General features: G+C 36.2%; 2 protein-coding genes across 8 annotated transcripts; both read right to left on the minus strand.

The window, feature by feature from the left end:
• Positions 1-6,038: 6,038 nt before the first annotated feature.
• LOC121241517 (E3 ubiquitin-protein ligase WAV3-like) lies at positions 6,039-10,579 on the minus strand. 3 transcript variants are annotated; one of them, XM_041139310.1, is made up of 2 exons: positions 9,943-10,579; positions 6,039-8,178 (listed from the first exon to the last, which is right to left on the minus strand). In XM_041139310.1, exons 1-2 carry the CDS (start codon positions 10,165-10,167, stop codon positions 6,301-6,303), a joined length of 2,103 nt encoding a protein of 700 aa, XP_040995244.1. In that variant the 5' UTR covers positions 10,168-10,579; the 3' UTR covers positions 6,039-6,300. The 3 variants fall into 3 exon arrangements, 2 of the variants coding, with proteins under 2 accessions (XP_040995244.1, XP_040995245.1); XM_041139311.1 differs by lacking the exon at positions 9,943-10,579 and adding an exon at positions 8,821-9,521; XR_005935729.1 differs by lacking the exon at positions 9,943-10,579 and adding an exon at positions 9,116-9,901 and having other exon boundaries at positions 8,029-8,178.
• Positions 10,580-12,411: 1,832 nt separating this feature from the next.
• Positions 12,412-38,382, minus strand: LOC121240313 (helicase protein MOM1-like). 5 transcript variants are annotated; one of them, XM_041137715.1, is made up of 20 exons: positions 38,247-38,382; positions 35,537-36,187; positions 34,424-35,060; positions 33,459-33,543; positions 30,573-30,718; positions 30,153-30,349; positions 29,886-30,016; positions 28,739-28,990; positions 26,207-26,356; positions 25,156-25,410; positions 24,686-24,826; positions 24,251-24,559; positions 23,429-23,602; positions 21,266-22,181; positions 20,897-21,102; positions 20,669-20,773; positions 16,012-18,117; positions 15,325-15,918; positions 14,968-15,193; positions 12,412-13,548 (listed from the first exon to the last, which is right to left on the minus strand). In XM_041137715.1, the coding sequence occupies exons 2-20, from the start codon at positions 36,177-36,179 to the stop codon at positions 12,800-12,802; spliced, it is 8,022 nt and encodes a 2,673-aa protein (XP_040993649.1). In that variant the 5' UTR covers positions 36,180-36,187; positions 38,247-38,382; the 3' UTR covers positions 12,412-12,799. The 5 variants fall into 5 exon arrangements, with proteins under 5 accessions (XP_040993649.1, XP_040993647.1, XP_040993648.1 ...); XM_041137713.1 differs by lacking the exon at positions 38,247-38,382 and adding an exon at positions 38,013-38,190; XM_041137714.1 differs by lacking the exon at positions 38,247-38,382 and adding an exon at positions 38,013-38,190 and having other exon boundaries at positions 35,537-36,216.
• Between the last annotated feature and the right edge of the window lie 33,707 nt (positions 38,383-72,089).

The following is a 72,089-nucleotide window of genomic DNA, read 5'->3' on the forward strand; positions in this document are numbered from 1 at the left end:
CAAAGGCCACTCAACCATGGCCTTGATTTTGGATGGATAAGCCTACACTCCTTCAGCAGACACTAAATATCCAAGATAATCAATTTGCTTACAACCAAATATGCATTTACTTCTTTTAGCAAACAATGTATGCATTGCTAAAACATCCAACACTAAAGTCAAATGCTGCAAATGATCCTCTTTATTCTTACTGTATATCAAGATATCATCAAAGAAAACTATAACAAATTCTCTTAAAAATGGTTGAAATATCTCATTCATCAACGACTGAAAGGTAGCAGGTGCATTGGTTAGGCCAAAATTATAACAAAAAACTCATAATGGCCTTGATGGGTTTTGAATGCCGTCTTCTCAATATCAGACCCCCTCACTCAAATCTGATGATAGCCAGACCTGAGGTCTAGCTTTGAAAAAATGGTCGCCCCACACAACTCATCAAGGAGCTCATCCACCACAGGAATAGAAAACTTGTTTTTAACAGTTTTCCCTATTTAAAGCTTCGTAAACAATGCACATACGCCAAAAACCATTAGCTTTTTTTACTAGGATAAAGGTGAGGAAAAAGGAGATTGACTACACCTTATCACTCCTACCTCCAACAATTCCTTAACTATTTTTTCAATCTCAGTTTTTTGTACAAAATGATATCTATATGGCCTAACAGAAATAGGCATTATACCCTCTTTGAGGTTAATCTTGTGGTCGTGGCTTCTCTTGGGTGGCAAGCCTTTAGGCTCCTCAAAAACTACAGAAAACCTTCTCAAAATCTTTTCAATTCGAGCATCAATTTCTTCTGCACTACTAATCTGTTGCTATTGTATTAATTATAAAAGCATGTCCTTCCTCTCAATTGTAGTCAATTGGCAAATTTGCACATCTTCTACTAATTCTGACTTAGTAGCATTCATCCCTCTAATTTTCACTGACTTCTTCTTCCGCTCAAAGGACATAGTAAGGCCATTAAAGTCCCATAACACAGGACCTAAAGTTCTTAACCACTGCATCCCTACCACCACATCACATCCATTAAGAGGTCACAGGAAAAAATCAGTACTGAATTGATTTCCTTGCATATGAAACTGCAGCTTCTCTATCATTCCCTCACTTCTCAGTCTTTCTCCATTTGCCACTCGCACTTCAATTTGTTTTCCAGAGTCAACTTCTAATCCCACTTTCCTAGCAACCATGGGATCAAGAAAATTATGTGGACTACTTGTGTCAACAAGAATGAGCACAGAACAATTTTGAACTTTGCCATGAATTCTCATGGTTCTTGGGCTCAAAGATTCTGCAATAGCATGCAGAGATATCTCAAGAACTTCATATTGTGCTAGTACAATATCAATACTATCAACATCTTCTATCAACTCACAACCTTGCACCTCATCTCTTCGAAATAACTCCATTCCTTCCATCACAAAAATTGTAGCCTTCTTACACTTGTGACTAGGGTTCCATTTCTCATTACAGAAATAGCACAAGCCGTTTTCTCTTCTTTCTTTCATCTCAGCTGGACTCACTTTCTACACAAGTAAGGAAGGCTTAAAATTACTAGCTTTCCCTAGAACAGTGTTCTCCTTTCTTCCCACATTGCTGTCAAATTCATTCCCTCCTACAGGAAATGGTACATAAGAAGCTTGATAACTTCTTACCGCCTCTCGAGTACTAAGAATGTACTCCTCTTGAATCTTGGCAAGGCCAAAGGCATAATTAAGGTTTTGAGGATGTAGCAACCTCACAGGCAGCCTTATTTTATCTTTTAATCCACTCAAGAACATACTCAATTTATAGTTCTCAAATAATCCTTTTAACCTATTGGATATCATTTCAAATTGAGTTTTATATGCATCTACTATAGTGCTTTGTTTAAGTCGAGTAAGGGCTTCCATGGGATTTTCATAAAATGAATTCCCAAACCTCAATTGCAAAGCCTCCATAAAAGAACTCCAAGAATAAAAAATTCCTATTTTTTCAACATCTTGAAACCAAATTAAATAACTACCCTCCATGTAAAATGATGACATTAAAATCTTTTGCCCATCCGGAATAGGGTACAAATTCTCAAACCTCAACTGCAAAGCCTCCATAAAAGAACTCCAAGAATAAAAAATTCATATTTCTTCAGCATCTTGAAACCAAATTAAAGTACTCCTTCCATGTAAAATGATGACAATAAAATCTTTTGCCCATCCAACATAGGGTACAAAGCAAAATAGTGATTTACTTTATAAATCCACCCCACTAGATTAGTCCCATCAAATCTTGGAAAGTCTAGTTTAAGTGAGCCAAATTGCATACCTCTCAATACACCCACCTGCTCAGAGTTACTTTCCTCCTCTTGTCTGCCACCCATATGTTGATGACCCATTCTTCCACCATTAATAGCCTCTAGTAAAACATCTATCTTAGGATTCAATACCTCTAACACGCCTTGGTGATCTTCTAAATTGTTCCCTTGTTGTTCTTGATGTTGTTGTAACCCCACCACTATCTTCTCCAACTCTTTGAAATGAGTTCCATCCGCCATTAGAAAAAACTTTTCTCCCAGATTTTCAAACTACTATGGTACCAATTGCAACAATGAACTAAGAAAATGACTCGAACTCTGATCTTCAAGAGATCAGTTCCTCCAAGAATTCACTTTATTAACTTTCTTTAATGAATTACATCAGGAAATCACCTCTTTTATGCACAATCCAGACGTTAATTCAGTTACAAAGGGAAGGGTATTCTTGTACATTCAAACAATTAAGTAAGGCCACAAATATAATTATACATTGTTTAATGACATGTGCCACCACGTGCCTAACTAACTGCTATATTAAACCCCCCTTCAGTCGATGGATAACTAACTTCCAGACTTCATCTCTTCATCTCTTCTTCATACCACTTATAATCCAACCTATTTAATTAAATATGTAAGATTTCTCAACCCTAGCTCATTAATTTTATGTTGGATTTGTAGGTTGTAACAAAAATTGGTAACTCTTGTTTTCATCTCATCTCATCTAATCATTACAATTTTCTCAACTTTTAATACAAAATAAAATAAAAAATTCAACTTTTTCAAGTCCCAAAACAAAAATAATATTAAAAAATATATTCTAACAATACTTTATTCAACATTTTAACTTTAATCTCAACTCATCTCATCTCATCTGCGAAAATAAACGAGCCTTGAATGTTGTATATCGGATTTGAGTTGTGTCAAATTAAATTGAGTTGTATATTAGTAAACCCTAATTCAACCAATTTAATTATACAGGTTAGAATCCTCATCTATAACTTGCTAATTTATTATTAGAATTTTGTTGAGTTCATGCATCATATAAAAAGACTGACGGATGCTTAAACACTTAGCTATGGTTAGGCAACAATTTAAAGGATGAAAGATAACTATCAAATACTAAAAAGCAAGGTTCCAAAAAAAAGTTCGATTCTTCGATTGATTTAGCCGATTTAATATGAATCGTTTGAAAACATAATCGATTTTAGTATATTTTTTAACCATTCACAAAATCGATTTGAGTGGAACTGATTCAATCGGCCCACTCAAATCTATTTTAGACAATTTAAAACCGATTTGAACCGATTAAAAAACTATGAATTTTATTATGTTCGAGAAATAAATATTTTTTTCTTTTTAAATTTATTGCACGTAAAACATTATAGGACTAAAGATATGTGAACTTTTCCATTTTCGTGTTCAATAAGAAGGGTAGAAAAAATTAAATGATAAAACATGGAATTCTTTACTTTTTTTTTAGTTGAATAGAAAAAATTAGAAAATGAATGATTACTTTATATTATATTTATAATTGTCCACAAAATACTACCATTTTTCATGACATGATAGTAACGCAAGGAGTATTTTATCTTTTTTCATAAATGATAATATTTGAGGCTACAAAATGAGAAAGACTCAGGTCATATTGAAACTATTTAGATGCACGTCATATTTTTTAATAAAGTTGGTGAATGAATTTCTATTTTAAACTTTTTAATATATGATTTTAAATGCTTGAATTGTATTATATATACTTTTTACTATATTTTATTAAAATTAAAATAGCTTGTTCAAAATTATCAAGAATCGTCCAATTCATTCAATTAGTCATTCCTGATTGTGAATTCAATTTAGATTTTTCAAACCTTGCCAAAAGCTTGAGGTCAAGTTGGTGGTTGCCCGAGTTTGACGAGAAGGGTAACGATATAGAAAAATTCTATTCATTATCTCCACACACTATACTTTTTTTTTTCTCTTATCAAACGTGTGGTATATGGATAATGAGTAAAAGAATTCAATAAGTTTAAGAAGAATAAAATTAAAAAAAAATTAAAAAACTTTAAAAAAATTTAAAAAACGTATGGTGTATGGGGATGAGGAGTAGCAAAGCTCTTTTAATCTTATAAAACTATCCTCAATCTCATATAGTTGTAAAATAATTGCAAAAAAGATGAAAGTTAATTATTTTCCAACAAAAAAAATCCATTCAAGAAGTGTCACAAAGTAGTTAATTTTGTATGGCATAATAACCATAATAACATAACACCAGATTTGTGCACAAAAGGAAACTTACCAAAAGAAGACCCATCAGCCAGACAACAGTCACAACGGCTACATCACTCCATATGGCAACATCAATCCATGCAACGGCTAATTCCTACATCAATTCATACAACGGCTAATTCCTATACTTTGTCAAATCTTTATTTATGTACAATTTCCTTGTATAGCTCTTGTATCCAACGGTACAATATCTCTTGTATTGATGATATGCATCATATAAATAATGCAAATAGACTCTCAATGCTCTCACGATTTCACTGAGGCATTTTATAAAATACTGTGTTTAATTTCTTTATGGAGGCAACAGGGTTGTAAGAAACAAAACTAAGATATGCCTGAATCCTTTAAACTCAGATAAAGGAAAATGGAAAATCGGATTCGGCTCTATTCCTACAACCAGATCCAGAAGAGTATGACGGGTCAAAAGGAAGTTTGGGTTATTTGAAGTGGGTTCTATGTCGGGTATCAGTGTAGAGACATCTGTATTAGAATGTCATTCGTCTCAGGTGACTTCTGTACCCGAACAAACTATGGCTCCCTCGTCGGAGTTGAAGGAAAATGGTGTCATACTATTGGTGAAGGGACCCGTTGAAGTTGCACATAAAGGTTCACCAGAGGTGAAGAGACTTGATGTTATACTATTGGAGAGAACCAATGGGGTTGATGAGGAGGTACGAGATTTGAATATGGATTTGGCGTTGGTGCCTTGTGTAAAGGAATGCCTAGAATCTGAAGTGCAATTGGATACTGTGTCTGGGGATATTGTGGCTCCCCTAGCCTCTCTTTCTCCAATAGCGGATTGGATTTAGCCTAAAGTTAACGAGATTCAGCAGTTCGTGAAAATTTCACATGGAGGATGTGAAGATCAATTTAAAGAACTAATTACTGCGATCGAGGCAAGCCGCGCGATTGAAACCAAATCAAATTTCAAGAAAAGAAGGGAGTTACAGCATCTTTTTTTGGCAATCAACTACGATACTAAGGGTGGTAGCTCAACTAGAGGGAATTCTAAAGGGGTTCGGGTGGGGTTTTTGGGTAGAGTTTTAGTTCTACCAGAAGCAAGGGGTTGGGGTTGGGGTCGGGCTTGGTGTATTTTAGGTTGTTTTTCACGGGCTTTTTGGATTATTAGGAGTTTTTCTATTATGGGCAAGGTGCTCTCTTGTATACATTTAGTGTACTTGATTACTCATTTTGATATATAAATATAATATTTTTACTTATAAAAAAAAAAAAAAAATTCTTTATGGCATAATGCCAAAAGAATCAGGAGCAGTATTTCAGAAAATAACATATATACCAAAGTGAGCATGCGAAAAGAATCAGGAGCAGTATTTCAGTCAGAAAATAACATATACACCAAAGTGAGCCCCAAGTATACCCACCCCCCCCCCCCCCCCCCCCCAACCACAAAAAAAAAAAAAAAAAAAAACTCTCTATATACATCACCACCACAGAAATCAGAGTGTAATGCTTAAGTAAATCCTTCACTTTTCACCATTTATCTCAGCCATTAACTAGAAACAACTTCAACCAGCTCAACATCTGAAACTTCTCTCCATTAACACCCCTCTTCCCAAAGCCACAATAGGGTATAAAAGAAAACAGTAACAAAGAATGCAAAAAGTTCTGCTGATACAAAATATATGTGAAGTGAGGATAATTTCCAAAGACAATTCTAACTATTACCATGCCTGTTATCTTGATGGAAACAATTGAGCAGGCTGGAGAGATCAATGCGGTGCTGAGTTCCCTGTAATCATGGTTTGGGACCGGCCTACCATGTCAGCCATGGATGGGGTTTGGTAAGCTTGCACAAGACTTGTACTATCTGTGGAATCACCTCGCGCTGTTGCCCTCTGCCACGAGTGTGAGCTCAATCCTGATAGAATATAAGCCCTTCCAGATGCCTCGTATACCCGACGATTTGCCATTCTTTCTTGAATCTCTTTCAACTCAGCACAAAGTGAGATGGTTAACCGGTCACTAGCTTGTGCAGAGGCAGTTTCAGACAATACCCTATGACAGCTCTCTAGGACAGAGACTGCACCAGCTAGATCACCATTTTCAGCTGCAACTCTAGCCTCAGCCATTGCCTCTGCTGCACGAAGCCTATTCCGCTCCCTGTCCACTTTCATGGAAATGACCAGTTCGCTAGTGATTTCGGGTCTCTGGATCTTTACTTCATTCGTTTCTTCCAAACTTACCATTTCCTTTGTAATAGGGTCTCTGTAAATGCATCTAACATTTAACAATGACATCTCATCAGAGGAACAAACTGGAATATTGACTGCCACCAAAAAATTCCTTTCCTCTTCAGCATACAAGACCCCGACATCGATAAAGCCCATTCTTCCATCTGCCACCATGCTGGTTTGGTAACCTCCTGCCTTTATTGAACTGAGTTGCAAACTCGGGTGAACACACTCAACTCCGATTTGTAGCTCTTGTACTACGACGCTTAGGAGGCCTCCAATGCATTGTGCAAATGCATCCTGAATCACACCTTCAGCTTCTATGAAAGAAAATGTCCCCCCTGAAATCTCAGAGATCGAGTGCATTGATGCAGCATCATGGTCTGTGCCAAATCCAAATGCATGCACTGGAATTTGCAAGCCTTCACCATTATTATGACAGATTGAGAGGGGTAAAAGTGATTGGTAGTCCGTTTGAGCACGGGCCCCATTAGTATATGTATCCTGCCCATCAGATAACAGTATGATGCTGCCAACTGGGTTCTTCCACTTGCGGTCTACCAACACCTTGGCACCTTTTCTTAGGCCCTCAGCAATGTTTGTCCCACCATTTGAAATCAGAGCATTGACATCATGTAAAGCCTGCCGCCGTCCTCTATCAGTCATTTGACGGAGAGGAAAGAGGCGACAGGCTGTAGACGAGAAGGCAATGATGGAAAGCCGGTCAGAGGGCCCAAGGTTCTCTATTACAAAGCCCATGGCTCTTTTTAGCAAGGCCAGCTTGGTACCTGCCATGCTGCCACTAACATCAAGCACTGTGACAAGGTCAACTGGAGCACGAGAATTTCGACATACTGGCGGCAATTCAGTCTGGTTTCCATTTCGATCCTGCCTTTCACTTGTAACAGGAGCCTTGAGATGTATTAGTACAGTGAAATCATTGTGAGAGGCTGATCTAGGAACAGCAGAAACTTCTGGATAAGTTTTAATGTCTATTATTCCAATAGCATTGTTATCAGCAGCTTCATTAGCAGATGTACGTTTCTCGGTAACCTCAGTTTGGTGATCCAAAACTTCATCATCATCAAAGGCACCTGGCTCAGGGGTTTGAAATATTGTAGAAGTCTCCCCATTTGTGCCTAACCGAGGGGGAAGGAGTCGCCGCCGAACAGTCATCCAGCCATCATCTTGGGGCCTACTTACTGGGTTGATTCGGGACCTTCCATGGGAAAGATCATATGCAGGGGTTTGAAATGGAATTTCTTTCCATTTCGCACGACAGATTGGGCAAATTTGGTTCCCATGTTTCACATTAGAGGTAATACAGTGGAAGTGAAAAGAATGGGAGCATTCTGCAGTGAAAATGGCATGACCCTGGCCTGGTTTCATGTTGGTCAGGCATATTGCACAGGTCTTCTGCAGTTTTGAAACAGAAGCGTGTGAGATTGAATGATCCCAATGAGATCTAGGATAAGAAATAGGTACAATCACAAGCATTCATGCAAAACTAAACAAAGTAATGAAATTTCATTGCCGTGAATTGATCTGCAAGCTTAATGATGCACAATTAAACAAATCACTATTTTACAAGCAGAGAAAAAGGCTATGATTATTGTTGTACTTCAATGATGATAACAGGAGAGACTGAAATTAAGAATGAAATTATTTTCAAATGCTGGAACTTTAATACGCCCTCTTCACCTAGAATCCCATTTTGTGTATTTTCTAGAGCTAGAATAGCATTTAAGTTATTGCAGACATATTCATATTGAAGTTCATCAAAAGCAATAAAGAAATCATATTTCACAATCCAAAAACTCATAATAATAAAGGCATCCACTTGAATTTTACAAGCAGAGCATTACCATTACAAAAGTAGTGCTCTAAAAATTTCTCTCCCTGACAGATATGAAAGGTTGCATTATTAAAGTTCTTATCGAAAAAATGTATTCGTATTTCGATTTCGGGACTCAGATCCAAAGCAGATTCGTGAATCTGAGAACACCCACAAAATAATATTCAGTGTTCTAGGATAAATTTGTGATTGCCAGAGGTCACCATGAATTATGGAGTCTAGGAACGACCCTTTCTGTCCACATGCTGGTCCACTACCAAGACCAGTGCATGAAAAGATGAAATAGAATGTAACTTATCTACACTACAGCTGCCAATTTCGAGAAAAAAGTTAAAAAAATTTATTCTTGATACTGTATGACCCCTCCATAGATCAGCTAAACAACGAGTAAAGGAAGTCAATGATAGGTAGTCAAGAAATTGTGGACAACATCATGGATATTTAACTGCAATCAACCGGTGACTTTAAAAAGTAAGAATAATGAAACAATTCTCAAACCTGTTCTTTTTCTGGCAGAAATACTCCAAAACTAATGATGAAGCTTTCAATAGCAAAAGAAAAACAAAACAAAGAAAAGAAAATATAAAAAGTCCATCAAAAGAAGTGCAAATAATGAATTGCTCCAGTATTTCTTTTTTATTTTTTATTTTCTTCAATCCTGCCATCTGATCTGTAGAAGCTTATTGCAGGAAAGTTCCCAATCAACGGTATGGTCTTTTGGAAAATTGACATCAAAAGGGGAGAGAGGAGAGAGGGAGGAAGGAGGGTAATATGCACTTGTGCTGACAAGACAAATCACTTTGGTTCAAGGGGGATGAAAAGGAGAGAAATAGAGAAGTGCAGCAGGGTATTCCTTTTCTAATAAGCCAAAAGACCAAGGTCCTCAAAGGGACAACTCCACTTTACCCAACCCCACAAGCCACGGCACACTTGAAAACAACATGACAATCAATACCCACCTCCACAATATTCATTGACATCACATTATCACCATCTCCACCAATTGAAAACAAACCAAATACATATCACCAGTAACGATATATTTATAAAAATAGATCACATCAACTAACTCCGATAAAAAGAAAATCTATATAGCTAGCTTAAGTTTACAATCAGAATCCACCATGGATATTCACAAATGCAAAGAACACACTAAATGATTCAATGATATAACAGGAGAAAAACAAAATCAAGAACTTCTCACAAAAACAACCTCAGAAACAAATCTACATACTTATCACAATGAATAAAGATTCATAAAAGAAAAAAAAAATAGCTGCCCTATATAACCAGATAATCTCCTTCTATAACTCATAAATGCAAACCTTAGAGGATGTTGGTCCAGTTATGGAGACTCGGCCGCCTGAGGAGGATGGAGTCTGCGTTGTCCGACGAAGACCAGAGCCATGACCCGTGGAGGGTGAAACGGCATCGGAGAGCCTGGCTGCGGATGCCATAGGCGGCGAGGAATCGTCCAGAGTTTGAGGAACGTAAAGGCAGGAGGAGTTGATGCCAAGAGCTAGCTTCACTTTCCTCCATTTGCTTCCCATTTCTCGCTCTCTGAGATGGTGTCTAACAGTAGTACTTCCTCTCTTCCGTGAGAGAAAAAGTGGCAAAATCAGATCATAAGAATACAAAACTCGAAGTGGGTATTTGCCAAAGATTCCAAAGATTATGAAATCACCAATTTATGCTATAACGGGTAGAGAAAGAGAGACGGGTTTGTTTTGGGCTGCATTTGGTTTTTCGAACTTCCTTTAGGATGCAATGGTGAAGAGAAAGAAGCCAAACAGAGTCGTCATTTTGAGAGCAGCCTTTTCTTCTTGAGCAGCATTTGGTTTTTTCTTCTTTGATCAGCTGTGGTGGATTAGAACAAGATATGCACGTATGTGTCTGTTGAACGTGGAACAGGTATTTAGGGTCTTTATCACCTATTTTCTAGGTGTTGGTGCTTCTCCAGTTATAAAATGGACGATAGTTTGAAACATAAATGATCCACAATACGAGGAATAGTATTAATTTTTTCTTAAAAAAGTCACCAACAAGAAACAACCATTTGAATTATTCAACCTTTTTATTATTTTTTTTTTAATTTCAATCTAATACGACAGTGCTCATTTTTATAAAAAAGAATAACAAAAAATATTTTTGGGATGAGAAATTATTAAATAAAAAGGATTTTGCTATACATCAGTTATTATTTATCATCACTTTTGATAGTTTTTTTTTTTTAAAAAGTACGAAATATAGAATAATAAATAATAACAGATAAAAAAAATTAACCTATAAAAAAATATCATCAAAGAGGAAACGAGACAAGTGATGTCAAAAGTGAATGTTTTATCCATAAAAAATATAAAAATAATAATAAGATTACGAAAGGATTTGGTGAGTCAAAATCTGTACAATAAGAAGTTGTCATTCCTCCTATTTTTGTCATTCAACATGCATGGTTTGCCATTAATACAAATCTAGCCCTCTAGAAGACTGCCTTATTGTCTTGACGGGTAGTTCTACAGTAACCGAGGATAGGAATCCTCCCCACTGACATGGCATGTGGTGACTGTTAATTATTAAAATAAAATAAATAAATAAAAATGTTCTAAAATGGAATTCGACCCATTCTACCCACCATCAATATATAATTTCTTCTTTTTATTATTTTATTCAGATACATATATTAATACTTAAATATGTTAATTTAAATAAAATGATAAAAATAATCAATTACATATTAATATATAGTGTAAAGATAATAAATAATATTTCTCTTTTTTATATGGTATTCAGTCAGTCAAGCTTTTTCCTTGTCTTTATCCAATCAATCCTACTTTTGAAGTCAAACATAGGAAAAACTATTTTACCTTCCAATTTGATCGTTCAAATTGATTGTTTGATAAATTTTTTTTTTTTTACTTGGTGATTCAAAAAATAATTTTAAATATATTAGTATATTTTTTTATGTTTTAAAAATATTTAAATATATTAAATATATCGGTCAAATTGAGGGGCTACTCGACAGCAGAGTATCCCCGACTCCAAAACATACGGTCATCATCATTCCTTTTTTGTAATGCCCATTGGGGTTTACGTCTTATAAATAAACATGCGGTTGCTTTTTAACGTGAAAATTCCTTAACTCATAAATCTGACTCACTCGAAAGTACAATGGTGTTGGCAAAAATATCAGAAAAATAGGCCATGTTTAATGTAACGTGGTACAAACACGAATACGTATTAAAAGTATTTTACATTTGAGAAAGCTACTCTTTACACAAAATAAGTCGCACATAATCCTTAACAAAAATTAAAAAGCATCACATCACGTAACACTATTAATGAGAGTCAATTAAAAGAGTTACCAGGACCGATAGTTTGGACCTATAAATATAAATACACTTTATTTTTTTTTTTATTTCAACTATTTTTTATACATTTTAAATATTTTTTAAAATAAAAAAAATACAATTCATTAATAGTTAAAATAAATAAAAACACAATCACTCAATTTTTTCTTGGGTCAAATAGTTTTTTCCTAAATTAAAACGCACTTCAATCAGGTGTAAGTGGATGTAACTTATTTTGTGAGTAGGATTTATCTTTGCATTATAATATAAATAATTCTACATACAATCATAGAACGCGCCCCTTTAAAAAAAATGAAATCTACCATTAGTTTCTTTTCATATAAATCCCATATTTATCCATTGTTTTAAAGTAATTTCACGACGCTTTTGCACTCACGACTGCAACCATCATTTCTCTTATAACATATTCATTAAGCAGCCAATCTCGCAGAATGTACCATAGAGACCCCTTCATAAAATTAGTAAGAAATCCACACCTAGAAGCTTCTCCTACTCGCCATGTCAAATGAAGGAATATCATACACATTTTCGAAACATGCATTGCATTTTTTTCAGATAAATTAATATCTCAAACATTCTCTACATATCACCTATGTACAGACCAACCATTTCAACAACGTAAGACCAAAGTATCTTACATTCTACAACACAAAATTTCGAGAATTAGTGGTTCCTCATTTCTGCCTTCTCACTAGGCCATCTCTCTCCACAAGTTCTCTTCAGGAAAAAAGTCAGTTTCTCAAATGCAAAATTCTTCAATACGTATTTGATGGCGGGGAGTTAGTGTCACAAAATATTATATACCCAGCTACTGCTAGTCATCATCTGATAAACAAACAAGGTCAGGGCCTCCACCTGTACGTACAGCATTAACCACCGTACTAGTTGTTGGAGCAGATCGATTCAGGGAGTTGGAGTACGTGCGCAAATCTGGTTGTTGGAGCAAATCTGGCAGATTTGGGCTGACAATGTCCATGAGAAGATCAAAGGGAGGTAGAGATGTAGGAAGATATGAAGACCTGGCTACAGTTTCATGCAGCTGGGGCCTATTGTGAGGACCATATAAGTATGCAGGCGCTTCTGCTATGGGTGGAGGATGGGGAAGTGAGGTCAAGGTTGTAGCAGTGTTGCTAGGTGCCTGGTGACTAGGCTGCCCACGTGAAAGAGAAGGCAGACTTGTTGCAGCCATGGCTGTAGACCTAAGCAGGTGTGGGGCTGGAGCACGTATTTCACTGCCAACCCGAAGATTTCCTGAGGGAGGAGGGAAGATGGAGATAGTAATTGGAGGAATGCTAGAAAGAGATGCAGATGGATGGTGAAAAGCCTGGACAGGTGGGTATGTAATATGCGGGCCACCCAAATGTGGGGGTGTTAAATGTGGTGGTGTTCTCTGAAGGTTGGATGCAGGTGCGCTGGTTCTCTGAAGGTTGGATGCAGGTGCACTGGTAGTCTGAAGGCTAGGTGCCGAAATGCTGGCCGAGGACGGAACAGAAATAAAAGATCCTTGCACAGTTTGCTGTATCCTTGACTGAACCAGGTGCTGCATTAAACTTGAATGCACATCTGCAAGGAAAGTGAGAAAAGCGAAAACTAGAATAAATGCAAATTCAATATGCATGAAATACATCGATATTGTCTACTTAAATAATAGATATTCACAAAGGCTGCTTCCAAAGAGGATAGAAACATTACAGGCAAATTTGAGATGCATACATATATACATAAGAAACAGCACTAGTATTAGTAAAGATAACCCCCGCCAAAATGTTTTTATGATGAGCCACGAGATATTCCATAACCTTTTTATTTGCCTTCTCAAGGAAGCAGCAACATAACGAATGTTATCTGCCCTTTCTCTCTCAACCTTTTCTTTTACATTTTTGTGCTAACTTTATTTTGTTTCTCTCTTCCAAAACACATTCCATATATACTTTGTATTATTTGAATGTAGATCGATATTACACTCATAATACCCCAGATCTACTATGTGCAGTACTAAATATATATAAAAATGTTACACTCCTAAATATGGTGATAAACTTGCTAGGTTGCGCAAACCTCAAGAGTAATTGGACCTAATCCATTTATTTTTTCAAAGAAGTAAGATTATCTATAGAACCAACCAGTGTATATCTTGTTTTTTAAACATACCACATGTAAGTATCCAAAAACGTCAGTCACTTCTGAGCAGAAAGAAGCATTGAGTTAATGTTTTACCTTATTTTCTGTCATATATACGGCCCTTAATTGTTGACTGACCCATATTGATATGACAGTTATGAAAGTTTTTTCATTATATACTGATCAAAAAAAGTTTTTTCATTATACTTGAAAATAGCCAAGGTCCCATCAATCTTGATAGGATCTTTGGTTAAATCTTCAAACTACATTTATATTGAATAAAATCTCATGGAATTTAATTCCATTTGCAGTTAGAGCAACATATGCTGCCCAATAGACAACAGAGTACACGTTTTATTTGGTTGCATGAGATAATCAGTTTATATGGATCCAGCATCTTTTATTTTTCTACACTGTTAATTAGTAGATAATTACATATACCAATAATTAACCTTGGCCAATACTGTGAACAAACAGATCAGCTTCGTACTGCTAGAACTGAATCCATCATGACACAAATCCATGTGAAACAAGTGTCACTTGGATCTAAGAGCATGCATCCATATCTAATTCTTGAAACAAAAAAAAAAAAAAAAAAAAACAGATGCATTTTCCTAGATAATTTTGTAAGTTAATACTATCCAAAGTTCAATTTCTTTGAATCATTTTAAATGCCTCTTCTTCATGCCTTCAATCCTCATAGATTTCTGTTTTCATTCTTTAAAATAGTTCACTGTGTCTGGCTTTGTTCTGGGCCAAGCACAGAGCCTAACTGAACAAAGGTACAGATCTAACAACTAATTTGAGTAGCCAACTAAGGAATGGAAATTAACTATTCAAAAGGAGTGAGCTATAAGATACCTTGCTGCATTCCTGATGGACCAGGTCCTCTGAGATCCATGCATTTAAACCTGAAAGCCTCAGCCAAAAATTTACTATTCTGAACTCCATTATGATTTGCATCCATTTCCCTCTTTTTAACAAGAAATTCAGCTTCCATATCCCGAATTTTAGTCTCATATTTTCTACGAATTTGAGCAACAACTTCCTCAATCTCCTTCTCGCAATCAGACTTGAGCTGCAACTTCTGCTCAAAAGTTGAAAAAAGAACTTTTGAGCCATTAGATAATAAAGTAAATAACAACCAAATCAAGCAGCTTACTTGTCATGCTAAAAAAAAAAACTAAATCAAGCAGCTAAGAAAATTGGAAAACTAACTGTATCTTCATGAATTTTGATAAATTGGTCGGTTTCTTTACGAATTCTTTCCAACTCAGTTTGAAGCGGGTCTGGATAGAAAAACATAGGCATGCAGGATGCCACTGGGGGTGCAGTTTGTATAGGAGGATTAATAATATCTGTTGCGATGGGCATAGTCCTTGTATCTGAAAAATGTGTCCCCAAGCCACTGACAGGTGCCTCAATGGGCAACAACAATGCATAAGAAGTTGATGGTTGCATAACAGCTTGATCTGGAAACTCGATAAGGTTTTCACCTAATTGCGTAGGAGTCTGAGTAAGTTGGTTGGATGTATGGCCTTCAAAGTTTAGCTGATGTTCAACTCCACCATCTGAAAGTAAATCAGAAGTATTGTTTCCAGAATGTGAATCTGCAGATGATAACAGCTGTATCTGCTGTACAGGCTCAATTGCAGGTGCTTCATGATTCAATTGATTAGAGGGCCCAGCATCAACCCGATGGGATCCTGAAGGTTCAACTTCTTGTGAAGTATTCTGCATCTCGTTAGCCAGTGTGTCTCCAATGGGCGTATGGGCAGATGTGGATGGTGGAGTACATTCATCTTGGACTGCCTGTGTACGTATATTGATTGGTTCATTAAGGAAAATAAAACAAGCCTCTTCTTAATCATTTCAGTGGATACCATTGAAGCAGAATAAAGATACCTGAGAGAATGGCACAGGACCACCTTGAGCCATGGTTGTCGTGGGCTGCACTGTAGGAGAATTTTCCAGAGAAAGCTCCTGAGAACGAGTCCTCTCCTTGATAGCATCACTTAATACATCCTGGTGGTCAACTGTAGGACCCTGACCTATTTTGATTAAGACCGAAAACCTATCTAAAATGGAACCTAGTTTATTTTCTGAGGCAACATAAGACGCTCCATTCTGATTGTTGGTTTTATCAACCTCTACTCCTTTATGAGGAGCAGTTTCACACACTCCCAGTTGAGTTTCTCTATCAGGCATGCTTGATTTGGCTCCATCAGGAATTTGTTCATCAGACGGAGGTGCACTGACTAAGAAAAGATTCTCAAGATCATCATTGGAACTGACAGTCTCTGACACCCTTATAGCGATCCCTTCATCTGGGACACAGGATCCTTCAGCCAGTTGTTCTCCAGACGAAGGACTTGTAGGAAACTTCTCAGTGCCCTCACTGGAACTGATAGTTACAGGCACTTCCCTTGGGACTTCGGTGTCTGGATTGCTACAGACGACTTCATCAGGATTATGCTTTTTGCCACAAGAATTAACAGAGTCAAAATTAACTGGATAATCACCTGAACTGCCAGCTCCATTGCAGTTCTCAGACCCAGTAAGTGCCACACCCACAGAAGCCATGGTATTTAAATCATCAGGATTATGCTCTTTTCTACAAGAATTAACAGAGTCAAAATTAACTGGATCATCACCTGAACTGCCAGCTCCGTTGTAGTTCTCAGACCCAGTAAGTGCCACACCCACAGAAGCCATGGTATTTAATTCATCAGGACTACGCTCTTTGCCACAAGAATCAACAGAGTCAAAATTAACTTGATCATCACCTGAACTGCCAGCTCCATTGCAGTTCTCAGACCCAGTAAGCGTCACACCCACAGAAGCCATGATATTTAATTCATCACTCACACTATCAGGCCCACACAGGTGAGCTGGAGTTTCAACAGCACTGCTACATACTACAGCTTTCTTGGGAACGGGTTCTGGACTTCCAGAGAATCCCAATCCATTACCTGGTAAAGCATTTACAGTTATATCAGAACTACGTTCTTCTGAAAGATGACCAGAAGCAATTGAAATGTTCTTGGGACTATCAAGAGCTGTAAAAGCTTTTGTAGGAACAGGTTCTGGAGTTCCAGATAATCCCAATCCATTACCGGGTAAGGCATGTACAGTTCTGTCAGAACTATGTTCTTCTGAAAGATGACCAGAAGCAATTGAAACGCTCTTGGGACTATCAAGAGCTGTAACTCGTTCACAAGTCTTCAAGCATTTCACCCCATTTCCAGGTTCATTTGAAGATATCTTATATAACAGTTCAACTTGAGCCCAGGATTTCACTTCTTCCACCCAGTGGTCCTTCCTCTCAAGCAACTTTCTCCTAGCAACCAGCTGCACTTCCTCAAGATGCTTTAGGCGTTTCTCCATCTGTTGTTGCAGTAACTCAATTCTTTTATCATATTCATTATCCAATATCTTAAGCTTGTCTATTCTCATAGAAACATTACTGTGCATAGTACGGATTATAGCATATTTCATTCTTCGCTCTTTTTCAAGCTGTGCCTTCTGTTCCTCAGTAGTTCTCTTAATCTCATCCTTTTCTTCTTGTTGCTTCTGAATCAGTTTGTTCCACTGCTTGTTACACTTCTTTTGAATTTCTTTGATACTTTTCAAAGCATCTTTTAGTGCCAGTTTCAATTCTAGCACCAATCCAGGCCGTAGAAGGACATGTTTATCAGAACATTCTAGATGCTGTAACCAGGCTTTAACCTCTGCCTTCTCCTTTTGCAGGTTAGATTTTGTTGACTGTGGAAGCCTTGTAGGTGAGTGGTCCTTTGTAACACCTTTTGTTGGTAAGTTGGAAACATTGGGATAGTCTGCAATTTGTAAATTCCCTGTACGGTATAAAAATATGTTCTTCAGACACCGCAACAATGAGTAAACATAGTCCACCTCTATTTTGTTGCAGAGAAAATTTAGATGCTGTTTTGCAAGTGCAAGAGATTCTTTATGGTCAACTTTGTGCTTTAGCAAGGAAGCTGCAGTCCAACACTGAATTTGAACAAGACACCGGTAAAGTAGGTTGTTAGAAATGCCAAAGTAGTACCGAGAGAGAGAGAGAGAAATTGCATGAACACACAAGCCCCGTACAATAGTAAAATATATAATCATTAATCACATTCAAATATTACTATACTTTAATTTGGCTGAATGAAAATTTTATTCAACTGAAAGACGCACAAAGCTGGTTAGCAGAAAACCGGAAATAAGCAGCTCAGGTGCAGATCTGGGCATGCATTACACACAAGTAAAACAAAGAAGCGCCTATACATCAATCAGAGAGAGAGACAACTGGAATGCAAAGTGTGACTAGTTTAATATAGTACTCCCTCCATCCCAACTAAAATGACTTGCCTTTCCTTTTTGGAAGCACTAAATCAGGCCTTGGTGCTGCACTGGGGCCAAGACATTTTCCAGACCCCATGCAATGGGGACAAAGATGGCTAGGAAAATCCCTTCTCAATTTTTCTTTTGGCTTTTTCAAAAATTGCATTAGATTGTTTTTTTCTTTTTTTAATTTTTTCAGTTTTTTGAGTTTTTATTTAGGTTTTGGTTTATTTTTTATTTTTTAACAGATTTTAAAAATTTTGTAATAATTTTTTTAACTTTGTAAATTAATTTTATACTTTTTTATAACTCTTTAACCAAATGATAGGTCAAGTGTAGACATGTGGCATGCCATGTTAACGGAGGGTTTCTTACTACAAAACTAAAAGCAAAGGGACCGAAAAGATCAATATGCAACTTATATATATATATAATAAAAATAAAAAATAAAAAACCAAAGATCAATATGCAAAACCCAAAGATTGTTTGTGTACTTGACCAACTTATGCAGAAAGTTGCAAGGTAGGCAAGTATGTTTGAAAAACTCAATGTGGAATTTGGACCAGAATAAATATGAAATTTGGACAAGAACAAAACATGATATTTGGACTTTGATTTTCAACCCAATGATCATCTTTATCTCTTTATCATTCATTTTGCATGCATAGAATTAAACTCAAAAATGCATAAATTTTATTTTTCAGATTCAATAAATCCAATCCCAATCCCAATTTAAATTGGGATTAAGACACATGTGCCTCGCTTTTAGGCTTACTGCTAGCCTCAAAGAAGACTGAAAGTTTCACCCTGAACAGTTTCAGATCCATAATTTAGACACAGGACATTAGTTTCAGGCAACCCAAACACATGAATCAAAGGAAATTGTTCCGGCAGGTCAAGTACATAGGGGGACTGCAGGGCTGTTGCAGATGTTGCAAGAGATATTGCAGGTTAAATCAGTCAAAATATACAAGCATAAAAGAATTGGCAAAAGGGCACCTAGGGATGATATAGAAAATCAACAGTGGGAAACATTTAAACACTCGAACACTATATTATACAATTTATTATGTCCAACAAAAAGGCTAGGCATGATCCATTTCAATTATTCATTTTGAGTGTTGTTGGTCAACCCAATGATTTGATTGAGTCTAGGGCTGCAAATGGTCCGGTCCGTTCCGGTCCGGCGATGGACCGAATATTTTCGGTCCATCATTTTTCCAGACTGGACCGGACCGAACACCCAAAAGGACCAGACCGGACCGATTGCTATCGATCTAGTCGGTCCGGCCTAATTTTTTTTATTTTTTTAAATAATTAATAAAAAAAATTATTTAAAATACTAAATTAAATTAAGTGACTTATTAATGTAGATTATGTAACAAACTCAATAAAAAAATATTTTATATGGTCAATGATAATAAATTATATGAAAATTATATTATTAATTTATATAATTACTATATAATTAACTAATTGATATTATATATTAGTTAATTCATAGAATATTAACAAGTGTTAATAGCATATTTAAAATTTTATATTGTTAATAGTGATAGGTTAGATGAATATATATATAAAATATTGTTAATTTATAGAATATTAACAAGTATTAATAATATATTTAAAATTTTATATTGTTAATTGTACAATTATTATATATAAAATATATATAATTTTTTTTTTCATTCGGTCCGGTCCGAACCGAAACGATCGGTCCGTTCGGTCCGACCGGACCGTTTATCACCCCTAATTGAGTCCATTCCTCAAAACAACACGCATTAACATAAACACCTACACAAAAAAAAAAAAAAAGAAAAAGAAAAAAGCAATATTGTTGTTTCTTTTAAGGCTACCAAAGGAAAAAGCATGTATGAAACACGAGATGTATAAAACAAATGATCTTTCAACCAAAGTAAATAAAATAGGATGAACAAAAATAAGAATCCATGAATAACAATGATTTCATAGTTGGTACAAAAAAAAAAAAAAAATGTACACATCTAACATTATTTTATTTTTCTGGATCAATACGTCTAATGTTCTAATATTCATTGATAAAAGGACCAATATTTATATTTCATTCAGAATATGACAGATGCTTTTTTTCCTCAGCGAATTTCAAAGATACTTTCACAAATAGACGATGGGGTTGGAAGGAGAGAGAGAATATTTTTCACTTCCCAAAAAGAGAATCGGAAAAAGAGATTCTAACCAGAGATATCTGAAAAGCTTGCAACATAGTCGCTTGTTCTCGGTTGACAGAATGATTATTCATAACATATTCGAGAAACTTTTCAACCATGTCCTTGACATCCCCCTGCATAAGAAAAAATGCATCAACGTCATTAGAGAACAAATGGGAAATAAAACCATTATCAAGGAAATGAAACAATGGCAGCTCAATTCACACAAATCATTATTAGAAGAATGAGTTTCATACAGAGAATTGTAGAATTTGGCAAAGTTTTTCTATCTGTGGCTTCAGAAGAAGATGGAGACTACTCTGTGCATTACCCAGCTTTCTTCGCTTGTCAAATTCAATCTTAATACCTCCCAAGAATTCTGAGATAAAATTAGGCAACCGAGGTGCAGTAGGAGCATGGTGTGCATGAAGGTTATCATTCGACTGACTCGCAGTATCCAAACCTGCAGAAGTAACAGATGCCATAAACATCTAAAATTTTAGGATTAAGGAGATGTACAATCCTTCCCAAACAATAATAGACCTTCAATGCACCAACAAAAGCCTATCAAGCAGAATAGAAAATGGAAAGACAAATTGCGATTGTCAGTCACATCACCCACTTACCTTCCTTGTCCCCAGCAATTACTCTTTTCTCTAATCCAGATTTCAGAGAAGGCGGATCAATGTTATTATTGAGCACCTTCTGCTTCTTTACAACATCACTCTCAACTTCTGGTCTCTTTGATAACTCAGGTTGAATCCTTTTACGACTCCTCTGAGTTGAAACAGAATGATATTTCCACCGAGGCTGCTTTCCCTCCAACAACTTTGTCCAAAATATTTGGGGTAGCGATTCATCCAACAGTGGAACTGTAAGCTCACCAGGCAATGGAGAACTCGTGCTATAGGTTCCTCCAACTTGTTGGGCTTTCAAAATTATAGATGAGCTACTTGTGGCAGTTTCTTCACCATTCTCAAGAAGTATGGACAAAAACTCCTGCACTACATCTTTCAAAAGTGATTGTTCAGACGAAATACTTGCCGCAGAGGCTGGGGTATTGGCACCATGAAACTTATCCAAACTATCAAATAAATGGGATAACCCCAACATCAGCAGCATATGACAAGTACTCCGGCTTATGTTCTGTAAGCTATCAATGAACTTATTTTGCTTCGCAAGGATTAGAACATTTTCCTCCACAGTAAAGGATGAATACAGCCGGAATACTTTTATCTGCTCAAACTGTGAATCGAGTGATATCCTCTGCAGAGCTTTTAAATTATTGATGGGGGACCAGTCACTATCAAAAATGATCACAGAATCAACCGATAACAGTTTGATGCTGGAAAAACAAGCACGGGATTCCAATAAAAACACAAATCTCCCAGACTCCTTGTCGTTGAACCTGTTCAAAGCAGCTCCCTTCTTAGAAGGAAGAACACCCATTTCAAGGCGTTCATATGAATCTAGACCAAATCTTTGCCGTAGGAAGTCATCCAATATATCTCCAAGAGAATTCCTTCCAGAACCACTAATTGACTGTCAATAAAAACTTGTTGTGATAAGACACTATGATAGCAAACATAAAATGCGCATTGTCCAGCATGAGTGCAAACACACACACCCGGAGACAAATATTTCTATGTAACTTTCTATAGTCACGAGGCATTTGAAGATTTAATTTCACTTTGTAATTATGCAGACTTGAACTCAATGCACAGTATATATTCAGTGCTGTAGTCTAACATAATGGAATTTATAGAACATGCTACTGCTATTGACTACAATGACTGATATAAAAACATAAGAAATAACCTTTTTGTCGCTTCAGTTTGTTAGTGGTTTTGATTTGATACTTCTGTTATCATGTTTTCCAAAATAAAGCTTTTTAAAGTTTTTTAAACCTTTAAAACATAATCCAATTCGGACAGGATTCCAATTGATGTTCCAAAAAATATCAAGTTGTACCCTTTTTTATCAGTAAAGTGGTCCCCTTTTATGACATGATGTACTCGTTAATTGACATTGCACTAATTGGATGATGACAATGCACATGACATGTAAGCCATTCCTTACATCAACAAGGCCTATTGAAATTGAGGGCAAGTCACACAGTATATTAAAATTGAGGTTTGTGTCACATTGATTGCCTTATCAGCCTCACATTAATGCCACATCAACTAGTGAATAGCCCATGATAATTGCCCTGCCCTAGCATAATATAATACATGTGAGAAAATCTGCAAATGACTGAAATTTACCGACTCCTAAACCTAAAGAATCATACATTTGAAGAAGAAATATTCTATTTTCAAGCCAATGTGGAGGGCACACTGACATGTCAAGTTGAGAAAATTTAAAATTCAGAATTTTAAACTTCTCTTGCAAGTCAACTCCTGCCATGCTAGTGGCGTAGAGGTTGTGTCCTCCATATCGGCTTGCAAGTGAAAAGGCTGTTAAAAAAATCTACCAACTTCCTAATGCACATACAAACTTTAAGAGATCTCATTTAAATGAGAAATTGATTGCTTATCAATTACTATATTTCAAGGTTTTACTAGATAATAAACCATCCAAAAAAAATGTTTTGCTAGATAATATCAACAATTGCCATAAAAGAAAATGAAAATATAATGACATACAACAATAGTGAAGAAAGCATCAATGAAAGAGTACTGCAAAAGTTCATGCAAAAAAGAAATGATAGGAAGGAATTAAAAAACGAAAAAAAAGGAAAAAAAAAATGAATGAATAAAGGATATGCGTTGGTTAAACAACCCATGTACCTGAAAAAGAATAAGTACTCTTAAACCTCGATTTCTCATCTCCATAAGCATCATGTCAAGAAGTTGTAGCTTTCCACTTGCTTTTATTCCAACATCCAAAAACGCAACTTCTTGAAGGCCTTTAGTGAGCAAGATTTGTAGGGATGGATCCACAATATAAGGATGATCACAGCACTGACAACGAATACAATCCAACCACCATTCAAGAAAATAACAAAAACATACATGAAAAGAGTTAAGACATTGCAAAGATTTATTACTGACTAGGCTAACTGAAATACAGACATCCTTTCTTTTTTTTACAAGTATAATGCATTCACATCAAAACTCAGATGTAAAAAAAGTAAATGATGGTAACTTCAAACTCAGATCGACAAGAAATAAGGTAATGTCGAAACAAATAATTAGGTCATCATTGCCCAACCTTCTGGAGTTTCAAATTATATGCAACTTACTAAGAAAATTTAAAAAGTCAAATTACTAATTATGAATGATGGAAATCAAATTATAAACCTTTTTAATTCTCTAGATTACATCTTTTTGCTAAGTCTTAAAAGTCAAATTACTAATTATGAACGATGGAAATCAAATTAATAAATTCTCTAGATTACATAATTCATGGATCATATCTACAGATCTATAACCATTCCCATCCAAAATTGACTTGTAATTGCATAACAAAAAGTGATACAATTTGTTCATATGATCTTCAAACTGCGCAAAGTCAAACAACAAGAATAAGGGGGACTACAAAGTTAAATGAAATAGCATCTAGATCTCGTGTATCCATGTGATTAATGCAGTATGTTAAATCAAGCTAACCTTCCGGGAAGAGATGAGAATATCACGGATAGCCTCAGAGCCATTCTTTGAAAATGAGCGAAGTGCCATGGAGTTCGAGAGTAGGGCAGCACAATACAGCTCAATCTGCACATTGGATAACTGTGCAGGTACCCAATACTCCAAAAACCTAGAATAGTCTAACTTGGATTTATTATATGCAATATAACTTGACAACCTCTCCTTCAATTTACTGATATTGTCATTGGAACAGGTTATTAATGCACTGTTATTCAAATCACTCTGGGAATCAAGCAAAGACAGCAATTTAAGGTAGTCCTCCTTGGTATCCTGCAAAATCCAGCAGCATTGCATAAACAAGCCCATCAGAAAAATAATAACCACATACATGGGCATATAGATATATAGATATGTATGCATATAAATATCCACAAAAATAAAATCCATGAAACAAACCTTTAGTTGACCATTGACAACAAAAAGTCTCCTATCAGCATACAGCACCTTGATGTGTTCCATATGTAAAGAAATTACAGAGTGTTGACACTCATCGACAATTACTGCTTCCCAGCGTATGCATTCCAACACATCAATATCCTGCCAAACAACACAAACAACATAAACAAGACAGCTCATGGCAAGTGAAATTTGAAAAACTTGCAAGTAGAAGAGGCCCTTCTTCCTGATAGAAGCCCGGAAAACCTATACCACTGACATTCTAGAAAGCAATTGCTACTCATACAACCTTGGACGTGCAGTTGTTAGAAGGGTAGAGATACCACACATTATGATAACAGAAAAGAAAAACAAAATCTTTGAGTTGATCTAAACCAATAGAATAACCCATCCTTAAGACAACTTGCAACACATTAAGTCCAATAGAATTTTTCAACGTGAAATGGAACATGCTGGCTGCAAAGATATACCATCATTATAACTTCTGGTGTGGTTATGAGTACATGAAACAATGGGCAACCGCCCTGGTCATAAAACTCCAGTGCCCTAATACTTTCACGCATATCTTTGTTTCCACCATAAACCACAACATCAAGAGGTGGTGCCAAACGCAAGAATTCCTGATCCCAAGAATATAGTGCCGCAGAAGTTGAGACGATGAGAAATGGTCGACAAACATCAGGCTGCAAAGATAAGATAAATGCAGTCACCTTTATAATCCGTTCCTGCAAAAAAAAAAACAAAGCATGATCAGCTCCACTGAAAATGAAATTTTAGCGCATCTAAATAATATAACAATGAAATATGCTTTTTTTTATATAAGTAATATAACAATGAAATATGTTATGGGACCAAACTTCTCATTGATATCATAACTTAGGATATCAATTTTAGAATAAAAAAGCAAACATGTAGCGAGGAAGAGAAAGAGATATGGAGACAGATTTTCAAGCACTTGCACAGTAAAAAAATTCTAACGCACAAAATCTTCAGGGCCTTCAAAAGTTAAAGAAAAAATACAGGTACCAAACGACCCTTCAACATTTCTCAATAACGAAAAAGAATATGTTTATCATATATCAAAGGAAGGATATCTGACGCTACCTAATAGTGCATTGGATGTCCTTTAATGAAATACCAATTCAAGCATGTCACTACTAGAGATCTGACCCATGAAACAATAGGGGAAATAAAAGAAAAAGTATACATCACAGTTACTCTATTTCAATACAACCTTTATCTCTGGATAAATTAGACATCAATCAAACATATTAAAGCCTTTTTATACATTAAATTATTGTTTGCTTATCTTTATCAGATGTTTCATCATATTGGGTTCTTATTGGATCAAATTACCCCATATATTCAAATCAGATCAGAAAATCCATCATCATCAGTTCATCAGATCACATAACTCTTAAGAACTCTATATTATATGACCAAAATATCATCTGTTGAGAAAATTCTTAATTACAACTATTAATGAAGCTCCTAAATCACAGAATCATATATTAACCTCACCTGATCATCAATAACAACTGCATTCCGGCCTTTGTCCCAAAACTCACGCAGCTTGTTAACGTATGACAGATGATTATTATCAAACCCAGGTGAACCTCCAGTCGTCAGCTGCGATAACTTATCTAAAGAACTTTTTTTTCTCTGTGGTCTCTGCAGGAAGTTGATTGTTACCAAAAGGGAAAGTTAAGGAGATGAAAAGTAAAATAAACCAACGATAAATAAATGTCACACAACATAAACAGTAACAGAACATGAACACATTGACATGACAAATTCAATGGAGCAGTGAAATAGGTCAAAAGTATTATTATATAATTTCCATAATTACTGGACATGGACCTTAGTTTCAGGTTACGCCTTAATATATTAGTAAGTGAATCAAGTTTAATATATTGAGCCTTTAAACCCTAGGGGTTGGCTCAAGTGGTAAAGGCCTTGGGCCTGGGGGTATGCTGGGGCCCAGGTCTAAGATTCAAATCCCTTTGGGTGCAAACAATGTCTTGGGGCAATCGGACTAGGGGATTTTCCCCTTCAATTACCCAAGGTGCTGGGAAACTCCTTGCCGAGGGCTTGTGCACCCTCGGGATTAGTTGGGATGCTTTTCTCAGACACCTGGCGCAAACCAAAATAAAATAAAATCAATTGAGCCTTTATGTGCAGGCTAAAGCATGGTCTAGTTGGCCAAAACCCGGAGTCTTTAGCCACAAATCAACAAAACAAGATTCTTTCCTATTATCAGAAACAAAACAAAACAAAAAAAAAAAATTCCAAACTTTTTATACGGTAAGGCCAACCAAAACAAAAGGATTGTTTCTCAACTAAAGTCTCGTCTCGTCTCGTCTCGTCTCAACATTCAAACACCACTCAAACACAAACACTTTTCAATTTTCAACTTTTCAACTTTTTCATCTTATCATTACCTAATCATTACAATTTTTTCTAACTTCCAAACAAAACACAAAAAACAATTTAACTTTTTCAAATCTCAAAACAAAAATAATATTAAAAGATTATATTCTAACAATATTTTTATTCAACTTTTCCTTTCTCATTTCCCAAAACCCCATAAAACATATTAACTCAAACCATTTCACTACCATTCACAAACATCTCACTACTATTCACAGATTTCTCATCTCATTTGTGTAACCAAACAAGGCCCAAGTCAACTATGAACTTGTACATGCTAAACTCGGGGACACAATGAAGATTACCACCACCCTAAAAATTGCAAGAATTGTTTGTCAACTTATTCCAGGATTGCAGTTGTCAACTCATTCTTGTTACTAATGAGAACCTGGATAATAGGTTGAGATCAGAAAGCCTCAGGTTCTCAACAAGATAGACATTGAAGGCATATGATCGTGCCAGTTGGGAATTCCTTATATACTTAATGAGGAGAGGTTTTGGGGGGGAAATGGTGATCTTCCTCTTCCTCTTGATCCAGTTGTCAACTCATTCTTGTTACTAATGAGAACCTGGATAATAGGTTGAGATCAGAAAGCCTCATGTTCTCTACAAGATAGATATTGAAGGCCTATGATCGTGCCAGTTGGGAATTCCTTATATACTTAATGAGGAGATGCGGTTTTGGGGAGAAATGGTGATCTTCCTCTTCCTCTTAATCAAAACAACAAGTATTTCCACAAAGCCACGACCCAAACAAAGAGCTACTTTTTTTAAGTGCACAGAATTCCCAACTAATCTTCCAAGAGAAATTCTTCTGGAAATAGGATTCCAATGACCAATCCCTCCTGTTATTCCCATATATTTCAATGAACAATATCAATATTTGCAACAACTTGGAAAGTTCTAGAAATGTAGATTTAGTAACTCACCCACTCATAATATATCATGCCAGAAAAGAGCACAGCTCGAATGACTAATTTCACTTAAAAATCTTGAAAACATCCTAAAACCCTCACACAAGCCCACAAGGCCACGACAGGATTAAGTACTTTCAAGAATAAAAGTATTTGCAGCGGAATAAGGCCTTGTTTGGCAACAAAGAGATAAAATTTCTCATGTCATCTCAAAACTTCTCCTAATTTCCTTCTCAAACTCACTCAAACACAACATGTTTCAATTTCAAATCTTCAACATTTTCATCTGATCATTACCTATCATTATCCAAACACAAAAAACAATATAACTATTCCAAACTTCCAAACAAAACACAAAAATCAATACAATTTTTCAAATTTCAAAACAAAAATTATATTAAAAAATTATATTTAAACCATTTTATAACTTTATAATATTTTTATTCAACCTTTTTTATGTTATTTCCCAAAACCAAATAAAACATCTGAACAGTTAACTCAAACTATTTCACTACTATTTACAAAATTCTCATCTCATCTCATTACCCAAACGTGCCCTAAGTCTCATCTATCAACCAACACAAGTAGTCATCTATTCATATAAATACAGAAGAAATTCCACAAAGAAAGTATGAACGAAAGGGGTAAAATGAATAATATGAAATCTAGTTTCTGGGGGCACCTTATCTACATTACAAGTTAACTTTACCTTCCCTCGACGAGTTTCATAATCTTGAATTAGGCTCTGACCTTCAGGTGAATGTAAAAATAAAGCACTCTCCAACTCCCATGTTGCATGTTCATAATTTAGACCACGCCATTTCACAAGCCATTCGCAATGGCCGTGTAGACTATCACCATCATGACCCTCATGACATTCATTAAACTGTCTGGAAGACATTAAAAATCTTTTTTGTAGCAAGCGGTGTGGGAGACTCCACTCATGCTTCCACCTCGTGATCTGAAGAACAAAATTCTCATCGTAAAGGGAAACACATATCACATTAAGGAATCAATTATCGTAACAATTTCCATTTTTGGATGGAACGGTGAGTAAGAAAAATCAGACAAAATCCAGGAGATCCACAGGGCATTGCACAAAAAAAAAGGTAGCATACAAGGATCTCTATCAATATAGATGAATGGAAAGAGTTTTGTATGGGCCTACAGTGTGCAAGCACTACGCATACTTATTGAAAAAAAAATGAAACCCACACGAAAAACTCACTTTTTCATGATGGGTCCCACTTTTTTTCAAAAGGCCTACATGGAGCTTGCACAACCTAGGCATATAGTATTACATGAGATGAATAAGATTGGGTTTGGATAGACAGTTCAGATGAAATGAGATGTTTTGAGTGGTAGTTGAATAAAATATTGTTAGAATATATTTTTTAGTATTTATTTTAGGAATTGAAAATTCAATTTATTATATTTTTGTATGAAAATTTGGAAAAGTTGTAATGATGAGATAAGATGAGATAAGAAGGTTTGTGTATACAAACTGAGCCTAAATGTCCAAAACATTTTTTTGATCGGTAAACAAATTTTTATTGATCAAAAGAGTACACAAGAGCCCAAGTATACAGGATTATATGTAAGAGCAACGCCTAAGCATGCTAGTTTAAGAATGAAAGAGCAACGCCTAAGCATGCTAGTTTAAGAATGAATGCCCAAAACATAAAGAATCTAAGGAAAACATAGGTTAAAAAAGTAGATACGTTGAACAAAGAAAATAGGCTCAATAAATAGAACAGAATTAAATCAAATGCAGAAGCATCTCACTACCATAAAAAGCACATGTCACTTTGCAACTACACAACATCATCTATTTAATTATCGAAATGATAAAGAACCTGTTTTGTTTGGGTGAATTTCTCAATAAGCCATGGGGCTTCAAGAAGTAGCTGTCTTTCTGACACCCAACAATTATGAACATGAGCAAGACCTTTGTATTTAACAAAAAACTGCTTCTGCTTTTGCAAACCTACAATAAAGTTTTTTTTTTTTTTTATCGGTCAAACCTACAATAAAGTACCATAAGGCCAATGCATATTAACAAAAATCAACATTTTGTAATATTAATAACAAGAAAGATGAGAAACACATAATGATGCACATACCATTAACATCTGGCACCTCTACTTCTCTTTCATCCCAAATAGATTCTATTCCTTCTGACACAGAATGCACGCCAGATTCAATCTTCTTTCTAACACATGAAATACAGTGCCAAACTCCTAGGGAAAGGAGAATGTTAAAAGGAGGATTTAGACAAGAAGGATGGTATCCTCTTCTGCACCCTTTTCCATCGCAGCACCTGAAAATGAACAAAAGCCATGAGAGAACAATATTTCACAAAATCAATGAAACTCAAGGAAAAAAGTATGTATGTTGCATTACAATCTGCGCGTGCACACAACTATGTGGCAATAAATATCTATCCATTAAATGAGACGAGGCATTTGGTATGGAAATCAAAATAATGCTAACACAGCAACCAATAACCCTCATACATAAACCAATAAAAAATGATCACCCACAAGAGCTTCCCACCAAGCTTGCAGACGACGCATGTATTTTGGTCACTTTCTGATTGAAGATCTACAGAAGACTCCTTTTGCTGCAAACAATTGATGCACTTTCCAGAATAACCAACCATAACAGCAGCTTCAGGATTCCCTCTATCCTAATGCAACAAATTTAGAGAAATGATATTCATAAAAAGATCAATGTCTCATCTAAGAAGATATGAAAACAAGCATACACAGTTTTCAAGTAAACTGGCATGGCACAGCCCACCGGTGAATTTAACAAGAATAAATAGTTCAGCAAGTTCTGAAAACATACGCCAATGAAGTAAAGGTAGGACTCAAATTCAGAAAATAACATTTTATAGACAAAACCTATAAGCAAAAAATATCAGTAGTATAGGTTTTGTTGTAGTTCTAGGCTTTATTTCTTGTCCAATACATATTGCTACAATGATAAATGTATGCTTTTTCACCATTATACATTTTGCTTCGTAGACCATGGAGCATGTACTCTTATAAAGCTTTATTTCTAAATTGGGAAGAGACGTATCATTATTTTTCACAAGAACACCCATCAACGATACCTTCTCACAAATGCAACGGGAAAAATAATAGAATTAATTTTTGTTTGGAGAGAGGGCAGGGATACCCAAAGATTTGGCAATAAATATTCCATTTGAATCTTCTTAGAATATCATCATGAACAAATATGTATGCTTTCACTCATAAAAAATGATCGTTGGATATCCCCTACCATTGCATATTGGTACTTAATGGGGTATAGAATATATATCTATAATTTGTAATAAAAAAAAAAAAAGACTATATTGATGAATAATATCACTCCTGCTATCTATGCATAAAGAAGATCATTTATATTCATGCACTCTAGGAGTGCAACCCAACCGAAAAGTCAGGTCATGGCCCAACTTGAGATTAATCCTCCCCCAAACTGACCGAGGCAGTAAAAGAACAGATGGCTCTTCTCAGCTAGTTTGACCAACATAATCAGACGACAATTTGAACGATTAATTAACACAGAAATTGGAGCACAAACCACGAAGACACAAGTAGCAAAAAGCGGCAACAGAAAGGCCTATGCAGAAGAATGCTATAAGACCTACCATCTTGATGATTAGTAAATGCAGAAGGCACAGAAACAATTCCATCCTTGGTTTTGATCATGATATATCCAAAACAGGCAGACAAGTAGGTACAATATTTCAGAAAAAAGCTTTAAGAGAATAGGAATCAGACCCAAAAAGTATACAAATTTAGGCTCTGAAATTTTGGGCATGGATCCACAATAAAGAAGGTGATAAAAGATCTAAATGACTCGAATGAAGAGAGAGAGAGAGTGTGTGTGTATGTGTGTGTGTGTTTGTGTGCAAGGTGGTTCTCTGTGCATTTAGCCTCCTCCATGTGGGCTCTGGTTGTCAATAGCATGAATTCAAAACACTGACCCACTGCTATCAAAATCAATCAACCAAGTCAAGAGGTGTAACACTCCAATGGAAGGCCTGAACCACATGACCTATACTCCAAAAGGACTAGTCAATAATATAATTGGAACCTCATTAAAACCTTATAAAGAGCAAGAACTTCTCCTTCCCAAACAATATGGAATCTCATACACCACATACCCTTATCCATATCATATAGGGTATCACAATCTATCCTCTTAAATTCCTAACGTCCTCGTCGAGCTTGTCTGTTATAGGTGGCACAGCTCAAGTCCCACATTTCTGGTTGGAATAGGCTCTGATACCATTTATAACAGCCCAGTGGAAGGCCCAAACCACATGGCCTATACTCCAAAAGGACTAGTCAACGATACAATTGGAGCCCCATTGAAACCTTATAAAAAGCAAGAACTTCTCCTTCCCAAGCAATGTGGGATCTCATACACCACATACCCTTATCCATATCATATGGGATATCACAAGAGGAGTGTGGGTTTTAAGATGAGGTGGGATTGATGCAAGAGATGAAAGGGTCTGGGGGTCTGCAGTGCAACAGAGACTCAAAGATGATGGGATTGAATTGTGTAGGGTTTCAGTGAAAATGGGATTATCATGTGTGTTGGGTTCTCAATTCATTTAAACCGAGAACTGTTCAACCTTCTAATCAGGTTGCTTAATTTTCAACTCGAACCAACCCAATAAAGCGGCCGACTTTATAAGGTCAGGTCTGACGGGCGGATTGGGCCTACGGTTTTCCTGAAAAGCCCAAGTGCACTCGTACAAATGCCCAGTTCACTTTGATTTCATAACTAACCATGCTAGCAAACAAACTTTTATAATGAAAAGATCTTTCAGCCTCATCATTTTGCACCTCTGCTATTACAATCTGCAGTCAAATTTGTGTAATGGAAATTACAGGGGTCACAATCTACAGACTAAAATCAAGATAACAACAAATCTGACTGCTAGGACTTTTTTTTTTTTTTTTTTATCAGTAACTGCTAGGACTCTTATAAAAACTACAGTACTATTTCTAAGGGCTTCAAAACAACTAGATAAAACAAATATCCACCATATCAGATCTGCTATTCAACTTCTTCCACAAAATGATGGAAGTGCCTCTCCCAAAAATAAAATGACATATAAAGGTCTCCATGAATAGAGAGGCGCAGAAATACCATACCAAAGCATAGACTGGAAAAGGAAATTTTTCATATCTGATTAAGTTACATTTTAATCTACCAAGACAGCATGAGAAACTTTTAATAGAATTCACAAAAAAATACATTACTAGAATTACAAAATTATTTTTATTCTCCCAATAAGGGAACCAAGAGAATGTGAGAAAATAGAGGAAGTGGAAGCATGTGCAGAGAACAAGAAGTAAAGAAAAAGTAAACACCATCCCTTTTTTTAAGTAAATATAACCGACCTTATTGATAGAGATGTCAGATAACTCCCAGTTTAACTTCGTGTTGCAAGAACAGTACTGCTCCTTTGTTGAATCATCATCAACTCTGAAAATATATAAGACAGAAAAGCAAAAACAAACAGGAAAATAAATCTTTAGACCATACACAGGATTTTTTTTTATATAAGTAGCATAGAGGAAGATAAACATTAAATAGCGATCCCAAGCATACAATCTAAGCAAGTTGTTTGCCATGTTGGAATGGCCCAAGTCGGAATGTCAATATTGTAGACACAGGAAATTATAAGCCAGAAGGTTAGGAAGTTTATATATCAGCAAACAACATACAGTTTCTAATTTTTACTTTTACCTACTACAAAGTTATTTAGTGCCTCTCATTTCAATTCTTTAATCACTTTTGCTTAAGAGTTACATGGTGATTTGTCAAATGCATTAATTAACTGAAAAATTACAAGAATATGAGAATATTCACAAAATTATAATAAAAGGGATTGGAATGTATATGGTCGAAAGGTTGAGAAAAACCTATGTGGCAGGATTTACCAGGTATAATTTGACGAAAGCCTACACTTTGATACCATATACATCTTCTGATTTACAATTCTAAACAGGTGCATAAGACAAGGCTATGAGAGGGATTCACACATCAAGAAATCGTATACATGTTATAATTACATGTACCTAATATAAAAAAGCATTCACCCTCTCGAGTACAATTTCATAATATAAAAAAGCATTCACCCTCTCGAGTACAATTTCATAATATTGTGCTTAACAAGTTTCATGCGTGTTAGTCAACGTAGCAACAAAGCTAATGCTGAATCCAGACCTCTTAGATGTAGAAATAGCAAAAGCATGTATACAATGAAGACATAGTGATTGGCATCATATACTATTTATAGCATAGCAAACTACCACCTATAGAAAAAGTGGATACAGTTACAGCATTCTAAGTAAATAACCACCTTTGTCTCTTACAACAACTGCCACACGTCTCATCAAGATTGTTTCTTTCACGCCCAGGTGGCGATGAAGGGACAGAATCAGCAATTGGGGTGCAGATATCTTTACTTGCAATTATTGCAGAAGCATCAGAATCCATATCCACTGCCTTTCTTTTTCTATTTAAAGTTATTAATTCCTGGTACTTTTCCAAATTACTGTCAAGTGTCTTCTCATTAAATGCGGTCAACTTCGTTGTTTGCAGTTTCTCCTCTACAGAGCCATCCACCAGTAAATTTTCACGATCATTAATCATCTCTCTGACCAAGGCATCATAGGATGACTGCTGAGAATCACCACTCTTAAAAACATCCATGCCATCTCCATCTAAAGACACACTAGCTAAGTCCACAGAAATATGCCTCTGACTTGGGTGGGACGATTCTACTGCCCTGTTATCTTCTAATGTTTCGTTTAAGAATTTATGCACATTAGAATCTGATCTCACCAATGCTGTGTCACAAGATCTCCCAACAGATTCTTCTCTCAGTTCCTGCTCTCTCTTTTCACTGCACTCATCAACTCCATCAACTTCACCCCCACGATTACCGCTACCTCCCTGGGAGGACTTATCCAGCCTATTCCACTCCTCGTGATTTGCTACAAGACAATCAGAAAGTGTAAGAATAATCAAGATAACTGATTAAACTTTCCCCTCAAAACAATCTATTTGCAAACAACTGGTCTACCATTAGAGAACTAGTATTTGAGAAGTGTTAGGTCTACACACAAAGAAGTTTACATGTTGATGTGGCTTAATGTAATACTTAGATAAAATATACAATAAAAAAAAGCTTTACAATCTGATAGATCATATTAAACCGCGCCAACATGTAAAATTCTTTGTGTAAGATTGTGTGTAGACCAATCATTTCTCCTAGTATTTATAATCACTGCATAAACTAATTGTCCATTCTTACCACAAAAGTTGCAAAGCATTATAGCTTCAAGCTGTTGCTTCCATCCCACTAACGGCTGGAATTTGTGGGACATTTTCTCCCACAAAAGAGTATGACTTTACAACACCAAGTAACAAAAAAGAAAATTAAAGAAGGGGAAAAAGAAATCTCAGTTACCTGCTGCTGTAACTTTCTTTGATTGTTTTTTAAACAATGCCCTATAAGCACGAGCATCCATTCTCCTATTTTTTGCAGGTTCAGATTTCAAATCCTTTTTTTCACTTTTTCCAATCTCTTTAGTTTCCAGCGTCAACAGTTTCACACGCTTTTCCTTTTTCTGCTTAATATCTGTTAACCTCAAGCTTTTATCAGAGTTTTTTGATCCAGAAGAACTTGACAAGGAGATCTTCTTACTCCTCTCAGCCCCTCTCAAAGGACTTGTCATCCCCTTATTCTCAATTCTCTCAGATTTCCTCTTGATTGAAGGAGGACTTGCCATCCCCTTATTCTCAATTCTCTCAGATCTCCTCTTGATTGAAGGAGGACTTGGCGTCCCCTTATTTTCAATTCTCTCAGATTTCCTCTTAATTGAAGGAGTAGTTGGCATCTGCTTATCAAGACGCTCAGATTTTCGAGTACTTTGAGGGCTTGGAATCATCTTGCTCTTCAATGATGCTTCTCTAGTAGACCTTCTCAAACCAGATGTATCTAATGTTGTGGAGCCCGAGGTACTCGATTCTTTGCCAACGCTATGCCTCCCTTTGGAACTGTTACTGTCATTATCCTTAATTTTGCAACTAGATCGAGCATCATTTGCCATCCCTTCGGCTGTAAATGGCAAACGGGAGAATTAATGGCTACAAATCCATGATCAACATATCCAATCAGTATTTCACATTAGTTCACAATTCTGAATAAAAAGAATGCCACAGAATGAATGAGAATCTCCCTCCAACAAGAATAAATTTCAAGCACACATTCCTATGGATGCTCAAACAGCCTTCTACATGTCACCATAGAATCAATTACAACATTCTACTAGATTTTGAGATTTGTTTAAAGTTCTAAGGAATACAAGATGTATATGCATCATCTAACAGCGAATTCAGCACCACTGAATATGCCCTCAATGTTTCTTCACAAGTCTGGTCCCATGATGCCTCTCCACAATGTTGCTTCTCAGGGACCATGGGAAAATGTGCAAAGGAAGAACTAATCAGCTACACATATATATTGAGCATGCTTTTTTGACTCAAGTGCAAAAGTAGGTGTAAAAATATTCTTCTCGTGAGAAGAAACATATAGCAACTTCCAGCTTTACGTGAGATTAAAAAATGGAAGCAGGTGACTTCTTCTAAGCATAGGAATACTTAATGCTACTAAGCATGTGAGAAGACCCCTTCTTTAGACAATTATTCCATTATTAAGCCATAGTCATACCCCAAAGGAAGAACTAGTGTTTAGATCGTCTACCAAAGTTACTCAAGCCATGAAGGGAATTTTGAAGAAACAATTTTCAACATTAGGACGATGACACAGGACACCTTCAATTACAAGCGTGGGGAAAATGAATGTACAAAAAAATGAAATTACGATGCCGAGGATAAAAATGATAGTTTTTTTGTAAGTGAAGGTCAAAAGAAGCAACTCACACTAAATGACCACGGAAAAAAAAAAAGGCAAAAACAAGTGAATGTTTTACTCAGTGGTACTATTAGAAACGTCCTGCTTCTATGGCATTAAGTTGGAGAGAGAGTTCACAGACTCCTATTTTTTTAAGGAAGTGACAGGAAAAAATATTCATTTTGAGAACCCCATAATTGACTGTCCTTCTCTTTCTTGGAAGAATACCAGGATTCTTAATCAATTCTTCAGTCTTTCTTTCATTCCCCATAAGAACCAAATGGAACCTAAAACTTTTGCCAAAGATACCAAACATAAACATGTTCCAGCCTTTTCAAACACTCTTTCCAAACCAAATTGGACCAAAAGGCTTTCTAACACATAATGAGAGCAACATTGATTATTCACCAGCTATAAAAATAAAGATCCAAGTTACTGCCTCTAACACCTGAGGTGATATTATCTATGCTAACCATCTATTATACATTTGTCTACATTTCTTTTTTCTCCAGAAATGAAACTTGTCATCGTCCAGCATAAGCAATCTCTCGACATACCCATAACACTTATCGTGTCACTGCAACATCATTATGTTCAGAGGACCAGCTAACTGTAGTGGTAAAACCTTATACTGCTGGATCACCTTAATGGAATTTCTAGAGGTACAACTCCAAGTTTAAATTATACAGAATTAACTTCAACGTATAGACACGATCACAACCAAACCAACTGATACGTAAAAGAGTACAAAAGGCCAAAACCAAGCATGCGTCTTTCACATTCAATAAAAGGCTCAAATAAGATCTCAATCAGACAATGTCACAGCTCTGAAACCAGGAAACCCTAATTTATTTCCCACAAACAACAACAGGCAAGCAAATCAACATGAATTATTTACCCACATTTTTAATTACACAATCATGAAGAATCCTGACCAAAGCCCTAACTACCAAGTAAGAACAAATTTCAGTTTGATACAGTTCCATTACAGTGCACAGGCAAACTTAAGAAATGCGAGAAACAAACTAACCCGCATAAAAACTTCGGCGTTGAACTAATTTCCAAGGGGCAAAAAAGTTGAGAAGCTTTCTTAGATGCTGCTTAGTTGAGTATCTTCATGCAAAAGCGACGAAATTTCCCGAGAGAACAACGAGAAATGACAAAAAAAAAAAAAAAAAAACGAATGAAAAAGTTGATGCGTTATGTGGCGAGTGAATGGTATATAATATATATGGAAAATGCTACAGAGCCCGAAGAACCTTACCTATCAAATTGACCGACGGAAGTTTCAAGCCACCTGGGTATTTTAAAAAAAAATTAAAACCAAAAGTTAGCCCTGTTTTCTCAGCAAAGAAACAGAGCGCTAATAGTAGATCTGAGATTCAGACCTCAAAAAGAAGCGAGATTTCCTCCGATTCACGGGAGTTTAAAAAGAGAGAACTTACCAAAATTTAGGAGCCGTTTGAATAGTTAGAAAAGATAGTTTTTGATGGATTGGATAAAATATTATTAGAATATTATTTTTTAATATTATTATTATTTTAAAATTTAAAAAAATTAATTATTTAATATATTTTATGTAAAAATTTAAAAAAAATTATAATAATAAAATAAAATGAGATTAGTTGAGATTGTTTCTTAATATTATTATAACATATTTTTAATATTATTTTTATTTTAAAATTTAAAAAATTGAATTATTTAATTTTTTTTATAAAAATTTTAAAAAATTATAATAATTAGATGAAATGAGATAATATTAGTTAAGAAGAGTTATGAAAATAAATAAATCTTAATTCCGAAATTAAGATCATTTGTTTCATGGCTATTTTGTATTAAAGGACGAAATTACCCTTGATTACTTTGTCGTATATGTTTTCATTTGACGCCGAGGCTCTTAACAATCTTTAAAATCTCAATCGACTTTCCCGCCATTCGAGACACGAATCGCTTTTTTTATTCCTTTCTAGGCCGATACGTGTCCATAATCATTATTACATCAAAGAAAAATGATGCATTAACTTAATTATTAAAAAAATATTTTTAAATGAGTTTGTAAATTTATTCTTAAATTTTTAAAATAATTTAAAAAATATTTAAGAAATCAAAAAAATAAAAATATATTTATATTTTTCGATAGAAACTCTTGGACCACCTCGGTGGCCCAGGCAGTCCCCTACATCAATTGATTGTCCACACATCTTTATAAAGGTAAATATTAAAAAGTTTTATTTAAATAATCTTTTAACTTATCTCTTTAATTTTAAAATTTTTTATTTTTTTTAAAATATATTATTATTCAAATTTTTCTCTTACCACTTTCAACCCTGCCACTTGACCCCTCGCATCCACAGGTAGGCGGATTGGCCTATGCCCATCTGGCCACTCCATGCGATTAGAGAGAGTGTGATCGAGAGATTAGTGACAGTGAGGTGGAGAGAGAAAGATAGGGGTTAAGGGGAGAATATTTTACCTTAAACAAGACGACATCATTTCTTGCCAATGAGGTGTCATATTTGCTCATAATGTAGATGATTTGATTTTGCAGTTTAAGAAACAACATGTTAAAAAGGTTCATAATTTTATCAAATGCAATTTAGTGATACCTGAAGAAACTGTAATTAAATCAGATATGGTAGAATGTAAGCTGAGCTCCGACTCCGACGGAGTTGTCAATTTCGAACTCCGACTTTGATAGGAGTCAGAGCGAAATTTTTACTCTGACTCCGACTCCAAACAGTATCGGAGTCTGACTCCGATCAAAGGTCAGAGCTCCGAGCTCCAATCGAAACTCCGAATGGAGGTCGAAGTTCCAAACTCCAATCAAAGCTCTGACCGTCTATTGGGCTAAAGGAATGCCCTTTTCGACTTTTAGGCTCACCAAAACCCAAGTCTGAACATGTAAAAAAAATACTTAAAAGATTAAAAAAAAACTTAAATACAATAGTTTTAAAACTAAATATGTATAATGTAGCCATAAGTTATAATAGTTTCATTTATAACATAATAACAACATTGACTTAGCCTTAAAAGATAACTATATAAATATTAGATACGGATTTCACTCAAATCTCAATAATTCAATGGTCATGCTTGAAATGAAGATAGAAAATTGCAATCAATAAATGAAAAAATTGATAATAAAAAATTGAATATGGTAAAAGTAAAATTTGATTCTTACCAAGAAAGGAGGTTCTCCATAATCCATAGTCTCTCAACTCAATCCCAACTCTCAAGTCGTCCATCTCAAACTCTCAGTCCTCGATAATTATGTTAAGGTTCACAATTAGGTCTATAAAATCATAAAAAGTAAAAGTTAGAAACTTTAAAAATAATTAAATAATCACTTAAAAGCATGTAAAGTTACCCGATTTAAGCATATAGCTCTCGCCATCAACGCCAACGGTATCTAGTCTAATGAGCATTTCATTTATTCAATTTTGTGTGCAAACGAGGGTCTCTACGGTTGACCGTGACAATGAACTCCGATAAGCATCCAACACGCAACCTCCAGTGCTACACGTCGACTTTGAGGCAACCGTAGTGACAGGAATGACTAGCACATCTCGGGCTATACAAGAAAGGACTGGATACTTGGTAGAATTAGCCTTCTACCAAGTTAATAACTGAAATATAGCACTAGGTGCCTCGATAGCTTCCATAAAATATCGTTCAACCTCATATGTACACTGCATAATATTTTTCGTTGCAATGAGTTGATGATACTGCTTCATAATACGATGGCCTGTAATCCCTAAGGATGGGTCAGTATCATCTAAGGAAGTTGTCGACCCCGTTGGCCTCAAATGTGAGGAGCTACCAATACCAGCTGCGGATAAAGGCTAACAACTATTGTTGTAGTGACTATATAGGTCATCAATATTACTTTTTAGCACTCTAATAAACTCTACAACCTTCACTGTCCTGAGGACGGAATTTACCCAAAATTCTAGAACGGCTAACTTATATCGGGGGTTAAGGATCATAGTCACAAATAGTAATCTATTTATCTTCTTAATATTTCTCCAATATTTATCATATTTGATCTTCATCGTCGTAGCCATAGCAAATACCAATCCCCTAGAGTCAGCACAATTATTTTCCAAATAGAAGTGAAGCTCTGAGAGCTCATTGAAATACAAATTCGTAGTTGTATATTTGGATCCGGATGTCCGTATGGTTATGTCATAAAAAAATTTAAAAAATTCAACAAAGTATTTCACACAAGTCCAATCATGTGCATCTGGCACATTGAGCCCCTGTCTTGCTGGCTCCAACAAAGCATACCTTAGGCCCCCATCCGCTCGAATGCTCTTTGGTACTTCTGTGCCACATTCAATGTCATGTATGTAGAGTTCCATCGAGTCGGAACGTCTAAGCACAACATACTAGAACATCTAATCTAAAGATAATCTGCTATTGCCTTAAACTTGGCACGCCTTTGGGGGGAACTCATCACATATCGTACAATGTTGCGGATTCGGGTAATGGAATCATCAACCTCTTTTAACCCTTCAACAACTATGAGGTTGATGATATGAGCACAACATCGAACATGAATAAACTCGTGGGCCCGAATGACATCATCTTTCACCGTCGTATTCCGCTTAAATCAATCGATTGTTGTTGCATTGGCATTGGCATTGTCAATTGTAATACACAACACTTTTCAAATTCCTCAGTCCTTTATACAATCATCCATCTTTGTCCCAATAGATGCTCCTTTATGATCCACAATTTATTTGGTCATAAATTATAAGCAAAAAATTAGTTTAAAAAATAACTAGACTATATTAAAAGACATCAACTCATTTAAGATGGAGAAAAATCCAAAACGAAGATAAATGTTTGGTCATGCATGCTATAAGAAATTTATTCAATAATGTAAGTTTCATCTGCACACAGAGATCCAACATATCACATTAAACCATATTATTATTTAAGTAGGTCTTTGTTTAAATCTAGACTCTTTCAATTATGAAATATCAATTTAACATGTCAATTTGTAAGAACTGTTTACTAATTGCTGCATATGGATTATGGAACTTACTCTAATTTTATCAATTATGGAATTGTTTACAATATCTCAATTACCTAAAAAAAAAAAAAAAAAAAAAAAAGGGAGAGATAGATAACCACCGACGTGTCATGGGCGTAAGTCAAAGATAACCATTAACCACCCTAAAGAAGCAATACTGGAAACACAAAGGCATGCAAGCAGTTCCCACTTTTTGTTGAATTTCTTGATCACTAGTTGATTTTTCCATCTCACAATTAATCTTCAAAATTAATTAAAAGAAAAGAATTAAAATAAGTACCCTAATAAAGCAGCTAGCAAATAAATTAAAATTCCATTATCAATCATTCAAAGTAAATTAACCATGTCCTATTATATATTATTATAGATCACCTAGTTAGAAAAATAATACTCAAATTAACAAGCAAGCCATGTATTTATTTTGTATGCAACGAGTTGCTTGCATTAGCTAATGAACTAACTATACATAAATCCATTGGCTGATGATGAGACCATAAAGATTCAAGAAGCAATACAGGAAGCACAAAGGCATGCAAGCAGCTAGAAGTACTCGATTTTTCATTTTCTGAGTAATTTATTTTCATCAAACTCTCATAGAAACAAAGCAATAAAACACAAATCATCTATAAAATCTCATGCACATTTTATCAAACAAATTGCATGCATACTGGTTTGCACAGTCTGTTACCATCAACCATATTCAATTTTTGCTATATTTCTTTACAACAACGCAACTTCACAAGAATCACAACAATTAATCCCAAAACATCTAATTCTAGGCAACCCAACAACATGGAAAAAAAAAACATAAAATTAAAACAATTTTAGGGCTCAAAATCGGAAACTTACCAGAGGCTACGGAGGTTGGCTTGAGAAGTGAAGGGGAATGGAATGTTGCGCACTACGGAGGCGCAAAGAGGAATAGCGGCAACAGAGAGAGAACGAGGAGACGAGGCGGCGAGAGGTTCACTGGTTCAGAGAAAGGAAGAAGGAAGAAGGGAAGGAGATCCTGCGTTTTAGACCTCTCGTGTGATTAAATGATGTCGTTGGAACGGCATCGTTTTTTATTTTTAAAAAATCCAGATGTATCTCGATTTTTTTTAAAAAATCAGAGTCGAAACTCCAAATTCCGATTTCGATTTCGACATTTTTTTTGGAATTACTCCGATTCTGATTTTGACTCTAATTTCTGATCACTCCAACTCCGTCGGAGTCGGAATCGGAGAGAAATTCGGATGGAGTTAGAATTTTCGAAACTTGCACAATCCTAGTAGAATGTATTGAAAAAGAAATATATGTTTGGATATGGTAGAGTATTGGTCAAAGACAACATTTTCTAGCCACTCTCTCCTCTAGTGGTCTAGATTAGAGCTTGTTTATTTTACGTCACGAATGTTCTTAGAGTAGATGAACGTCGCGAGAGGGTCAAATTAAGCTAAGAAAACATGGGTTTTCTCCCTTTATTTTCTGTATTTTTCATTTTCGTTTTTAAATTTCTGTTGGAAGGAAGATAATAAACAAATTTAAATACCATTGTCTGTCATGCCCCAATTTTCAGGTTTTACCTTCCTGTACATGAAGCAAACGGAATTCTTAGAGCTGTCAATGTTTGTTTAGAAAAATTAGAAACGTGAAATTGTGCAAATATTGCTATCTATTTCACCAATGTTGAATTAAAATTGCAAAAAAAAAAAAAAAAAAAAGAAAAAAAAAAGAAGAAAATATTGCGTATCATTTTCTAGTCGACTTAATTCGGATCGAATGGATGTCATTTTAATAACGGAAGGGATAAATGATAAACCAAATTGAAGGAGCCTGAATAATACTTGTGCCTAAAAAATATATATCTTAAGTTTAGTTTATCTAAACTCGCACTGTCTAGCCTCAGCTTCATTTCTCACAAGCTTTGCTTCCTAATCTATTGATCAACACTCTCTACCTACGTCATTTTATCATTATAGTTTTCATAAATTTTTATATAAAATATAATAAATAATTTAATTTTTTTAAATTTTAAAATAATAATAATATTAAAAAATAATATTTTATTTAACTAATTTTTATTCTTATCTCATCTCAACTCATTATCTAAATTAGGCTGTATTTGAATATTAAACTGAGTTGAGTTGAGTTGGATAATGAGTTGAAATGAGATGAAAATAAAAATTAATTAAATAAAATATTGTTAGAATATTATTTTTTAATATTATTATTTTAAAATTTAAAAAAATTAAATTATTTATTATATTTTATGTTAGAATCTGAAAAAATTATAATGATAAGTTGGGATGAATTGAGATGAGTTGAATTGGGTTTAAAACCCTCCACTCCGGTGATTTTCCGTGTTTTTTGCGCGTGTAATCTGTATAGAGGTTTTTTATATTTTTTTCCTTCTTTCTCAGCTTGTTCTCTTTCGCTTCTTATTTGCTCCTCCTCCACCCGGCCACCAGTCAAGTGAGGGTTTATCATCCTCAAAGAAATTACGGTCGGGAACCAAGAGGGCTCCGTCACCCGGATCTTCAACCGGATCTAAGCCGGAGATTCAACCTTAACAACAAGCAACGGGCAATATTTGGAAACGATCAGAAGTTCCTGTGGTCTTGTCTGGGCAACCAAATACTTTTTAAGGCCAGAACCATCGGAAGTCTCTGTGGCCTTGTCTCGGTAGTTTCTTTTATCCTTTTCCAATTCAATTCTTGAATCCTCTCGGTCCCTCGGAGCCCCATGCCCTGTCTCCTCGCTCTCTCTCTCTCTCTCTCTCTCTCTCTCTCTCTCTCTCTCTCTCTCTCTCTCTCTCTCCCCCTCTCTCTAGCATGCTCTTGTTTTCCTCTTCCTCTAACCTTTTGCAAAGCACTGCAACGTTATCAATAATTATATATATTTTACCATTGATGAGTACGATCTCATTTTTTGCTTTGTAGTTGTTTGTTTTGTCACGGGTCTAATGGTGAAAGTGAAACCTTTCTCGAGAAACACCAGACTCGAGAACCATTCTGACGAACCACTGAAGGTTGCTGTGACAGTGGATAGCAGATTTCAATCGGATGACATATCTCTAATAATCCAACCGGGTGAGCACAGGTACATGTGCTACGCCGATTTGGAGATTGAATTCAATGGGGGACGTCTAGTAGAAGTGTTTTTTTACATCGGAGACCGGCATACGAAACCTATATTGACATCGCAGATAAGGGATCATGAGAAAATCATATTCTTCAAACGAGAGGATGGAAACCATCGCCCACAATCTAATCAAGGGCAGTATGATCCAGATGAACGGGTAATTCCCTTTATTTTATATAACTTGTTCAGATGGGACACCTAATAAAATTATCGGAGATGGAATTTTGATTGAGAGAGATGCTTTATTTTTCTCCATTTTCGTTTCATTGGTTTACTTGCTCTGTTATGTTTTGAGTTACAGGATAGTTATCTCCATAAAAGGCGCGGTGAAAAAGATCAAGTCATTGCTGATGTAGATTGGTTTCGAATACCCGTCGGTGTGATTGAAGTTGAACATGACGACGACAAGCATTCTACGTGAGTTCTTCAGCTTCGCGAGGGACTAACAAGTCTCTGTGTTTGTACCAGATTCATGGGAAGAGTGATAGTCATCGAATGTTTCGGGTATTTGTCGGTTAACAGTACAAGAAATACAAAAATAAACTTCCACACGTACATTGTATGTTTAATTGTAAATTTATTTACTTATATCGAAGAATAGATATCACGTGTTATAATTTTTTTTTTTTTTAAATATAATAGCTAGGCTGCTTGTTCAAACGTTCTAGAACTTCTTTTTTTTTATTTTAAAAATTGACATTTATGTTAATGAAAAATATTATTATTTGAGTAATACTATACATCAATTATTATTTATTTATACATTTTATATTTATAATTTTTTCATAAATATATGTGTGTTTTTTATAAAATATGAAGTGTAGAATGATGATAGTGACTGATGAAAAGAATTTTTTCTTATTATTTATCTTAAAGTCAAAAAAATTGTATTAATTTTTAAATATGTGAATGTATTATGCATGTGCCATCGAGCTTGGACTGGCAGAGAAGCAGAATACGTATTAGGTATCGAATCTTTTTTATTTTTTATTTTTCCAAAGAGAAATCCAATGTTATCACGTACGTACGTGCATGCACATTTTCTTTTTCCACCCTGCTTTATATACGAGGCAACAGAGTTGGTGAAGAAAACGGCAAAATAACACTCAACTAATTACTCATTAACTAAAAAAAACTTAACCCAAGTAAACTTAACTTGGACTATCATAATTAATGATGTTGAGATGGTTTTATCTCATCCCATCTTATACGAGTTGCGATCAGAGTAGTCCGCTCAATTTTACTACTTTTATGTTTTGAGTTTTTTTTTTTTCACATTTTTTAATATATTTTAATATTTTAAAAAAAAATCAATACACTTAAAAACACTTCCTTAATCACTAAGTAAAAAAAAAAAAAAATTTGGTCAAGCGGTCAAATGAAGCGGTAGAAGTGGGAGGCAAAGTAGTTTTTTCCATCTTATATTATATCATCTAATCATATTTTAACATTCAAACATCATTCAAACATATACTGTTCAATTTCAAATTTTCAAATTATTCATCTAATCATTATAATTTTTTCAAACTTTCAAATAAAACCCAAAAAATAATTCAACTTTTTCAAATTTTAATATTAAAATTATATTAAAAAATTATATTATAACAATATTTTAAATTTATAATATTTTTATTCATATTTTTCTCCCTCATTTTTCAAAACTCTATAAAACATTATAACTCAAACCATTTCACTATTATTTACAAATCATTTCACTATTATTTACAAATTTCTCTTCTCATATCATCTCATATCATCCCAAACATTCCCTTATTCTCACGATTAACACGGCTAACAAGATTCAGTGTAAAATTCTAACGGAGTATACTGGCTGCAAAGTTTTGTAAAATAATTTTTTACACAACTTTAAACTTTACGAGAGTGTTGCATGGACGAGAAGCTTACAAAAGTGTTTGAAGGGTTCTCTCTAATTGCAAAGTAACCATATGATGTGGTTTTTATTTTTTAATTGGAGGTAAAGGAAATGATGAGAAAAGTTCAACAATATTTGATAGGAAAAATCATTTTCCATAGTGTAATGAATTCAGAGATAGTCATAATATCCATGAACAATATTTGGAAGAAAATTTATATTCTCAAGCTGGTGTACAGAGTGTTTACATGATATAATTTGATTTTAAAGATAAATTTTAAATTTTAAATTTTCGATGGTTTGGCTTCTTGTAAGGATGTTGTGTGCGGTACGGAATTTTTTGGGGTGCAACTCCCTACTTCGTCATTTGGATGTATGAAAAAGCCAGTAGGGGAACGTGTTGGATAATCAATCGGTAAGGTAGAGCTAGGGTTGTAAAAAAATTGGTTCATTTAGCTTTTTATATGATACCAATTCTTAAGAATCGAAATCAGTTTTAAATCGGTACGGTATGGTTTTTCAAAATGGTTTAAATCGAACCGAACTTGTATATATATTTATAACTTTTTATATTATATATATATAATTTTTTGCATTATATTATATATTATATGTTAAATTGCTAATCAATACAATAAGAAATTCTAATCTTATTATTCAAGTCTATTATTCTTATAAGATACAATTAATTTTATAACTTTTAATATAACATTTGATATAACATATAAATTTTAATCTTATAATATAAAATTAATATAGCTTAAAATTTTAGTCTTAAATATAAACATTAATATTAAGTTATTAATATAAATTTACTTTTGATATATATGTAATGTATTTATACTATAATATAAATAGACTAATAGTTTAGTATATGTAAATATCATATTATTACTAACATAGATAATCTGTAAAATCGAAAAAATTGGATCGCGCCGAAATCGAAAAACTAAAAGTTTCAATTTCGATAGTAAATTAGTTCGATATCAGTTCTTAAATTTTCAAAACAGGTGTATACCGGATCGGTTCTAAAAATTGTATAAAATCAAACCGATTACATCTCTAGATAGAGCTGGTTGATATCAATGAAAACAGTATTGGAATGAGCAAATATCTCAGGGTCAAAATCATCGTGGTTATCAAAAAACCTCTTGCAAGAGGTAAGAAATTGATGACAAAGGTAAGAGTATCTAGGTTCCTTTTCAATATTGTTGAATCCAAAATTTCAAACATCATATTACTTTATATCTATTATGGATTTTGATTATAGCAAACGAGTTCAAGCAAAAAAGAAAGGTCTGAAGTTGTCTATAAAATAGAGTCAAGGATATCAACAAATCAAGAATGAGCAAAAAATATAACAATTTTACAAATGAGGCTCTTGTAAATTCAACAAAAGTTCAAGGCTAAAAATTAATGTTTTTTTCATGAGACATCAATTTGCATTTTCATATGTGCATGATATGTTCGAAAATTTGAAAGTTGAAAGATAATTGATTGTTATCTTTCGCATGTGCATGATATGATTGAAAGTTTGAATTTTAAAAATTTGAAGGAGGATTTATTATCATCTTTCACATGTGCTGTGAAATGTTTGAAATTTGAAATTTTGAAAAATGATTGATTGTCATTTTTATATGTGCATGATTTGTTGAAAATTTGAAAAGTGATTGATAACTTTTTTGACATATGTGAAAAGTGGAAACTTTTGTTTAAAATCTTTGAAAAATAATTGATTCTCTTTTTGACATATGTTAAAAAGGGAATTGCTATGGTCACTGAAAGGTGGTCTCGAGAGTTTCTACTGGGAAGTGCAAAATTTAATTTTTTTCCCAAGCATCTTTTAAATCACTTTAAACATTTTTTAAAAAGAGAAATTTACAAACTCATTTAAAACACTTCACTAACCATTAAGTAAAAAAAACCATCAATAGCCTTTCTCGGTGGGATAAGCATTCCCCTATGCAAAAAGGTAAAAGCTTTAGTTTGAAAGTTTTGAAAAAAAAAAATGATGATGTTTTTGACAATTATAAAAAGAAAAGCTTTTGTTTGAGATTTTTGAAAAATGAATGATGCTCTTTTCTTACATTTGAATAACTTTAAGTCTGTGTTTGGATTCAGATTTAATCTCAACTCATCTCATCTAATCATTACAACTTTTTAAAATTTTCACACAAAATATAATAAACAACTCAAATTTTTAAAATAATAATAATATTAAAAAATAATATTCTAATAATATTTTATTCAACTTTTATCTAAACTCATCTCATTTTAACTCACTATCCAAACCTCACCTAAATTTGAAAATGAAGTTTCATATGCCTATATATAGTTGAGATCTTCGAAATTACACATCAATTACAAATTTTACAACATTCATTTATCAAAACCTTTCAATCTCTATTTTATAAGATTTGAGTTTAAACACTTGTTCATTTTAGCAGAGATATAGTTTACTATGTTCAATTTTTATTTCACTCATTGAGGAATGTGCTCTGATAACCTACCCACTATTAACTCTTGTATAAATAGTAAAAGGGTGTGTGTAATCCTTATGACTATAGTATGAGTTATACATAGAGAATAGCTGAATCATCAATCGTAAGGTGATTGTAAGTGTAGAACACGTTCTACATAGATTCTTTGAAGCGATATGACCCAAAGGTGTATAGGTTTCTATCTCCATCCTGAAAGAGGTTAAATGGTGAAATTGAGAATTTTCAAGGGTAGCTTGAGGAGAGGATGTAGGAAGTAAGGCTGAATTTCGTTAAAATACAGAGTTTGCATCTCTCTTACATTTACTCTTTATATTTACTGCTACTTATTATTTTATTCCCCTTTTATATTGTGTATTTGATTTATAATTGCTAATTTTTTTATAAAATAACCAAATTCACCACCTATTGAGCTAATCATATGGGCAACAAATACAAATGTCTTCCTCAATTTATTTTTAGTGCGGAGTGATCAAACATGGGCAAGATGATTGCTCACTCCTACCAAAGACAACCATGCATGGAGTAAGGTATAAAAATCAATATGGTCCTTGGATTCGAGTAAAGGAACAAATTTCATTTTAGGTGATTGGTGAAAACAATCTCGTCTAACAAACAAAATGTTTAAAGGCTGTTACTATCTAAAATTTGCATAACAGGCCGGAAGGAATAAAAGAATTATTCCCGACCCACGATGTAATACCGTGCTCATTCCTTCTTATGTACGCTTCTCCTTTCTGACGTATGTTTCTTCTTTATGACGTAAACAAATCTCGATAGCAGAGATTATGTGAATTGTCTACCCCTTCCATCTAGCGATTGCGAGCCTCGTCATGCGTGCTGAACCACGATGACGTGTTTCAAAAGATATTATGTGACTTCTAAGGCACGCCCAATATTTTAAATGTACTGGAAATATTTATAAGGAGTAATTCCAGTGTTATTGAACTAAGCTTATTTTTAATTACGACAATTATAATATTCTTGAAGAGCTCAAAAAATATTATAATTGTCAGAAATCATTTTAATATTATTACTAAAATGATTTAAGACTTCATTATTTATTAATGATGAAGAATATTATTTTATAAACTAAAGTTAGTTTAAATAATATTCTACCTTAATTCTTCTAAGTGTTTTTAATTAAGTTAATGTTTACGCATTTTCAAATCAGTATTTTAATCTTTCATCGTTATATCGTTTTGAGGATTCCCAGACGAAGGGACTAGATAAAATACCCAGACCCCCTCTCTTTCTCTCTCACTTTTCCCCTAGCCCTCTCTCTCTCTCTTCTTCGGCTTGCACTGCACGACACTTTCTCTCTCTCTCTCTCATCGATGCTCCACTGCCCAACTCGGCGCCTCCGTGCGCCAGTGAGCCTCACCGCCTCCACTACCATCTCCACCTCCCTCCGGCAAGCTTCCCCATCCCGGTATATCTCTCCCATGCTCTCTCTTCCTCTCTCTTGGTAATGCATGACCCGAATGGACTTGGTGCTCGTTGTGCCGCCGTGCGCCACCCAACAGTGCCACCACTTCCACAGTAGCTTCCCCTCCCACCGGCCATCATCCTTCACCGAAGCTGGCCTCCACCGTGCCGCCCTCCCTTTCCCCTCACAGTAAGTAGCTGAAATGAGTTTTTAACCCATTTCCCCTCCTTGTGCCACCGTACGCGGCCACCCACGGCCACCAAGCACCGCCATGAACTTATCCTTCCCTCCTCCTTCCTTCTCCACATGACCCATGGCCAATAGCCCCCTCCTCCATCTCACGGTTTCTCCCTCTCTCACGCACGGGTTGCTCACCCTTCACCTCCGTACGCCACCACCCACGGCGTGTAACTGCCACCTTCTGCCTCCTCAAGCCACCACCGATCCATCCCAACCACCCACGGCCCCGATCCGCCACCCATGCACACACACTCTCTCTCACTCTCCCACGGCTTCTCTTCCACCATGTGGCTAGATCCGCCGCTGTGGCGCCACCTCGACGCCACCACGAGTTCCACTGCACCTCCCTTACCCAAACCCTAGGTCCAAACCACCACTTTGTGTGGTGGGTAACCACTGCACGTGATGGACAGTCACTGCGCGTGACTGACCACCACTGACACGGCTAGATCCGCCATGTTACGCTCATTGCCACCATCACAAGGCCATCACGAGCCATTCCAAGACCACACTTAGTTATCCAAACACCCAAACAGTCACTGTACGTGGGTTAGCCGCCACGTACGACCCTTTCCGACATCATCGACCATGACAATCAGCGAGCAATGCACGGGTTATCCCGTCGATGGTATAACTCTCTATCCCTCGTTATTTTTGTTACATGTTGATTAGTTGATTATGTTGTGGACTGTGCTGTTAGTATGTGTGGAGTTTGCTGTGTCGTGATGTGCTGTGTAGTGAAGTGTTGGGCATTCTGTGTGGTGAAGTGTTAGGTTTATCTGTGTAGTGTGCTGTGAAGTGTGGAGCGTAGTTAGGAATTGTGCTGTGCAGTGTTACGGACTGTGCTGTGTAGTGTGGTTGTAGAGTATGTGCTGTATTGGTAATGTGGCACGTGGAATGGGAATAGTACACGCTGAGTGTACTCTGTGTGTGGCGTGGTATAGAATAAGGAGAGTATATGTAAAAATATACACTCCTGCGTAACGTGGAATGTGAGTAGTACACGCTGAGTGTACTCTGTGTGTGATGTAGTATAAAATGAGGAGAGTATATGTAAAAATATACACTCTTGGCGTAATGTGGAATGGGAGTAGTACACGCTGAGTATACTCTGTGTGTGGCGTAGTGTGGGATAAAGAGAGTATATGTAGAATATACCCTCCTGGCGTATTGTGGAATGGGAAGAGTACACGTGAAGTGTACTTCATGTGGTGGAGTGACGCACCATATGGCGGGTATGCCATAATGGTGATATGGCGTAACGTTGTGAAGAGAGTACACGTGGAGTGTACTCTATGTGGTGGAGTGATGCACTATATGACAGGTATGCCATAATGATGATGGGTCGTAGCGTGTGAAAATGAAGCATATGCGGAGTGTACTCCATACAGTGGAGTAATGCACCATATGGCGGGTACGCCATAGTGGTAATGTGGCGTAGTAGATGTGAAGGGAGTAAATGTGGAGTGTACTCCACGAGACAACGACACTTCGTATGGCGTGCCATAAGGATAAGGATGGTTGTGTGATTGATGGACGTGGAATGTGGTAAATAGTGTCGGGAACTGTGGAACAGTGTCCCGAAGTAGTTATGGCATAGCCTGTAGTCTGAGGTGACAAGTGTCATTGTGATGGACTTATGGCTAGGAGTATGCGTGAAGTAGTAGAACAAGTGTATGAGTACGCAACGAAAGCATGACTGGGCAACGTCATGAAGTGACGTGGTTACTGACAGTCATGCTTATGATGAATGAGGAGTTATTGTATAAATGGTGTAGCAGGAACGTGACGAGATGCCACGATGTGATAGGAGTACGTGAGGAACCGTACTCGTGATGAGTTAAGGGTTGATGTAAGAATGACGTAGCGGGATGTCAAGTGACATGACAAGGTCACGGTGTAGCTTGGGTGTAGTCTCGAGCTATATGAAGTGACATAAGGCGTAGTGATGAATGGAGTCTTGTCATGTTAACTGTTGAGATGAACTGTCAAAAGGGACGGATAGCATGAAGAGTCATGCTAGCCGAGTTAAGAAAAGGTTGGTATCGGAATATGGCCCTTGTCCCTACGAGCAGGTGATCAACATGTTATATGTTCATCTTAGGTGATAAAAGGGTAAGGTACATGTGTAATCTGGTTAGACACATGTATTAGACGGATTCACCATATATAATGGGTAATCTATCCTAAGCACAGTTACACAGTGCTTAAGCCTCAAAGTTGGCTTAGAGCCGTGTGACTTGTATGGTTGGGAATGAGGATTTAGTATGGGCTAAGGTGCATGAAAGTAGTGACGGGTGTATTGTTAGGATTAGGATGCATGATTCCATCGGTCATAATCATGCGTCGAATGTGGTTAGTATGAAGAGTAAGATGAATGTCTTAGTGTCTTAATCCTAAGGTGAATCATGGGTTCACTTTAGTGGATGAGCACTCGAGGCAAGACCTTGAGTTGGAAGATGTGGTGTCCGTAAGTGGTCCCCAAAGGGTTTAATATAGTTAAGGGCTCATAAGAGCATGGGATAGAAGGAGAGTATTCCAAGTGATGTGTAGTTCTATTTCTAGTTTAAGTTTATGCATTAGATAAAAAATGACGTTAAGATTATATGTATGCATGTAGGTTACCATCTGACACACACATGAATGGAATGTATGATATGCAAGTAGCATGGAGTCCAGGTAAGTGTTACGTTCATACTCTTCTAGAGCCTTCTAAAATATAAAGAAACGAAATGAAACGCTTTTCCTCACGATGCTTTACGAAAAGATACGAAAGATGTTTTATGGAATAAAATGCTAAGTGTTCAAAGGTATACGTATGTACGGCCCTCCTTGGCAGCTCCTTTTTACGAAACGAAAGTATTAATTGTATACATGTGAATGGATGACTATACGATGTATCTATTGTTTGTATTTTCTAAGAAAATCCACGAACTGCGCGAAAGGCATGAAAACGGACACTTTTACGGATCCTACGAACCGAGGCTTTCATGCACGCCATGAGGTGATGCTCATGGATGCCGTGAGAGATGACGTTTAAGGTGACGCTTATGGATACCACGAAAGCCAACGTTTAAGCTCATGTGTGTTTTAAAATGAAATTTTCCACGAATGAACTATTAAATGAAGGATAGAACTGAAATGAACTGAAAAAGGAAAGACGTTTTCGGGCTTATGCCCCAAACGATGTTTTCTCATGAAAATGAATGTTTTCTCATGAAAGGACTGTTAAATGAAAGAAAGAACTGAATGAAAGCTCTAGCTCTTTAGAGCTGGCATGAACGAATGAAAAGCAAAGAAAAGACATGAAAGCATGAAATGTATTAAGATACGTAACGGCCACATGAATGAATGAAATGGTACCAATGAATGGGCAGATTGCAATGCCGGGTAAGTAGTACTAGAAGTGCACCCATTGCTGCCCCCTATGAAAGGGATTCTCAACCTGTGGCCACGGGCGGAGTCCGAGTCCAAAGGAAGACCGCTAACCCCAACACACGGGGCATAACAGTGTGTACTGGCCTATGAAAGTGATAAGAAAGAATGTATGAACGCATGAATGCATGTATGCATGTAACGCACGAACGCACAAACTTTTAAGAAATGAAGGCACTGATGGGAGAAACGTTTTACGAAAAGAAAGTCCCTTTTTAAAGGAAAACCCCGTCCAGTGATGTTTTCAAATGAACGCACATATGCATGTACGTATAGGATGTATGAATGATGAATGCATGAATGAAAACCTATGTTGTTATATTTTAACTGTATGAAGTAATGCTTACGAGTCATCGACTCATTTTAGTTTTTATGCATATCCCTCCCTCTCACAGGAACTGAGTGAAAAGGACGGACATGGCCCATGGGGAAGAGCACGGAAGTCTAGGCACGAGTTTTAATCGTACGAGAGACCCTTTTATTGTAAGAATGATGTTTTCTGTTGTAAACCTCTTTTATTATCAAAGTACATTTCATCTTATAAACGTAGAGTCTTGCACACTGGGTATGCAAGTAAAGAGTTTTAAATCGAGCGGTAGTTCCCGACGTCCTTTATAAAAATATTTTATAAAAAGTCCCACCACAAGGATGGGTGTTACACACGATGATGGTTCGGGCTTCAATACGTTGCTCGTTGCGTCCATCCATGAATAAATAATAAATAAGTGAATAAAACTAAATAAAGAGAGACACAAAAATTTATGTAGTTCGGCATAAAAGTCTACATTCACTGGTTGTTTGGGGGTGAAATTCATTATAATAGGCGATTTTACAATCTTTTATAGCCTCACAAATCTCTCAATACAATGGAGAAATTTAGGATTTCGAGAACTTGAAGATGATGCCTCATTGTTTGGAGTCGTTGTGTGTGTGGAGTCTCGACATAGAGAAGTTGTGGAGAGAGTCCCCTCAATTTGTAGAGATCTCCTCATTTTATAAAGGTCTATTTTCTTACTTGGAGTAATTGAGTCTAACTTACCTTGTGAAGGCTTTTCCTTTTAAGATTTTGAGTTAATTTCTTTTGTCTTATCTCTTCCCTGCTTTATCCCTTGGCTTTATCTCTTCCTTAAGTGATAGGTTTTCAATGGATTGGACCCATTCAATCTTATCCCGAAAAGATGCCTGCGATTCTTACGGTTGACTTGGTCAACAAGAAGGTCTTGAGAATATTCAAGTCAACCGTGATCGAGGTAACCTATAGAAGGCTACAGAAAATCAATTCTGGGAACTGGTCCATATTTTACCTCTATTATGTAATGCAATGGAGATCTCCATGAGTGGTCCTCAAGAAGAATCTGTGAAATTTGTAGTAAGGGCCTTCGATGATGGGCCTTTGGAAGTTTGTTTGTAAGAACGTTTGTGTGATAATTGAGTGTACTGACGATTGCATGTGACTGCTTATCGTTAGCAAAGTGATTTCCGTATTTGGTGATCATTTTTTATTTTTGGTGGCATTAGTGGATTTTGCCCCGTGCTGTGATTTTCTGTTGGTGTTTAATGTTTTTGTTTTTATGTAAATATAAGAGTTTGTTTGCAGTAACCCACGCTTAAGTGGTCACGGAGCCCGTAGACCCTTTGGGTCCATTTTAGACAATTGCTGAACCCGTTGACAAAGGTAACCTGCTGGCGGCGGTTGTGGTGAGTGGAGACACTTGGCTTGTGTTTGGCAGGAAGATGCCTCGACTGTGCTAAAGGAGACACTCGACTTATGTTTTGTTGGGAGGATGCCTCGACCGCGTTGATAGTGCGAGTGGAGTCACTCGACTTTAAGTGTAGCGGGAGGATATCTTGACCTCGTTAATTGGATGAGTGGAGTCACTCGACTTTAAGTGTAGCTGGAGTATGCCTCAATTTTGTAAATTAGGCAAGTGAAGTCACTCAACTTTAAGTGTAGCGAGGGAATGCCTCGACCATGTTAATTGGGCAAGGAGAGAAACACTCTATTGAGTTGCTTCCTCCTTTGGTTGCCAGGGGCGAGTGTAGAAACTCAACTTAGGTGTTAGAGGGAGGATGCCTTAATTGCATAAAATGGCGCGAGTGTAAGAACTTGACTTAGGTGTTAGTGGGAGGATTGCTTGACCGCGTAAACTAGGGTGAGTGTAGGAACTTGGCCTATGGTTGCGATTACGAAGCATCAACTTTAGCGGGAGATAGATTCGATCTCGTTGATATTAAAGTTGAGTTCAACTGCTTTGTTGTGGTGGGAGACGAAGCGCGACTGCACTCTATGGCTGGAGCTAGAGCTTGGTAGTAAGGTGAGGCCCACAGGCTACCACACATTGGCAATGATGAAGACCCGGGATGCCAGGGATACCGAATGGTCTATTATGATGATAACAAATCAAGATACCTGAGTGGTGCCCAAGAGGGGCTTCATAGCCGGTGTTCCGCGTCGCATGGGTGGTTTTCAACGAAGTATATTCCTGAGGCATGTAGCCATTGGGATTCTTGTGGCACCTCGAGGAGCTTTATGGTGGAAAACTTCCAAAAACCAAATCCGTTAGTTTAAATAAAATTAAAATAACAAGTTAAGGAGAGACAAACCAAAGCAATTTAGCCACTACGTTCAATTCTCCCTCGAGGACTGAGATTGTTGGCCACTAAATGATTTTTACATGGGGAGTTGTTCTTCCTGGAGTGCTTTTGTAACAATGTCCTTGAGTGCTTTTGTAACAATGAAGATTGTTCGTCTTTGGATGACTTTGTTCGTTCGCTCTCTTGGAGGCGAGGCGAGTTCAACTTCGAATCAAGTAGCTTGATTCTTTTCTTCTTATATATTTGATTGTATCATCAAGCAAAATTGGCGAGCAACACTCTATGGGTGAGCAACTGGCGAGCAACACCCTCTAGGCGAGCAACCAATGGAACTCAAGTGTGGCGTGCAAACCATGGACTGAAGTCATTGTAGCGAGGAACTTCAGTGGCGAGTACTGGTGGCAAGAAACTTCAGTGGCGGGTACTAGTGGCAAGAAGCTTTGCATCAATGGTTTCGTGGTCAAGGACCACAAGGTTGGGATAGAAGATTTTGATGAGTCAGGTAGTGGCTATTGTGGACATCCCTAGCTCACGACGATGAGGAACTACTGCGAGGACCTATCGGGAGGAGTTATTGTGGCCGAGGAACGTGTTGCTGTTGAGTAACTCTGGTGACGATGGTGAGGACTGACAGTGAACAAAACCTTCATGGTCAGAGGCTACATTGCGAGTGACAGAAACTACTGATAGTTTAGGTGGTGGTGGGTATTCTCATGTGCGTGGTGTGCAGTCTTAGCTGGATTGAGGTTGGGTGAAGTGTCACTCTACAGTGGGTCATAGACAACTCCGATGAGCAAGATGGCAGTCACCCGCTACTTCACTCAACCATGGGTGGGCTCCCGTGCTTGGAAAAGTCCACAGTGGGTGGATGATTGCTGACAGAGTTCTTTCGCATTGTGGGTGGAGGTGAGGAATTGTTAGGAAGGTCTTCCGCGACGGAGGACATTGTTGCCAGATGTAGAAAATGCCGGTGGTCTGGATGTCATGTCCTCCGTTCACCTTGTAATGCCCTAGGGATGCATATGGTTGGGCTGAGGTCCAGGGCTGGAGGCGTACTCGTAGTAGTGAAAAGGCGTTGAGCAGCTCCTGTGTCGAATGCCAGTGGTGGTGGTGAGGAATGGCAGTGAAAAAAAGGCCTCCATGGTTTGGGACCATCTTACCTGTGACAGAAAATGTCGGCGATCTAGGTGGTGGCCAGTGGTTGGCTTTGGTTGCACGTACATGTTACGGCCAAACTGCGCTTTAGTTAGCTTCCAGTAGTCGAGCTTGTTGACGACTTCTGGATCTAGGAGCGCCATTGCAAGTGGAGCTACAAGGTAGAGGACCACTGTGCTGGTGAAGAGGCTGCCGACTAGTCGTGTTGTGGTCGACAACCTCTCTGGCTAGTGAGCTGTCAAAAGGTGGTGCAGCTTGCAGCGTGTTGCCCGCCTTTATTCGTTGAATTCGGGCATGCCATAATGCAGGAAACACCTCCTCAACGACAAACAACGCTGGCAGGTGTAGTCATGGCCATCGATGGCCTTAAGTGTCCCTCGGCAGCTGATGGGTGGTTTTTTTTTTTTAATGAACAGTTGAGATCACATGTCTAAGAGTGAACCAATCTCAATTTTATTAAAAAACCCTCACGAATGGTAGAGGAATACCGTGTAAATAAAACAAGGACAAAGAGCACCTGAGTAGTAACAATAAAAAAAATAAAAGAACCAACAAAACTCAGGTGCCAAAAAACCCCAAACCAGACCAAACACCCCACCAACAACCTAAAGCCATCAACGTCTAAGATAAGGAATCCCAAGTTTTTTGATATGAATAATTCCTCGAATAGTTCCTTGTACAGAATTCGCACCACAAAATTCATCATTACGTCCTTGAGTCCCTTGCTTTGCTAGAAAATCTGCGACCATATTAGCTTCTCTAAAAATATGACGAAACTTGACATTGAGCTCAGAAACCAGCACTTTAACTTCCTCCCAAAAATCCCATAGAAACCAATACTTACAGACCCCCAAAGCCAACTAACCAACTATCACCTTTGAATCTGACTCGACCACTAAATCCTGCAAACCTAGTTGCTTATACATTTGTAGGCCATCGAGAAGAGCATGACATTCAGCAATGGTATTAGTAGCATGCCCATATGAATGAGCAAAGCCCGCCACAATCTCACCTTTATGATTTTAGAATAATGCCACCTCCCTGACTCCCCCGGGTTACCACAAGAGCCTCCATCCACATTCAATTTAAATCTCCCTCATTCTAGCAATATCCAAATAATTAAATTTACTTTCTTTGTAACCACAGGATTAATCGGACAAGATAAAATCTCCATTACCTCTTTATCGTGCTTACCCAAAACTTGAAAATTTTTAATCTTACCCGAGATATCTCTAATGAATATTTTAACAGAAAGGATAACATGTTCAGGATTGAAATTCGCCCCTTCCATTCTTGCCGCACATCTAGCTCTCCATAATGCCTAATAAATTACAATGGCGAGAGTTCCCCAAAGCCATCCAACCTGAGAATGCATTGATGCGCTCTGTCGCGAGGAATTCATCATCCCCTCCCAATTTCGGATCTAAAACATCCTAATATGACAAGCATCAACAAAAAAATTCTATATTGTTTGTGCTCCATTTCCCTCACATATAATATGGTTAACAGTTTCCATGTGAGGTTGAACACATCATTCACATTTAGAAACTAAAGGAATTCCTAAATTCTGGACAATATCATCAGTTGGGATAACCTTTCTTTTGGCTCTCCACACAAAAAATGACATCTTTTTTGGTAGCCAATTCTTCCATAGCCACTTCTTCCAGATGCATAAATCACCTTGTTTACGGATCAATTGCCATGCTGATTTAGTCATAAAGTCACCATCAATAAAGGGCTGCCATACGCAACAATCATCACTCTGCCGTAATCTCACGCTAGCTTCACATATCTTTTGAACAAATTCATCTGGAACTAGCTCCTGCAATATATCTACGTTGGGGCCCGAATTCGTGAACACTTCCACCATACACAAACTAGCACTTCCAATGATAGGTAACGAATCACTCAATGGCCCATCTCCTAACCAGTTGTCTAATCAAAACTTTGACTGGCCCCCAGTGTCTACCACTTCGTGTTCCTTAAAACCTTTGGCATGAGATCCATTAGTCCCTCTAGAATCTGGTTCCTTTCCTGAGCTGCATCACCAAGTAGAGATGAGAGTTACCAACATATTTTTGATTAAAAAATTTTGACCACATCGATCCCCCTTTTATAATCTTCCAAGCAAATTTCATAAGCAATGACTCTTGAACCTCATGAAGATCCCGAATTCCGAGACCTCTCTCTTCTACCAGAGAACAAATTTTTCTCCAAGAAATCCACTTCTTTTTTTCATTCCCCATCGAAGAACCCCAAAGAAAGTCTAAATTTTTTTTCTTAATAGCCAAGTGTACTCATTTTGGCAAATTTAAGAAAAAAAGCATGTGGATTGGTATACTATTCAAGACATGTTTCACTAAAACAATTTTTTCCCCAAAAGATAGGAGTTTACTCTTCCATCCAACAAGCTTCTTTTGAACTTTTGCCAATAGAGAATTAAACATACGAATTTTCAATCTCCCCACAAAAAGAGGGAAGCCCAAGTACGTGCATGGCCAACGTCCTTCCTCAAAACCCGAAATCATTTTCAACCCATTCGTCCGATCAGTCGAAATAGATGAGGAGAAAAACATGGAGGACTTACTAAGATTTATAAGCTGCCCAGAAAATGCTTCATACCTTCACAACATCGCCATAAGGTTCCGAATAGACGGCTTTCCATCATTGGTGAAAATCAGAATATCATCTGCGTAAAGCAAATGAGTGATAAGAGTTCCTCCACCTGAGTGAAAAGACTTAATTTGTCTCAAACTGAACTCACGATTTAGCATTCGAGAAAGAATCTCCTCGGACAAAATAAATAAATAGGGGAAATACGGTCACCTTACTGTCCCGTGCGAAGCTTTGAAAGAACCTTTAATACTCCCTTTCAACATCACTGAGAAAAAAAGGTGAAGATATAGCATTAAAAATAATATTTCTCCAAGTTTTCGAAAAACCAAATCACCGTAACATCTCTAACAAAAAACTTCAATTAACTCGATCATAAGCTTTGGCCATATCGAGTTTCAACATCACATTCCCACCTCTTACTTTCCTGTTCATGCCTTGAACCAATTCTTGAGCTAGAGACATATTCTAAGAAATACTCCGACCTCGAATGAACGTAGTGTAATGCCCATCCTTATGGTGAGACTTTTATAAAATGATTTTAGGAAAGACGACGGGAATTATTGTTCGATTTAAAATTTTTTACTTCCATACCCACGATAGGGGTGTAACCGGTCCGGTCCGGTCCGGTTTTGGACAAAATTTAAGACCGAACCGGTATGTACTGGTTTTGTATTTTCCAAAACCGATTACGCACCGGTTACCCTCTTAAACCGGTACTTCCAGTTTTACCGGTTTTCGGTACGGTCCGGTCTGATTTTTCGGTTTTTCTTTAAAATGTAAATTTCATAATTTGTCATTAAAAATTTGTTTATAAAATAAAAAAACTGATTTAAAAAAATCTGTTTTACAAACTGTTATTACAAAAAATCTGTTTTAACTTTAAATAAAAAAATCTGCTTTACTAAAAATTACTTCAATAAAAAATCTGTTTTACTACAAAAAATCTGTTTTACTACAAAAAATCTGATTCACTCCAAAAAATTGTTTTACTAAAAATCTGGAAAAAAATCTGAAAAAAACTAGAAAAAAACTGTTAGTATTATTTATAAACTTATATATTAGTATTAACATTTAATGTAATAATTTATAAATTATAATATGAAATTATTTCATATATGAATATATATAATTATATATATTATATATAAAAATTTCACATATAAATTTATATATTAATATATATATATAATATATTGTATAAAACTTAATAACTTATATATAAAAATATTTCTTTTTTGTATATTTTTTTTGAACTGGTCCGGTCCGATCCCAAAAATTCTAAAACCGGAACCGGCCGGTTTTAGGATTTTTGAAATCGGTCCCGGACCGGACCGATTCAAAACCGGTAAACCCGGTCCGGTCTGGTCAGGTCCGGACCGGTTTTCCAGTTTAAAATTACACCCCTAACCCACGATGTAAGACTCTGCGTTATAAAATAAAATGTGCTTTGAGAATAAAAGAGGTTTACATCGGAAAACATTAATCTTAAGGTAAAAAGGCCTTTCATACAATTAAACTCTCATGCCTAGATTTTTGTGCTCTTCCCCATGGGTCGTGTCTGTCGTGACGCGTACTGCTCATTCAGTTCTTGTGGGGGGAGGGGCACACATAAAAACTAAAATGAGTCGATGACTTGTAAGCATTACTTCATACAGTTAAAATATAATAACATAGATTTTCATTCATGCATTCATCATTCCATACATACTATACATATATGCATTCATTTGAAAACATCATTGGACGGAGTTTTTCTTTAAAAAAAGGGTTTTCTTTTCTTAAAACGTATCTCCCGTCAGTGCCTTCATTTCTTCAAGAGTTCGTGCATTCATACATTCTTTATTATCAATTTCTTTGGTCGGTACACACTGTTACGCCCTGTGTGTTAGGGTTAACGGGCTTCTTTTAAACCTGGATTCTGCCCGTGGCCATGGGTTGGAAACCCCTTTCAGTCAGGGACAACACTAGATGCACTACTAGTACTACTTACCCGGCATCGCAATCTACCCATTCCTTTGGTACCATTTTCATTTATTCATATGGTCGTTACATATTTTCATACATTAAACATTCAATCCTTTTATTTAGTTCAATCATCTTAATTTAACAGTTCATTCATGGAAAAACATCATCTAAGAGCATGGGCTTAAACATTATCTTTCACGGCATAATTTAAAACATCAGTTCATGACATCCTTAAAACATTGGTTCATAGGGACGTTTAAAACACTTTCTTTGCATCGTTTAAAGCATAGCTTAAAGCACGAGGCATAGGCCTCAACATTTCTTTCGTAGAAAATACATACAATAGGTACTGTGTATAGTCATCCATTCACATGCATACATTTAATACTTTGGGTACGTAAAAAGGGGTTGCCAAGAAGGACTATACATACTATACCTTTGAACACTTAGCACGTTTCGTAAAACATCTTTCGTATTGTTTTGTAAGGCATCGTAGAGGAAAAACATCTCACTTTCATTTCATGTCTTTTAGAAAACTCTAGAAGAGTATGAATGCAATACTTACCTGAACTCCATGCTACTTTCATATCATGCAGTCCATTCATGTGCATGTTAGATGACAACCTACATGCATACACATAACCTTAACGTCATTCTTTATCTAATGCATAAGCAACTAAACTTAGAATAGAACTATACTTCACTTGAAACATTCTCCTTCTATTCTGTGCTCTTACATGCTCTTTACTATGCTAAAACCTTCGAGATCCACTTACAATCACTACATCTTCCAAACTTAAGGTCTTATCTCAAGTGCTCATACACTAAGGTGAACCTTCTTAGGATTAAGACACTGAGACCTTCATCTTACTTTTCTTACTGACCTCATCCCAATGCATGACTTAGACCGATTAAGTCACGCGTCCCAATCCTAGAAAATATACCCGTCACTACCTTCATGCATATTAGCTCATACAAAATCCTCATTCCCATTCATACATGCCACACGGCTGTAAGCCAACTCTGAGACTTAAGCACCGTGTAACCATGCTTAGGACAGATTATCTATTACACAAGGTAAATCCGTCTGGCACATGTGTCTAAACAGATTACACGCGTACCTTACCCTTTTATCACCTAAGACCAACATATAATCGGTTGATCACATGCTCGTAGGGACAAGCGCCATACTAGGATACCAACATTCTCTTAACCCTGCAAGCATGACTTTTCATGCTACCCATCATTCTTGACAGTTTATCTCAACACTTATACGACAAGACTTCATTCACAACTACGCTTTACGTCACGTCATATAGCTCGAGACTATTCCCAAGCTACACTGTGACCTTGTCATGTCACCTGACATCCTGCAACGTCATTTCTATGCCAACTCCTAACTCATTATGAGTACGGTCCCTCAATACTCCTGACACATCGTGACATCTCATCACGTTTCTGCTACGTCATTCTTACACTAACTCCTTACCCATCACAAGCATGACTTCTAGTTTAACCATGTCACTTCGTGACATTCTCCAGTCATGCTTCCGTTGCGCACTCTTACACTTGTTCTGTCACTTCGCACATACTCCCAGCCATAAGTCAAATACGGTGACGCCTGTCACCTCATACTACATGCCACATCACAACTACTTCGGGACACCATTCCACAGTTCCCGACACTACTCACCATGCTTTACGCCCATCAACTACACAACCATCCTTGTCTTTACGACACGCCACACGGTGTATCGCTGCACCTCATGGAGTACACCCTGTGTGTACTCCCTTTATACACGCTACGCCACATCACCACTATGATGTACACGCTATATCACTCAATCACATGGAATACACTCCACGTGTACTCCCTTCACACATGCTATGCCACACAGAGTACACTCCACGTGTACTCTTCCCAATCCACACTTCACAACATAGTCCACAACACTACACAACACACTTCCCAACTACGCCCAACACTTCACATACACAGCACATCACATCACCACACTACATAGCGAACTCCACAAATACTAACAGCACAGTCCACAACCTAGCCAACCAACTAACATAAGTAATGAGGGATAAATGATTATACCATCGTCGGGGTTGACCCGTGCGTTGATCGCTGACCATCACGATCGATGATGTCTGGTAATGACTCGTCACCAGCCTCGAAGGACCCAACCTGAAAGATTTATGCAACAGTTGAGACACATCTAACTCTACACAAATGTGCGTAGCCTCCAGGAGAGTCATACACACCTTTGCATTGTCTCACTTCAGATAATGTCCAAAAGCATTCCCAATATTACGTAACATGGATTCCTAAAAATAATTAGGAGGCAAACTCGGTAAGGTAAGCCAAATAGGAACCCAAGGAGAATCTTCATATTCCACGTAATCTGGTGTCCAATGAAACACTCGAAAAGGACTTCCAAGAATATCCGAGTTTCCTTGCGCCATAACACTGATGAAATCTTCCTCCTTTGCCATTCGTACCAAAACAATATGTGGATTCTATAACTGCCCAATCACCTGCCAATCTCAAGCCCCATCGATTTTTGATGAACCCACGTATATAATCTAAATAAGGTCGGCGCCATAGGAACTTAAGAACCACTGAGAACCGAAAAGGTTCTGCATATTGATTTATCTCCGCCTTTGAAAAAAGAAAAAACATCTTTCCTTTCTAAAACCGAGGCTCACGCACAAGAATATCAACTTCTGGGAGAAGTTGCGGTTTTGTAAGCACTACATCCACATAAACTGTTGACGTAGCCACTCCTGCAGGATGCACTGGATGCGTTGTCTTCCCCTGCTCCAAACGATCAACCTTCACTACACCAGCGCCTTGCCCTGTCGTTGAAGACATGGGGCCGGAAACTTGCGCCATAGAGAAGCCCTAGTCGCCCCTCACAATTGAGAGAAAAATATTCCCCATGCCACGTCAGCTCGATCTCGTTATAGCTAATGGGTGGTTTCCCACATGCTTTTGGGTTCCTGGTGGCAAGATACCGGCGAGAAAACCCACATCGGCTCTGTCCTAGTGCTCAGCCTAGTTGTCTAGAAATTTTCGGCCCAAAATTTCCTTGGCTCCCTCCACATATATATAAATTTTATAAATATAAATGCAATGTCGAGGAACTTATTTGATATTTTTTGAAGAAGAACTCATGAGTGAGAGAATTATCCTCCTACCATTACCAGAAATAATAAAAAGTCAGACTCCACAGACGGTGCCAATTATTAAATCCTAAAATTTGCATAACAGGCCGAAAGGGAAGAAAGAATTATTCCCGGCCCACAATTATGGTTCAGGCTTTGATACGATGCTCTTCGTGTTCATCTATGGAATAAAGAATAAATAAGTGAATAAAAATAAATAAAGAGAGACACATAGATTTACGTAGTTTGGCATAAAAGTCTACGCCCACAGATTGTTTGGGGGCAAAATCTGCTATAATAGGCGATTTTACAACCTCTCATAACCTCACAAATCTCTCAGTACAATAAAGAACTTTAGGGTTTCGGGATGTTGAAGTGGGGAGGAAACAGTTATGCAGTTACTAAAAGAAGGGAAACCATGCATTTTTTTTTTAAATTATAGAAAAGGAATTTAATCAGTTTTCAAAGTAAGCTCTTGGTCAAAAAAAGTGACAGCTCATATATTCTAACAATGATGAAGAGAAGATAACTACTAAAACTGCTTTGATTGGATAATGAGTTAATCTCAATTCATTTCATCTCATTTAATCATTATAACTTTTTTAAATTTTCATAATAAATAATTCAACTTTTTCAAATACTAAAACAAAGAATAATATTAAAAAATTATATTTTAATAATATTTTATTCAATTTTCAACTTTTATCTCATCTCAACTCAACTCAACTTAACTTAACTCGTTATTTAAACCCCCCTTAAGGCCTTGTTTGGTTACACAAACCATCTCATCTTATCTAATCGTTACAACTTTTTCAAATTCTCTCACAAAATACAATAAATAATTTAACTTTTTCAAATCTCAAAATAAAAATTATATTAAAAAATTATATTCTAACAATATTATATTTAATTTTTATTTCATCTTATCTCATCTGTATAACGAAACAAGCCCTAAAAGATATTCTTGATCTAGATGTGACGGAGCTTACTGACTGTTTGGACGAAATAGAGAGAACCCTTTCTACCACGTAACCAAAGTCCAAAGTGAACAAAATGTGGAAGAGATGAGTTAGGTGAGTTAGGTGTACCCAAAGGGAAATAAAAGGGGATGTTCCGAATTTATCAACCCCAAACATAAAATTCTGCTTGATGAAAATTGATGAGCTTGACTTTTCATAAAATCTATCAGAGGAGTTTGGTTTCTAGCCCCACTAAAAACTATGACTCTTATAAGTTGTACGTGTCGGAGACATGCCAAATCCCAATCAATTTGTTCCCTTTTCCATTTGGTGAATGATAGGAGGCAAAATATTTTTATTTTTGATGGAAACAAAGTTACAAGGAAGAGAATTTTAGTTTTTAGAAAGAAAATTGGATTTTGATTGCGTTTTCAAAATGTTGGAAGTAGTGGAGATTTAGCTTTGATGTGAGATTTATATATGGAAGTCATCTTGGTAAATTACTAACTAGGGGTGCTATCTGCACCCCTGGATGGGTTTGCCCACTTTCCACACACCGCTCCCTCATGCACAGAATGGAGGGTTTTTACCCTCCAGAATCCTCCACCGTATCTTGGGGCGGGGCCCCCGTCTTTGTGTGGGAGTGGGGGGGGGGGGGGGAAACCACTGGTTTGTTCCCCCTTTGTCCACTGCAAGGCACGATGGTCACAACTTGAAAAAAAATTCAAAGAAAATAGTAAATCCACAAAAAAATACACAAAAGATCGACAACAAATAATAATAAAACAAATCTAAGCTAGTAAAAACTTAGAGCAAACCTAAGGCAAAGAGTAAGTGACAAGGTAGCGGGCCATGCTGCCATGGCAACTGCTAGAGTTCTGAGACTTCATTGTTGCACAGCCGCAAGAGAAGGAGAGAGAGACAGAGAGAGAGAGAGAGAGAGAGAGAGAGAGAGGGAGGGAGGGGGAAGAGACACTCTAGAGAGAAAATTAGGTTTACCTTAACCCCAAAAACGACGTCGTTTCAATTTTAAAAAAATTCATTACCAAAAGATATCATTTTGGTGAAGAATATATGTGTGTGTATTATATATATATATATATATTTGGGTTGGGCTTTAAGACCAACCCGGTGGTGCGAGCTGCGGGGTTGCCCACGCCGTCCAATCGGAGTCGAGGCGGTGGACAACAAGGTGACGGGGGGCAAAGTCCTACCGCCCAGTCCTAGCCAGAAAAGTGAACTTCAAAAGTAGTTATTAAATGGTCTATATGGTCATCCATAAGCACATAAAAGGAAAGAATGTTGGAATTGGCTCAGAAAAAATAGTGAAGGTCGTAATAATCGATGTTTAAGCATTGGGGATTTCATAGAAATCCTTAGTAACATTGAGAAAAAGGTGGTGGAATGAGGCTACTAAGTCAAATGTTAAAATTTCAAGTAGTCTTGGAGGATTTCAGATGGTTTGATCAGGGTTTTAATGGACAGAAGTATACGTTGAGAAACAATCGGGTTGATAAAAAATAAACCTTGGAGCAATTGGATCATTTTGTGGCAAACCAAGCATGCATGATGCTTTTCGGTCAAAGGCATGTGGAAACATTCCCCATGTCAGATTCTGATCAAAACACCATTCTACTCCCACTTCATAAAATGGACCGAAGCCAAGATGTTTTAGAAGGACATGGAGACATTAGGCTAGCTGGACGTTAGATGCCGAATGCCAAGAAGTGGTACAAAGACATTGGGATAGCACAGAAGGTCAGATACTTTGTTTCAAATGTCTCCTTTCAAATGAACTTTGTTGGTATAAGCTTCTAGGACATCTTTAGTACTTTATTCTTTTAAAAACAACATCTGAATCAATTATTGATACAAGCAGAAGAATCTCTACAGGCTTACCATGGAGTGAATACAAATAACTCATGATGATAACATAGCATAAAGGACAATCACAGAAAGATGACACGCTCTTTGACACTGTTCAAAAGCAAATTGGGATATTGCTCTTAATCAAAGAGATTAGAAGATGAAAAGTGGTATTATTATGCAAAATGTACAATCTTATCATGGAGGATGTACAAGTTCATGTACAATCTTTTATAACTGTTGATTAGTTTCTTTGATTATTAATGGAGTTCACTTATTATTATTATTATTTTTTAAAATTCAACATTTATTAAAATAGCTAAACCACGTAATATAGTTTTCACTTTCTAAAACTCTAAAAAAAAAAAAAAAAAAAAAAAAACTCAAAATCATAAATCCTACCTTAACCCTAAACTACTTCTTAACCACCCTAAGAGGAGGTTTAGATAGTGAGTTGAGATGAGAAGAAAATTGATTCATCGGATTCTAGGTCGGGATTGACGGGGCTTGAACCCGCAACAAAAGTTGAATAAAATATTATTTTCTTAATATTATTTTTGTTTTGAAATTTGAAAAATTGAATTATTTATTGTATTTTGCTTAAAAATTTGAAAAAATTATAATAATTAGATAAGATGAGATGAGTTAAAATACTTTTTCAATCCAAACAAGGCCTAAGAGAGACTGAAATAATATCCCGATGCAAGATTTCAGCCAACCGCCCATTGTTGAGGTGTTCACTTCGTGCAGGAGTAGTTGATTGGGCCGGCCGAGGTGGTTCTGGAGACCCCAATGCGGAGCAGCCTTTATCTACACTGCATCAGGGCGATCTGGCCACCATGGTGAAGGTGGATGTTCTACCCACTCCGTGAGGATGGCCACAACACACCCTTGGATTAGCAGCCACCATCAATTTTTTTCTTAAATTCATTTTATAAAATTTTGTTTTGATTGTGAATGAGTAAGTCTATTTTACTTATGACGAGAACCTCGATGTTGTGGCTTTTGGGCAGAGGGGATAAAAGTCTCATTTACACCTCATCCTGTTTTAACATACCCTCCTTAGGTGCGGTTTTGATACGAAGTTGAGATGAGATGATCAATTGAGATGAAAATTAAAAGTTAAATAAAATATTATTAAAATATTATTTTTTAATATTATTATTGTTTAAAGCTATGATAAAATTGAATTGTTTATTACATTTTGTATGAAAATTTAAAAATTTATTATATTAAATTGTCAACTTGCTTTTCCCTTTTGACAAAGTAATCTATAACCTCTATTTTGAATTTTCTACTTCTTGAAATTTTAACTTTTGATCAATTCTGGAGAGGATATTCCAATCGGTTAAACCCATATGGGCCTGGGCCATTACTCAAGTACATAGCCTACATCACTATCTAAAGCCCAACTTGATATTAAGAGGATCCAGCCCATCGCCAATACCAACTGGATAACTATCCGACGGTGGCATAAGGTCGAAATAGTTATCATTCAAATTTATTAAGGAATGAACCTCTCATCTCCGGCTTTAAATTTGAAATAACATATGTGTCCGTTATCACTTAATAACAGAACGGCTCGAATGCTCTATATAAGGGAAGAGTCCAGGTATGTAAAAGGCATCAGATTCATTGATATTAAGGAGTTTATTTGGTCACTGACTTAGGTATCATAGGCATTCCCATGAACCCCCAAGCCGTATTACTCTGTAGTTACAAGTGATCATGAGGCGGTGACGGTAAAACACATTCATCACAAATTCAATACTTCCGTTAATATAACGTAAAAGATCTGTTAAAATATCTTGTAAATTCCAATGACCTGATGCCACATGTCATATATAAACTAAATGAAAAAATATTTAAAATACTACAAGTAAAAAGTGTAAAACAATATGTTAAAATAGCACCTAAGGGGAATGTTTGAGAATGAGATGGGATTCGGACACTCGGTTGTGTTTAGGTAGTGAGGTATTTTCAGGTATTTTATGAATACTAGTGAAAAAAGTAATGCAAAAACAATAATAGAATATTGAATGGTAGTTAATAATAGTGAAAATTATGTGAAAAGTAATGATAAATTAATGAAGAGCAATGAGGTATTGTGAGGATACATGTATCCAAATTAGGTCGAAAATTTTATGAATAGTAGTAAGATAGTTTGTAAATAATAGTGAAATAGTTTGAGTTAGGTTTGGTTTCCAAAAGCCTTTTAACTCATCTCATCTCATCATTATAATTTTATCAAATTCTCATACAAAATACAATAAATAATTCAACTTTTTCAAATCTCAAAACAAAAATAATATTATAACAATATTTTATTCAACTTTTAATTTTCATTTTAGCTCATCTCATCTCAACTCGTTATCCAAACCTCCATGAAGCTTTAGGAAATGAGAGAAAAAAATTGAATAAAAAATATTATAAAGTTAAAATATTGTTAGAATATAATTTTTTAATATAATTTTTATTTTAAAATTTGAAAGGGTTGAACTGTTTTTTTTTATTAAAAGTTTGACAAAGTTATAATGATCAATTTAAAAAAGTTGTAATGATTAGTTGAAACTCTTTATTTTGAGTGATGTTTAAAAAGAAAATGAGACGATAGGATGAAATCAAACTAATTTTCAAACATTCCCTTAGTACCAATGATTTGACGTCAAATCTTATCTATTTTTTCTTTTAAATGGCCCTAGGTATTAAAAAAGGCTCCCCAAGTAATTGTCTTTAAAATGGGAAGTTCGAGATACGGTGAATAATCTACATTGATAAAGATAATACAAGTCATGTCGCATTAAAGTGAGATTTGGACAGTAAAATAAGATAAAATAATTTTAAATTAAAATTAAAATTAAAAATTAAATTAAATATTATTTTTTATATTATTTTAAAATTATTATTATTTTAAAATTTAAAAAAATTAAATTTTTTATTATATTTTAAATAAAAATTTAAAAAAATTATAATAATAAAATAAAATAAAATATTTTTACTATTCAAACGGAACGTAATTATATCTTCATCGGCCTCATTAGCATTAGGTGTGGTTTCATCGGCCTTGTATGCTCTCCCATTGGGCCTATCTCCCTTTTTCCTTTTCTCGTGGCATTGGTTGCTAGTTCCGTATCGGTCTTT

The sequence above is a fragment of the Juglans microcarpa x Juglans regia genome, chromosome 7S (assembly GCF_004785595.1).
Source record: "Juglans microcarpa x Juglans regia isolate MS1-56 chromosome 7S, Jm3101_v1.0, whole genome shotgun sequence".
Classification (NCBI taxonomy): domain Eukaryota; kingdom Viridiplantae; phylum Streptophyta; class Magnoliopsida; order Fagales; family Juglandaceae; genus Juglans; species Juglans microcarpa x Juglans regia.

Coding starts and splice junctions, on each gene's coding strand:
- LOC121241517 (XM_041139310.1), bottom strand. CDS start 10,167: ATGGGAAGCAAATGGAGGAAAGTGAAGCTAGCTCTTGGCATCAACTCC. Junction 8,179..9,942: donor CTGGACCAACATCCTCTAAG/GTTTGCATTTAT, acceptor TCAAAACTGCAG/AAGACCTGTGCAATATGCCT.
- LOC121240313 (XM_041137715.1), bottom strand. CDS start 36,179: ATGGCAAATGATGCTCGATCTAGTTGCAAAATTAAGGATAATGACAGT. Junction 30,017..30,152: donor AGAGGTGCCAGATGTTAATG/GTATGTGCATCA, acceptor ACTTTATTGTAG/GTTTGCAAAAGCAGAAGCAG. Junction 24,827..25,155: donor CACCAGAAGTTATAATGATG/GTATATCTTTGC, acceptor GTTGTTTGGCAG/GATATTGATGTGTTGGAATG.